Genomic DNA, 60,948 nt, shown 5'->3' on the forward strand with positions numbered 1-60,948 from the left:
CCATAGTTGCATTCCACCTTATATTTGTTCATTCCTAAATCTTGATGATTTGGGGATGGTGATGCCCACTCTGTTTCAGATTGAGAGGGGGCTTAGATTTCATGGGGCAGATGGATGGAACCATCTTGCTTGCGGTTGTAGATACACTCTGTTTTTGGGGATGGGCGTTCATCATCATCTTTTTGTTAGTTATCCTCGGCAAGTCCAATGAAATGGAGAGTAGGTGTTCATTGCCACTCTGCTGAGATTTAGGGCTCATCTGGCACATGAACAGCCCAATGATTTAAGTCTCTGCAACACAACTATTTAATGAGTATAGTGCTAATTATAGGTTCAGATAAAAGGGACAGAAGAGTCATGTGTAGGGAAATTATAAATGAGTCTAACTCTGTTACACTGACGAGCATGTATTCCGATATAAGGCCCACTGACAGGGCGCCAAATTCTTGAGATTGTCTGTCCTGTATATAGTGTCTAGATATCTCTAGAGCCCTCAGAAATTCCTTGCTTGAGACACTGTTTACTATGGCAGCTAGTGAGATCCTGCTGTGCCGTGCATAAGCATAACCTCTGGGGTGACCTCCCGACTCACTTTGAAATCTCTTAGCCATAAAAACTCGTTTGTGTTTAATATTTCGCCCTTTTGGTCAAGGTCTTTTTCCAAACGCATTGCTAGTTGGTGCTTTCCACTGGATTTTACACTTTTTAGTTTTGACCCATTCCATGATTTTGGAAAATGATCACCTGCTTTTTCATCCGTGTACATCTTAAATGTGGTCAAGCACCCATATACCATACAACCAGCCCCCCACCCCCAGGGAAAACAATAGGCACCCAGGCCAGTTCAGTTACTAACTGTGTGGACTTTGGCAAATTGATAAGCCTCTCTATGTCTTGGTTAAATCATCTATAAATGAGGATAAAAACCAACTTCACTCCATAAAACTGTTGTGAAGATTAAATGATTGATAGACATAGATGATCAATGATGATAATGATGATAGATAGATAGATAGATATAGATGGAATGATAGAGCAAATGTGGCAAAGTGTTAAAAGTTGGTGCATATGGATACTTGGTGGACGATACTTTGGAGTTGTCAGTATGGTGTTTGTATTATTTTTGCAACTTTCCTGTAAGTTTGAAATTATTTCAAAATAATAAGTTAAAAGAAAAGATTAAATTAGTTAATGTGAAGTACCTAGAACAGTGCCTAGCATATACTCAATACATATTAACTACTATGTTTCTCTTTACAACCAAGTCCAGGACCCTCTCCCATCAGTGCCCCTCTGCATCTTCATTGCTCTCCTGCTGGGGTAGACACTCCCTTCCACTCTAGGTTTCACCTCCCACCGCTTAACCTTCAGATCTGAAACTGATGAGGTCTCTCTACCTCCAACTCTTCTCTTTCTTCCAATAACTTTTTTCTTTTTTTTTTTTTTTGCCAGCACTTGCCATTAGGCACAAAGTGCTTTCTCAACCTCCAGGTAACTTCTTGCCTAAACTGTTCCCTAACTAAAGCAATGTGATTCTAAGAAAAATTTCTCACAAGTTGCTTTATTTGGCTTTTCTCCAGAACTATTTTAATACTGTCATTTATCACCAATAAATTACTCCATTTAATTTTTTTTTAAGTGTAGCTTCTTCATGCTTTGTTCTTCTACTATTTTAAAGAGAAAATTATTTCAGAACTTTTTGTCTTTTTGGTCTGGAAACAATTCAGGAATTCCCTGGTATATGTATGCTCCCTCTGAGCTGCCTTCTGAGACTTGAGAGAAAAATATCCTATTCTTTGTAGGGTTGTGCTATCTACCTTAAATTGGGTTGTAAAGTTTGCCGTACCTCATGCTCTGGTCTCAGGGAAAGTTGGCTGCCAGAGAACTTGGCTAAAGGTGGGGGGGTAAAAGGTTCAAAGGATTAAATTAAACTTCAGGCTTCCCAAAATAACCCCTGAGTACTCCTGTCACCTCCAAATCAGGTCCTGCACACTGTTTCACACTGGCAGAGTGCCATCCTCTGGCCTGATCCCAGGAGGCCCAGATCCAGATGAGTAATGGATGCTCCTCCATCTCCACAGGACAGCCCCCTAGAGCAGGCTGGGAGTCCAATGAATAAAGGAGGGACATGCAAGGGGCATTTTCTCCCTCCCTATGCTGTTTCATTCTTCTCTTTCCTTTATCTCCTATCCTCCTTCTCTCTTTTATCCCTCTACCCATTCCCAAGCCCCAGGAAGGCCCCAGGACAGTGTTTAACAAAGCTCAGTTATTTGTGTGCCAATATCATGATGCCCCACCCGCACGTCCAAACCCCATCCTAACGTCCAAACCCCACCTGTACTATTTCTTTAAGTAGCTCACTCTTCCACTTAAATTTAAAGGCTATTCATGTTTAGCAACTGCTTTAAATTTAAAACCAGTTTCACTTGCCATAAATAGGCTACCATATAAATACAATGAAAACAGCAATACATAACGATGTCATTCTAGTTGGATGTGGCTGCATGCCACAGGCCCTGTGCCTGTGTCTTGCCCCTTTTATTCTTCTGTACGTAATCAGAGATGTGTAAAAGGTAAGATTCTCACTTATTTTTTAATGTCTATCACTAAAAGTTTCCTACTTTAGGAAACACTATCTTGAGTTTTAGACTCACAAAAAGCCAAGTTTGCTGAAATCTGATAGGCCTCATCCCATTTCCTTCCAGCACAGAATGCAGTATTTGTTAACTATGCTCTATTATTTGTGCACTGCTTTTGAGCAACTACCAAAGTGTTTCGGATATAGGACTCCTTCCTGTGGAGCTGAGAAAGTGGCTATGGAAAAAACTTTGGATATAATCTAGCTCAAATCGTGGCCCATCTCCATTTTGCCGAAAAGAGACTTGGGGTTGGGGTCCAAGGGCGATTTTCCCAAGGTCACAGAGAGGCTAGTCATATGTTTTGGTTCGTGCGGCCCAGAGAACAAGCTGCACGGCGCCTCAAGAGGCTTCGAGAAACGGTACTGCACTGGCGCGAGGCCAAACTTGTCGCTTGCGTTTTGTTGATCTCCGCTGCCATGGCAGCGGCGCATTTCCCCCCGCCCGGTGTTGTGACGTCACGTGACGCGTACCCAATGGGAAAGCAGCTTTGCGTGACTTGCCGCCCTTTCCCGGCGGGCGCTGCCTTCGCGATAGGAAGAGAAACGTTGACGCCGACGCGGAGGCAAGCTCCGGATCGCGGCCGCGGCGAGTGACATCGTTGACCAGTCCGCCCGCGTACGCCGCCTCCTGGGACGAAGCCAGAATGTTCGGGATGCTGAGCAGCAGCTTTGAGGATGACCCCTTCTTTTCGTGAGTGTCAGGAGTCGGGAGCCGATGTCGTGAGGACATTACGCGCATTTTAAAGGCTGGGGAGAATTCGGGGTGACCAGAGGAGGCGGTTTGAGGGAGAGGAGAGGTGGGCTTGGAGCCGCTTTGAGGAGGAGAGGAGGATTGCGGGGAGTGAGGTGGAAGAGAAAGCGTTGGGGCGTGGAGTGGGAAAGGAGGGGGAAGGCAGGAGGATTTGGGGGCGTCTGGTGGACAAAGGAGGGGCGCATGGGGGTGCGAGGAGGATTTGGAGGCCTAAGGTGGAGTGAGGAAAGTTAGGGGTGGGCGGGAGGGAGGAGAGAAGGACTTGGGGATGGCAGAGGGCGAGGGGAGGAGGATTTGGGAGCCTGAGGTGAGGAGTTCCTCACAGCTGCGGGGCTTGGCAGGTGACTTTAACCGCGACCTCGGTGGGACTTGAGGTGAGATTTATGCTCACAGGACCTTTTTCACACCCGTTTTAATTCCAAAAGGTGGGCGGGGGATATCGTACAGGATGGCAAGTCTTTGAAAAGGGAATTTTAAAAAAAGAAAAGTATTTTTCGTAATATGAATGTGGGATGTGTTCCTGAGAGCACAACCAAGTTGAAGAGTTGTCTTTTCTCTCACCTCGAAGTGCTTAGAAGTTTCCATGATCACTGTTTTCTTTGCTTTCTTTGTTACAAAGCTAACCTTCCTCGGAAAGGGAATCTCTTTTTGTAAAAAGTACAAATAGGGCAAGGAAGCAGAGAGCTGGCATTTACACCTCAGGTAAACAAGTGCCGTTACCCTGTGCAACTATTCCAACTAGACTAATGTGATTGGAAACCAGCTCTAGGAAGAAGGCATCCAGAAATTAGTTATTACATTATGATCTAGTTTTCTAGAGTTTTGAAATATTCTTCCTTTGGTGAGTTTATAAGCATAATATAGTCTAGTAGATCCCTAAGAAGGGAAGCTTTGTGATCATTTTTTTGCCAAAGTGCTTTGCCAGTTTGAATTTTGGCTTGGTTTTCTGTTTTATTTCGATCCCTTGAATCTTCTTTTATATAACTTGGAATCGTTTTAAAATAAAATATTGACAGCTTAGTGGACAGATTTTGTTTCATTTATTTTCAAAATAAAATATATTGACTTAAATGTGTTAGTACTTTTTAAAAACCAAATAAGAAAAGTAATAATTGGAAAGATAATGAACAGTAGAAAATGAAATATACAGAAAAAAATGTTTAAAATTTTGTTCTAAAAGTTAAAATTTAGTATGTGACTCGGACAAATTATGCCATTTTAGTTAACTTGTTTAGAAGCTTGAGGGACTTTTATGGTCATGTCATTTTTCAAGTATAAAATGTTTAAAATTTTGTATTATGATTTGCTCCTTTAAAAGCCTCTGGGAGTGGGGACTAAATAGTTCATAGATGAGTTGAGCTATTGACCTGGTTCTTATTTAAATGTGACATCAATACAGTTGGTAACAGTTAAGAAGATTGTAGTAGACCATTTTTAAGTTTATTGTGTACTTGACTAAACCATGAGTGTGTAATTAGCACCTTCTTTAAAACGTCTAGCAGAAATGTATTTTAAACTATTGGGTGAATCTTTCTGAGCAAAGGCAAGGAACCCAAGAGTCAGGTTCAGAAATAGTAACAGACCACAAATAGTAGACATACATCAAAGAACACTTTTTCCCTGTCCTTAGAATGGAAAAGATCACTAGTTACATGTCAGTTGGTCTGTCACCTATCTGTAGCCTTCTTCAGATGCAGGTAGCTATATGATAAAAATGGTTGTAATTAACTTCATAAAATGGATTCATGTCTGTACTTTTGGGAGGTGTAAGAGGGGAAGAGAATGTCAGTTTATTTTTATTTCAGGTAATCTGTAATTTGGCCCACCCCTTTTACCACAACTCCAAACAAAATGAGTATCTCAATATAATCTGAACATAATTCATGAAGGTGACCAAATCCTTTCCATTAAAATCATCTACTGAACTTAACACAATGGAAGTGGTACAATATGTCTATGCCCACTGTCTTATATGTATTGTCCCTCTTGCCAACATTGTGTCTGATGAATGAGTTCCTAACAGCTAACTTAATGTCTGCTATATAGAAAAAATTCAATAAATACTGTTTGAGTGATGATCTGGTGTCTTTTACTCTCTTATAGTTAAATTGACTCTTGATTGCTGAACGTAATTGGGATTTGCACTCAAGAAATGCCATTGTTGCATGCTGACTATTCCTAATTAAGACACTAACCATTTTCTGAATTATCCTTTTAGAATTTAAAAGTCTTCATAAGCACATTTAACTAATTTACTAATTTTTCTAAAATGAAAGACAAAATAAATACTTCTTAGATATAAAATTATAATTATTAGAGACTTTAAAAAGTCTTGGTCAAATTGCTAATACTAAAAGAATAGAGTAAAAAAATAAAGAAAATATTTTAAATTCAGTATATTTTGTTCATTACTTACCTTCCTATAACAACACATGTTAAATGTTTCATCAGAAAATTAAAAGTGATATTTTAAAGTGTTTTATTACATATTGGGGATTTTTAAAAATTGGTATCTTATTCTCAGTTGAAATTATTTCAGTAAAATTTGCCTTATAGTTGGCACTTGCTGGCATGCAATTTTCTCTCAAGAAGGACTTTTCCCCTCACATTTATATTTAACAGAAATATGTATATATTTAAGTAGGTATTATATAGACAGGACAATTGAGGCTGAAATGGTTTTGACATCTGTCTTATACCCTAAGGAACATTTATTATTTAGTTGTAAAATTTAGATATATCTAGTATGATCCAGAAATTTCTATGTTGTCACAGAAACATAAGCCTGGAATCTTCTGAGCTGCAAAATGAAATTATGATCAGGCAAGTCTATACAAAAAATAGATATCACTTATCAGGATATTAGAGATTAAAGTCTCAGAAGCAGGTTGGGAAATCTGTCAGCTTTATTTTCAATCGTAACACTGTTAACTTGCTTAAAACACCCAAACAGCCTTAGGTCAAAGTTTCCCTGCATATAGTCACAGGATATTACTTCTTCCATCTCCCTGATCTCTGAAGATGCTAAGACTTATATGTGTATAATGTCCATAATTTATTTGCATTTTGGAGGTAGTTGGATTTATTAAAAGACACTGCTTTGATTTATTTATTGACTGAGTTGAGAGATTGTATTCTACATACAAGACAGGCATTGACTGGTATATTCTTGAATGAGAGCATTCTAATAGAAGGAAATAAAATCACCTCATTAGATAAACTTTTGTGAACAATGTTCAAGGCTGCTTACCTATCTGTTTTCAGACTCAGTATGTGGTAGGGACTTCACCCAGATGACATAGTTTGTTTCTTAGTTGTAGTCTGCCACATACACCTCTTTTTCTGATTACTTAGTAAATGTAGCTTGAAAATTAGTAAATTAGTAAAGATATGAACAACAATCTGTTGACTCAGCTTTTGCCACTACTATGTATAGTGGAAGGGAAGAATTCCCTTGATGAAGGGGACTGCCATATCAAGTATCTAAGAAACTTATGTAACAAAGAATAAAGTAATGCTTTTTACTTAGAAGAACAAATATCTATTTTTATTATGCCAAAAAAATTTGTGACACTGACATAGTTTTGAGAGTCTTAAAAAAGAGAAACTTCCTGAAAGGAAACATTCCCATCCCCCCTTTTTAAAAAAAAAATTATGTTGAATTCATTCCCAAGAGATCCAGATTCAAACTAAGAGTTAAGATATAAACATCTTTATGGAAGGAAGGAGTAACAATTTTCCCATCTTGTGATATACTCTACAGGTAAATAAAATATATAGAGTATAAAAAGTACAGTTGGAGCCAAATTGCATTTAGCTTGGTTGTGTTTCTGTTCACAATCTGCAAAGAGGTATTATAGCCACCATAATCATAAGTACAAATATCTAGGATATAAACAGTAAATTTTCCTAATTTAAATAGAAAATATAAAAACTAAAGAAAGTTTAGTAAAGAAAGACATGCAACCTAAGATGCTAGCTACTATATCTTTTTTGGTGTGTTTCATTTCCATTTTCCATACGTGAAATTTTTTTTACAAAATTGGCACCAAACTTTAGGATTAGTCTGTTTTCCCTCAACATTTATCCCATGACCATTTTACCAATCATTACGTATTTTTTGAAGCATGGCTTTAGTGTTTGCAAAGTATTGCATCCTGTGGATATGTCTTTATCCACATTTCCAATTATATTACCTTGGATTAGTTAATGGGTACATGAAATTACTCCTTTATAAAGTATGAACTTTGTAAAGCCCCATGATATTTCCCACTAGTTTTCCTAGATGAAGCAGATTTCAAGAGACCAATATGAATAGGTTATGTGTGTGTGTGTATGATAAACTTCTCACCTGAGACAACAAACTCTGGATTAAATTAATTAGAAAATATTAAGGGAAGCGGATGTGGCTCAACTGATAGAGTGTCCGTCTACCATATGGAGGGTCCAGGTTTCGATACCTGGGCCTACTGACCTGTGTGGTGAACTGGCCGATGCACAGTGCTGCCGCACTCAAGGAATGCCGTGCCATGCAGGGGTGCCCCCACTTAGGGGTGCCCCATGCACAAAGAGTGCGCCCTGCAAAAGAGCCACCCTGCGTGAAAAAAGTGCAGCCCTCCCAGGAGTGGTGCCCCACACACGGAGAGCTGACGCAGCAAGATGATGCAACAAAAACGAGAGGCAGTTTCCCAGTGCCGCTGGATAATGCAAGTGAACACAGGAGGACATACAGCGAATGGACACAGAGCCGAGAGCAGACAACATGGGGGAAGGGGAGAGAAATAAAGAAATCTTTATTTTAAAAAAATATTAAAACAACTTCCTATCAAAAAGAGGCTTTTTATTTTTTGGCATTAAAGAAGGAAAACTAAAGCGTGTAACAAGAGAAATCATTAAATTTTATATCCAGGCAGCTGTTTTGGGTAAACACGAGTTAAATTCACTTCAGGGTCCAGACAGATTTCTTTCTGAATGGTTCAGACAGGTGCAAAAGCCAGACTGTGGGCTCACTTTTGTCTTAAAGCTTTTTCATACAGGCAGCCTTTGTTCATGTCACTCAAAAAATAAGAAGTTTTTTTTAGAATTTGTGATACATCTAAATATACCTGTCAAGGTTCTTTATAGTGCATTGTCCCCAAAATTAGAGATGTTACATGCTGCTTAGAAATCAAGGGGGAAACAAACCAAAAAACGACCTTTTTGTAATTGTAAACTCAAAGGAGTCCCTGCAACTTTAGTGTAAAGGTGAGGAGAAGGGAAAATGCATTTGTAAGGAAATAAAGGGCACAAGTTTAGATTAAATATTTTTAATAAACTATTTTTTGTAAATATACTTGGATTACATAAATGTACATAAAAAATATAGGGGATTCCCATATGCCCCACTCCCTACCCCTGCCACATTTTCCTACATTAACAATATTCTTCATTAGTGTAAGTACATTTGTTATAATTGATGAACACATTTTGGAGTGTTGCCATTAAGTGTGAATTATAGTTTACATTCTCTCCCGCACAAGATATATAATGGAGATATAGGCAAGATATATAGCAGCCTGTATCTGTCATTACAGTGTTGTTCAGGACAATTCCCAAGTCCCAAAAATGCCCCCATATTACACCTGTTGTTCCCTCTCCTTCCCTCAGAACTTCTAGTGGCCACTGCCTCCACCTAAACAATATAAGTTTTTCCATTGCTAGAATCACAGTAAGTCTATTGTAGAATACCAGTAAGTCTCTTCTAGTCCTTCCTTGATTACCCAGTCCTGAGGATTCTGAGATGGTGATGCCCATTCCACCTCTAATTGAGAGGGGGCTTAGATCCCATGGGGCAGATGGATGGGACTCTCTTGCTTGCAGTTGCAGAGTCTCTCTGTTCCTTGGGATGGTTGTTGTCTATCAACATCTCATTAGTTTTCTGGGTGAGTCCAATGAACTGGAGTGTGGGAGTGTAGGTGTTGCCACTCTGTTGAGATTCAGTGCCCAGCTGACACATGGACAGCCCAAAGATTTAAGTCTCTTGGACATGCACCTATCAACTCTAGCACTAACTATAGGTCAAATAAAAGGGACAGAAGAGCCTTCTGTAGGGAAATGGCAACTGAGTCAAACTCTTTCACACTGGGGAGCATAAATTCCAAACTAGGGCCTACTGGCAGGGTACCAAACTCCTGAGCTGTCTGCCCTGCCTATAGTGTCTGGATGTCTCCAGAGCCCTGAGGAGTCCTGTTGTTTGAGGCAATATTTACTTTGGCAATAAATGAGATTCTGCTGAGACGTACATAAGCGTAACCTCTGGAATGATGTTCTGACTTATTTTGCAGTCTCTTGGCCATATAAACTCATTTGTCTTTAACTTTTCCCCCTTTTGGTCAAGGTCTTTTTCCAGTTGCATTGCTAGTTGGTGCTTGGTAGTAATCCCTTGCTGCCAGGGAGTCTTATCCCAAGGAGTCATGTCCCATGCTGGGGGGAAGATATTGGATTTATATGCTTAGTTCAGTGTAGAGAGAGGCCACATTTGAGCAACAAGGAGGCTCTCAGGAGGTAATTCTTAGGCAGTCTATAATACTAGACTAAGTTTCAATTTTAAAAGTAAAGATTCATAAATAGAGTCATCAATATTAAGGGCCCATCAATGGACCATTCTCCTTCACTAGTCACTGCCTCTGTAGTTGGGGGATTTTTTCTGTTCCGTTAAGAGAATGTGGTAGCACTCACCAGGATAGGAATTCATTATTCTTTCAGTTATTGTATTAATCTCCACCAGCATGACAATGCCCCATGAACATTTGAACACACATGCCTTATAGGTGTGCCCCAGGTGAACCTCCTCCCATGCATCCCCCATCTCTGACACCCCACACCAATGATCCTCCCGTCACAGTTGTAACCCTTCTATGATCCAAAACTTCAAAAATGAAGCCAACAAAATACCCAAATACAATTAATAAGAAAATGAAATGATAGTTTTAAAAATATATAATTTTTAAAATTTTGGAATAATAAAAATGAGAAAAAATTAAAATTTTTTTAACATTGTCTTTCATCACTGGAAGATCTGTTGTCTTGTATGTACCATGACATTTTCTTCCATGTATTCCTCTGCTGTCTTACTTTTTTTCATTTTGTCTTCAAAGAAGCTTTAGGTTACAGAAAAGTGACCTCCAAAATATAGGAGATTCTCATTTACCCAACATCCTCCTCCTTTTCCTTTTTCCCTATTAATAATATTTTACATGTGGATGGTACATTTGTTAAAATTGATGTACAAATATTGAAACATTACTATTAGCCATGGTCAATGATTTACATTATGGTTTACATTTTGGACCATATACTTCTATAAATTTTGGTGAAATTTAACTTGGCCTGTATCCATCATTGCAGTATCATGTAGTACAATTCTGTCACCTCCCCAGTGCCCCATGTTCCATCTATTCTATTCCTCCCTCAGTACCCATGGCAGTCACCAAGCTTCACTCCTTAAAGAACAAGATTCATAGTTATTTACAACACTGAAGACTTGACATATGGCCTGTCCTCCCCTATTAGGCACCATCCATGCTCTTGAGAGACTCCTGCCCCTCTATTTGAGAACATAGCAGGACTCCCCAGGATGGGAATCCAACACCTCCCTGCTCATTATGTGGGTCTCCACCCACTGATATAATGCACTGTTACAAGATAAACACACACTCCCTAGAGGTCTGCCCCAGGTATGCCGTGTCCCACTTGTCCCCCACATCCAGCACCCTAAACCAGTAACCCTCCCTTGCCATATTTGCCAAAAGAACATTTCCTACATTGTAGTTTCAACTATGTACCTGCCAGTCCTCAGAGTTAACCTTCTCCTTCCCCCAACTCTCGCTCCAGTTCCATGGACAGTCCAACCTACCCTCCCTTTCCTACCCCTCTCACAGACCTGTACCAGTCAGCCCAATAGCATCACTGCACCACTATCCTGCCCATCCACTGCACAACTACACCCTTCCACCTTATCCTAGATTTTGCCCATATGGGCACTGGCTCACAATCTTCTCCCTGTCTGTCTCCTGTAAACCTATCTTCCAGACTCTAGCTCTGTGAGTGTGCTCAGTTTGCTTAATTTATATCAGTGAGTTCATGTAATATTTGTCCTTCAGTTCCTGGCTTGCTTCACTCAACATAAGGTCATCATAATTCATCCATGTTATCCCGTGTGTTAATACAGCATTCCTTCTTCCAGCTGAGTAATATTCTATTGTATATACCACAGTTTGTTTATCCATTTATCTGTTGATGGACATTTGGGTTGTTTTCAGCTTTCGGCAATAGTGAATAATGCTGCTCTGAACATTGGTGTGCATATATCTGTTTGTGTCCCAGCTTTCAATTCTTCTGGGTATATACCCAACAGTGGGATTGCTGGATCATATGGCAGTCTATAGTTAGCTTGATGAGGAACCGTCTGTCTTCTACGGTAGCAGCACCATTCCAAATTCCCATCAGCAGTGGATAAGGGTTCCTATTTCTCTACATCCTCTCCAACACTTGTAGTCCTCTGTTTTTTTAATAGCCGCCAGTCTAATGGGTGTAAGATGGTATCTTGTAGTTTTGATTTGCATTTCCCTAATAGCAGTAATGTTGAGCATCTTTTCATGTGCTATTTAGCCTTTTGTATTTCTTCTTTGGAAAAGTGTCTATGCAAATCACTTGCCCATTTTTAAATGGGTGTTTATTTTTGTAGTGTCAGATATCTTTATATATGCTAGATATTAGGCCGCTATCTGAAATTTTCTCCCCTTTAGTAGGCTGCCATTTCACTTTCTTGACAACTCTTTGAGATGCAAAAGTTTTTTAATTTTGAGGAGGACCCATTTATGTATTTTTCCTTTCATTGCTCATGATTTGGGTGTAAAGTTCATGAATCCATTTCCTAATACAAGATCCTCTAAATGCTTCTCTACATTATCTTCCAAGATCTTTATGGTCTTGGCTCTTATATTTAGATCTTTGATCCATCTTGAGTTAATTTTTGTATAAGTTGTGAGTTGTTGTTCCTCTCTCATTCTTTTGGATATGGATATCCAGTTCTCCAAGCACCATTTGTTGAAGAGGCCATTTTCTCTCAGTTGAATGGGCTTGGTGGACTTGTTGAATATCAGTTGCCTGTATATGAGGATCTATGTCAGAACTCAGTTTGGTTACATTGGTCAGTATGTCTTTCCTTGTGCCAGTACTATGCAGTTTTGACCACTGTAGCCTTGTAGTATGTTTTTTGTTTGTTTTTCTATTTTTTACTATTTATTTTTAAATTTTTTTGTTTTTGTCTTTTTTTTGTGTTTGTTTTTTATAGTTTTTGTTTTTCTTGTCTTTTTTTTTTTCTTTTCTTTTTTTTTTTTTTTAAAGATTTATTTATTTATTTAATTTCCCCCCCTCCCCTGGTTGTCTGTTCTTGGTGTCTATTTGTTGCGTCTTGTTTCTTTGTCTGCTTTTGTTTCTTTGTCCGCTTCTGTTGTTGTCAGCGGCACAGGAAGTGTGGGCGGCGCCATTCCTGGGCAGGCTGCACTTTCTTTTCACGCTGGGCGGCTCTCCTCACGGGCGCACTCCTTGCGCGTGGGGGCTCCCCCACGCGGCACTGCACTCCTTGCGCGCATCAGCACTGCGCATGGCCAGCTCCACACGGGTCGAGGAGGCCCGGGGTTTGAACCGCGGACCTCCCATATGGTAGACGGACGCCCTAACCACTGGGCCAAAGTCCATTTCCCTGTTTTCTTTTTTTTGTGTGTTTTTGTTGCTTTTTATTTTTTATTTTTTCTTATTTTTTTTTTGTTCTTATGCCTTTTTTTTGTAGTATGTTTTAAAGTTAGTGTGATTCCTCTAATTTCATTTTCCTTTTTCAAAAATATCTTTGGGTATTTGGGGCCTCTTGCCCTTCCAAATAAATTTCATAGTTAATTTTTCCAGTTCAGTAAAAAATGCTGTGGTAAATTTTATTGAAATTGTGTTAAGTCTATAGATCAGTTTGGGTAGGACAGACATCTTAATGATGTTTTAGACTAAAAATTTTAAGTGCTAAAGAAAAGGAGAGAAATTTGAGAGTAGCAGGAAGGAGTCTTGGGAGAGGGGGAAGCATATTAGCCTATTTTTGCTAAATTAGCAATAGCAAGTAATTTTATTGGCATGGAGTTCATAAATTCTGTCTACTTACTTTTTAAAAAACTTTGTAGTCATTTCTAAATGGAAAGACCTCAAAAGGTCCCTTGAATTGTAACAGAAAAATAATAGTTACACATCAGGCCTTTAGTGAACTTATTGAATGCTTCTTCAACAAGGGCAGATGTCTTCAAGATTTCTTTTTGCTTGCTTCTAATTAATGCTTATATTCTTTAATCTTTTTACTTCTTAATCATCATTTATATACATCCCATGTAGCATACAAGTTATCAGTTTAATCACAGGATTTATTTTAAGCCAATTTAATCTTACAAGACTGTATTATGCATACTGGGCAGGAGCTGTTGGTTTTTCTGAAAATTGCTTTAAATAGTGTTATTTAAGAAATATATCTGTGTTAGGTAGGTATTCATGTCCTTATTCCCAGAATCTGTGGATATGTTCTTTTACATGGGAAGGGGGAATTAAAGTAACAGATGGAATTAAGGTTTGTTAATAATCTGACCTAATAATAGAGAACTTGTCCTGGATTGTCAGGGTGAGCCCAATTTAATCAAAAAGGTCCTTTAAATGTGAAAGCGGGAGGCAGAAGGGTCAGAGTCAGAGCGATTTGGAGATGCTGTACTGCTGTTTTTGAAGATGGAGGCTGCCTACCACACATATAACCTAGTAAATTCAGTTTACCAGAGACTAGATAATCAAGTTCATAATATACATATACCTAACTGAAATTAAGTTCAACAGTATTAAAAATTTGAAACCACAAATCTTCCATATTAGATGAAATAAAAAATGAAAGACTTTTAATTTTCAAATAAATTCAGAAGGTATATTAGAATAATCAACCCATTTTAATGTTTTACCATAGTCCCCCTGGATTGTCTGTTAATAACTTCTTGCTCCATTTCTTCCCTTCACTTTTTTATCAATTCGTTTTATTTTTTAATTTTTAAAAAATTCCTACCCCTCCCCCCCATGTGGCTCCCTCGTTTCTCTGCTTGTTGTCTGCTTGTCTTCTTTAGGTGGCACTGGGACCTTCTGTGTGGGAGGTGGGTGCCCAGCCACTTGAGCCACTTCTGCTCCATGCTGGTTGCGGTGTCTACTTGTTGCAGCAGTTGCAGCGTCTGCTCATTGTGACATCTGCTGGTTGCAGCATCTTGCTTATTGCAGCGCCTGCTTATTGTGGCACTTCCTTGTCTTTAGGAGGCACCAGAAACTAAACCTGGGATTGCTTGAGCCACATCTGGTCCCCTCTTCCTTTCACGTAAAAAAAAAAAAATTTTTTTTTAAATCACATGATCCTTTTTTTTTTTAAGATTTATTTTTTATTTATTTCTCCCCTTCCCCCATTTGTCTGCTTTTTGTGTCCATTCGCTGTGTGTTCTTCTTTGTCCACTTGTATTCTTGTCGGCGGCACCCAGAATCTTTGTCTCTCTTTGTTGTGTCATCTTGCTGCGTCAGCTCTCTGTGTGTGCAGCCCCATTCCTGGGCAGGAGGTTGCACTTTTTTCGTGCTGGGCGGCTCTCCTTACAGGGCACACTCCTTGCGTGTGGGGCTCCCCTACGTACGGGACACCCCTGCGTGGCACGGCATTCCTTGCACACATCAGCACTGTGCATGGGCCAGCTCATCATACAGGTCAGGAGGTCCTGGGTTTGAACCTTGGACCTCCCATGTGGTAGGTGGATGCCCTATCTGTTAGGCCAAATCTGCTTCCCCTCTTTCCTTCACTTTTTAAGTTCAGTTTTCGGTTACATAAAATGTTATAAGAATTAGAAGTACTTCAAAAAAAGATGAAAGGAAAAACAAAATGGAGTCAGAAATAAAACTACTAAACAGAGGTCACATTCTATGGTGAAAATTGAAGATGTAACAAAGATTTATGGCTGTATGCTGAATAAGTGACTGTTATGAAAATGAAAAGCCAAGTCCAGACTGAGAGAAAAATATTTGCAAGACATGTATCAGGTAAAAGTAAAGTATTGAGAATCAACAACATGAAAACAAACAACCTGATTTTTCAAAATGGTCATAAGATTTGAATAGCTCTTTTATCATAGAAAATAGAGAGGATTTTGGTAAGATGATGAAGCAGGCACCTCCAGGAATCAGTTCCTTTACCAAAACAACTATTAAACAGGCAGGAACCATCTGAATCAACTATTTCCCAACTCAGGAGTCCATAGAAAAATGTAGAGCATGCAGGGAAGATCAGGAAGAAGAGGCTAGTAAATTCCTCTCAGCACAGCTGTTACTCTCATGAAGCCCATGCTATAGTGGCAGGATGAAGTGGGTCTGGCCCCTAATGTAGCTCTCTAGTGCCAGAAAGGGGCATAAAAATCTACTTCCCCAAGATCCAGGGTGGGCATGGGCCAATTGCTGATTGTAGCTTTTTATTAGCTACTTGAGATCACTGGGATTCCAGCTCTAAGGGTGGCCATTTTTCCAGCCTGCCTTAGACAACTGAGGGAAGGTGACTTAAAAGACAATATACCTTCTCAGAGCTGCAGAATACAGCTGAAGGGCTGCATTTACTGGACAGGACAAGAAAGTATAGCTATGGGGAGCCCTTGATGATGCTCCTGGTGGTCTTCCTGGTCCCTCCTTCCTCCCCTCTCCAGGGCAGTCTGGAGCTGGCCAGTGCTCCCTTTATGGGTCCCTGGCCTTATTCCCCCTGGAAAAAAGTGGCTTGAGAAACTCCTCTCTGGCATGCTTCCCCTCCCAGAATTCATCCTCCAGGCAAAAGCAGCTTGAAACAAAGAAAGCAGTATAAGAAAACAACTGAGGCAGATGGCATGGAAGCAGAAGTCCAACAATGAAACACCCAGGAGAGGGAGAAGGTCTTTCTCCTAGGAAGTAGAGAGGTAATTCATCAAACTCCTGTATATGGGAACTCCTAAGCCAATAGCAAGCATGAGCCCAGGACAAGACACAGGCCCAGAAAAGACAGGAAGAACCCTGAATACTTCATTTGCCTGGGCAGACCTTCATGGTAGGACCATCATCACTCAAGAAAATCTGTCATATCACCAGCTATTTACAAATTCAAGAAACAGATACCTCAGGGAATAAATCCCAAAATTAACACTCAAAAATATTGAAATATACAGAGTACAACAAAAGATTACAAGGCAAACAGGAGATGATGGCCCATCTAAAAGAAGAGGATAAAAATCCAGAAAATACTATCAAAGAACATCAAACTATGAACATATAAAAAAACTTCAAAATTTTATCTTCAATATTAAGGTTCTCTAGGGAAACAGAAACAACAGGAGGTATCTGTAAATAGTATGAGATTTTATAAAATTGTCTCATACCATCATAGGGATGCACAAGTCCGTTTCATAGATCAGGCTGTAATCGAGGGACTCCAATGAATGTCCTTGATGAGTTCCCCAGGAGATGCTGTCTATCTGAAGTAGATATGGAAATTCTCTCTCTGAATGCTGAATTTACTTTTAAGGCATTCAGTTGATTGGATGAGTCATCACTCATTGCTGACAGCAGTCTTCTTAGTTGATTGTAGATGTAATTAGCTATCTATGTAATCAATTCGCTGATGATTAAAGTCCATGAAATGCCCTTGTATTACAGTTAGCCCAGTGCTTGCTTGACCAAACAACTAGGAATCATTTCCTGGCCAATTGACACATTAGCCTAACTATCACAAATATATGTTCAAGGAGATGAAGGAGAACACAGAGGAAGAGCTACAGGATATAGAAAAACATTGAATGAATAATAGGAACCTTAATAAAGAGATGGAAATTTTAAAAAAGAACCAATCAGAACTATTGGAGTCGAAGACAAACTGCAGTGAAAAATTCCCAGGAGGGTTTCTACAGCAGATCGGAGCTGGCAAAAGAATCAGTGAACTTGACAACAAGGCAATTGAAATGAGTTAGGCTAGGAGCAGAAAGAAAAAAGAATGATAAAAAATAAAATAGTGTAAGAAACTACTCTATCACATCAAGCATACCAATATACACATTATTGGAATCCCAGAAGAAGAGAGAGAGAAAGGGGCAGAAGGTATATTTTTAAAAATGATAGAAAACTTCCCAAACTTAGTAAAAGACATGAATATGCACATCCAAGAAGCCCAGAGAACCCCAGACAGTATAAACATGAAGAAAAATATACCCCATCATATATTGATAAAACTGTCAAATGCAAAAGACAAAGAGTTCTGAAAGCTGCAAGAGAAGAACAATATGTTTGTACATGGGAATCCCAATTAGATTGCTTATTTCTCATCAGAAACCATGAAAGCAAGAAGGCAATGGGTTGAAATATTTTAAGTGTGGAAAGAAAACAATAACCAATGAAGAATTTTATATCTGGTGAGATTTCCTTTAAATAGAGGAAGAGATCAAGACATTCCCAAATAAACAAAAGCTGATGGGATACATGACCACTATAACTGCCCTATAAGCAGTGCTAAAGGGAGTTCTTTAGACGTAAAGGAAAAGGAGACAACATAAATAAAGACTTCCAGTAAAGGTAATGATTTTGGGTAATTATAAATGCTAGTAATATTGTATTCTATTTTTTTGGTATGTACTGCCACTTTTTCCTACAGGTGCTGAACTGCAAGTGCATAAAAAGTAATGATAATTTTATGGTTTTAGACATACAATGTTCAAAGATGTAATTTGTAACGAGTACAAGAATAGGTGAGTTTATGGGGTTATAGGATCAGTGTATATGTGTGCTAATGAGCTCAAGTTCATATCAAATAAAATATGACTTAAATATTTATGTTAAATTTTAACCACATGGTAACAAGGAAAATAGATGAAATATATATCCAGATAGAAATGAGAAGGTACTCAATATGGTACAATACAAAAATCAAATCTGAAAATAGGAATTAATGGAAGAATTGAGGAGCAAAAAGGTATAAGACTTAAAAAGACTAAATAGCAAAATGTCAGAAGAAAGTCTTACATTATCAATAGTAACTTTAAATGTAAAGGATTAAATACTGCAGTCAAAAGGCAGAGATTGGAAGAATGGACCAAAAGCATGACCCAACTCTATGTTGTCTGCAAAAGATTCACCTAGAATTCAAAGACTTAAGTAGGTTGAAAGTGAAAGGATAGAAAAAGAAAAGAAAACAAGACAAAACAAAAAACATGTCATGAAATTGTAGCCAGAAGACAGCTGCAGTTGTATAGTAATAGACAAAACAGACTTTGATTTAAAAAAAAGAAAGAAAAGGGAAAACAAAGTTACAAGGGACAAAGACAGTCATTATGTACTGATAAAGGGATTCATTCAACAAGAAGACATAACAATTTTAATATATATGCACCTAACAGCAGAGCCCAAAATTATGCAAAGCAAATACTGACAGATTTGAAAGGAAAAATTGTTATCATATTAATAGCAGGAGATTTTCATATGCCACTTGGAATAGGACATCTAGACAGAAGATCAATAAAGAAATACAAGAGACTTTGAATCATACCCTAAACCACCTAGACCTAACAGACATATATAGAATACTTCACTAAAAAATAACAATATATATTCTTATGGAGTGCACATGCAAAATTCTCCAGGATAGACCATATGTTAGGTCATAAATCTCAATAAATTAAAAAATATGAAATCATAAAATGTATCTTTTACCATAATGGATTAAGGCTAGAAAACAATAACAGAGGGAGAAATGGAAAATTCATGAGTGTATGGAAATTAAAAAATATACTCTTAAACAACCAATGGATTAAAGAGGAAATCACAGGGAGATTAGGAAATATCTTGATGTGAATGAGACTAAAATACAGCATACCAAAACTTACGCAAAGCAACAAATGTAGTGCTGAGAGGGAAATTTATAGCTCTAAATGCTAACATTTAAAAAGAAAAAGATTTCAAATCAGAGACATAACCTCAAACCTGGAAGAACTAGAAAAAGAAGAGCAAACTCAAACAAGAAGGAAGGAAGGATATAAAGATTAGAGTGGAGATAAATGAAATAGAGAATAAAAAATCAGTGGAGAGAATCAGCAAACCAAAAGTTCATCTTTTGAAATTATCAATAAAATTGGCAAACCTTTAGCTAGACTGACAAAGAATAAAGGGGACACAAACGATTAAAGTCAGAAATGAATAGAGGGACATTACTACTGGCTTTGCTAAAATAAAAAGGACTATATAAGAGGATACTGTGAACTGTTGTACACCACTCATTTCTGTCTCACCTATCACAGAACTGACTTGGGACAGAGATGCAGCAGACTTTGCAGTGAAAACACTGGAAGGGAGCCATCAAAACTGCAGTAGCTTGGGACAAAAGAGTACAGTTGAGAGAGTGCCAGAGTCTGAAAAAACTTTTAAGAGTTTCCTAGGGAAATTGGGGCTTTTAAGAATGCTTGTTTATATAGGGGAATTTAGAGAGCCACACATCATAAGAACAGGATGCAAGCTCAGCAAAGGCATGAGAAGACTGTAGTTTCATCTCAGGCTGAAGTCTAGTCTTAGTGCAGTTCTGACTAAGAGCTGAAGAAGAGCCCCAACACAGAGCCAAATTGCAAAGACTAAGAGAGGTATTTGTTCAGTCCCTGGAATTCAGTGAAATCTCTGTCATCACACTAGCTGTAAACTGGCTAATGGAATTGTGACTTCAGTGACCACACACAACAAAGAATACAGTCTTAGCAAAAATAATTTGAAAAATCACTGAACAGATTATAACAATTAAAAAAAAAAAAAAGCACCCTGGGGAAGGGGAAGGATCTGATTTCCAGAGTTAATGAATTAAAATGTTCAAATGTTCCGATTTGAACAAAAATCATAAGGTATGCAAAGAAACAGGAAAAAAATGACCCTTTCTAAGGAATAAAGTGACAAAAACCATCCCTGAGGAAGCCCAATCATTAGATTTACTAGTCAAAAATGTTAAACCAATTAAACATTTTCATTATGTTAAAGAAAAACATGGAAAAAGCATGAAAGGGAAACGATATATGAAAAAAGGTGAGAATTTCAAAAATGAGTTAGAAATTATAAAAAGGAACCAAACATATTCTGGAGCTGAAAGTACAGTAGCTGAAATAAAAACTTCACAAAAGGGTGAATAGCAGATTTGAGCAGGCAAAAGACAAATCAGTGAACCTGAAAGATAAGACATTTGAAATTATCCAGAGGAGCAGAAAGACAAAAAAAAAAAAAAAAATGAACATATTCTAAGACCTGTGGGACACCATCCCAATTATCATCCTATGTATTATGGGAGTTCCAGAAGGAGAAGAGAAAGAGAAAGGGACAAGCAGAATAACCGAAGGAAAAAATGGCTTAAAACTTCGAAAGGTTGACAAAAAACATGAAAATATACATCCAAGAAGCACAAAAAAACTCTAGGATAAACTAAAAAATATTCACAAAGACATCAGTGAAACTGTCAGATGCCAAAAACAAAGATAATCCTGAATAATACAGAAGCAACTTGTCATTTGCAAGGGATTTTCAGTAAGAGTAACTGCTGATTTTTTTAATCAGAAATGATGGGGGACAGCAGGCAGTGGGTGACAAAGTGCTGAAAGAAAAACCACAATCAACCAAGAATTCTAGATGTGGCATTCAAAAATGATGGAAAATTTAAGACATTCCTAAATAAACACTAAGGGAGTTTGTTACCATTAGACCTGTTCTGGAAGAAATGAGAAAGGGAGTTCATAAGGTCAAAAGGAAAGGACACCAGACTTGAAGCCACGTGAAGAAATAAAGATCTCCAGTAAAGGATTAAGTTATCACCAGACCTATAACAATTAAAGAGATTGAATCCCTAATCTAAAGCCTCCCAACAAAGAAAAGTCCAAGCACAGTTGACTTCACTGGTAAATCTACCAAAATGCAAAGAATTAACACCAGTCCTTAAATTGTTCCAAAATATTGAAGAGGGGGGAACACTTTTTAATTCATTCTATGAGGCCAGCATCACCCTAATATCAAAGCCTGGTAAAAACAGCATAAAAAAATATATCCAAAATATTGAAGAGGGGGAACACTTTTTAATTCATTCTATGAGGCCAGCATCACCCTAATACCAAAGCCTGGTAAAAACAGCATAAAAAAATATATCCCAGGTGTGTAAGAGTAGTCACCATAAGGAAAATCAATGTGAAACATCCCATTAAAACAATTCAAAAAACACGTTTATCTCTGTTGATGCAATAAAGGCATTTGACAAAATCTAGCATGCTTTCATGATTAAAAAAAAAAAAAAAGAAAACTAAGACAAATAGCCATAGAAAGGAACTTACTTGTCATGATAAAGAGCATTTATGAAAAACCCATACCTAACAATTTACTTGCTGATGAAAGCAAAGCTCCCCCTGCCAAGATCAGGAATAAAACAGATATACCCACTCTTACCACTAGTATTCAACATTGTACTGGAAGGTCCAGGCAGAACAACTAGAAAAGAAAAAGAAATAAAAAGTATCCAAGTTGAAAAGGAAGAACTAAAAAATTATATTTGCAAATGACATGGTCCTATATATACATGAAAAATCTTGAATTCATAAGAAAGTTCTCTAGCTAATGAATGAATTTAACGAAGTAGCAGGATACAAGATTAATGCAAAATCATTATATTTCTGAACAATCTGAAAAGTAAATCAAGAAACGTAATTACATTTACAAAAGCATCTAAAGGAATAAAATATTTCGGAATAAATGAAAGCAAGGAGAAAAAGACATACACTGAAAACAATGCATTGTTGAAAAAATCAAAGGAGATCTGAGTAAGTAGAAAGACATTCCAACTTCATTTAAGATGTCAGTATTTAATAGTGCAATCTATAATTCATTTCAGTACCGTGAAAATTCTAGTCATTTTTTTTTTTTAAAGGAAAACCCAATCGTGGAATCACAAGGGACCCTGAATAGCCAAAACAGTCCTGAAAAAGAAGAACAAAGTTGAAGGACTCTTACTTCCTGATTTCAAAGTTTACAAATCTACAGTAATCAAAACAGTATGGTGGGGAGTAGGTGTAGCTCAGTCATTTGAGCACCTGCTTCCCATATACCAGGTCCAGGATTCAGTCCCCACTGTCTCCCAAAAAACAAAAACAAACACGAAAAAACAGTATGGTGCTGGCAAAAGCAAACCTATAGACAAGGGATTCTTAACAAGGGGTCCATGAGCTTGAATTTAAATTTTTAAAAAATTCTTGTGGGCACGTTTTGGTGCAGGTGTGACATGTTTATTAAATAATACACAGTATAATACACAGTATAGTGTGGACTTAGGGGTCTGTGGTTTTCACCTGACGGCAAAGGGATCTGTGGGGAAAAAAAGCTTAAGAACCCCTGCAGACCAATGGAATAGAATTGAGAGTCTAGATATAAAACCACACACCAATGGCCAGTTGATTTTTGACAGGTGTGCCAAGTTGAGGCAATGGGCAAAGAATTGTCTTTTCAACAAATGGTGTTGGGGAAGTAGATATTCATCCACATGCAAAACAATGAAAATGGGACCCTACCTCATGCAATATATAAAAGGTCACTCAGATTGATCAGTGAGCCCAAATATAAGAACTGAAGCTCAAAAACTCTTAGAAGAAAACATAGAAGAAAATATTCATGACCTGGATTTGGAACCCACTTCTTAGATATGAAACCAAAAGCATAAGAAACAAAAGAAAAAATAGATAAGCTGGACTTCATCAAAATTTAAAAGTTTACACATCAAAGGACATTATCAAGAAAGTGAAAAGACAGCCTACAGAATGGGAGAGAATATTTCAAATCATATATTTGATAAAGGTTTGATAACCAGAATCTATGAAGAACTCTTGCAATTCAGCAACAAAAAGACAGTCAAATTAAAAAATGAGCAAAGGAATTGAATAGCCATTTATCCAAAGAACATATACAGATGGCCAATAAGCACCTGAAAAGATCCTCAGCATCATAATTGTTAGGGAAATAAATATAAAAACCACAATGAGATACCACTTCATAACCACTCGGGTGGCTTTTTAAAAAGAAATAATAAGAAAGAGAAAATAACAATGGTTGTTGAGGATGTAGAGAAACTGTAACCCTTGTGTATTGTTGGTAGGAATATAAAATGGTGTGGCCACTGTAGCAAACAGTTTGTTGGCACTTAAAACTGTTCTGTAGACATGCCATATGGTCCTGCAATTCCACAACCAAGGTATATGCTAAAAAGAATTGAAAACAATCAGAACACCAATGTTCATAGCAATATTTAAAGTAGCGAAAAGGTGGAAACAACCTCCATGTCCATAAACAGATGAATGGATTTTTGAAAAACGTATATATAGACAATGGAGTATTACTAAGTATGAAAAGCAAAGAAGCTGTTGCATGCTACAACATAGAAGAAACTTTGAAAATGTTCAGTGAAATAAGCTAGACTGAAGAAGACAAAAATTGCATGATTCTATTATATGAAATGCCTACAACAAGCAAATTCATAAAGAGAGTAGATTAGAGGTTATTTAAGGGTGGGGGGAGTTATTGTTTAATGGGTATAGAATTTCTCTTTGGGGTGATGAAAAAGTTTTAGTAATTTTAAAGTGGTGATAGATAGCACATCCTTGTAAAGGTAAATAATGCCACTGAATTGTCCACTTAAAAATGGTTAAAATGGCAAACTTTGTGTTATATAGATGCTACTAAGTTCTTTGTAAACAAAATGACTTACTGATAAGTGGAACATCATGGATGAATTATAGAAGTATTATGGTAAATGAAAGAAGCTAGAGACAAAAGATGACATACTGTATGATTCTATCATACAAAATTCTAGAAAAGGCAAAACTGCAGTGGCAAAAGCCTAACAGTGGTAAAAACAGTGTTAAGGGAGTTATCTGCAGAGGGGCAAGAGGAAATTTTGGAGGTTGATAGTGATATTCAATATCTTTAATTTGGTAGTGGTTATGACTATACATTTTTAAAATTTATTAAACTATATGATTAAAATGGATACATTTCATTGTAGTTAAGTTATATTTCAACAAAGTTACATTTTAAAACAAAAAACTTCACACAAACACAAATCCAGTTAAGCTATTTGCTGATCTTAATACAGTAAATGACTTGCCTGGATTTAAGGGATATTTGTACATGAAACACTTCTGCTTTTATGTAACCTCCTAGGTAATAACAGAATAAATCTGAGCTCCCTTTAGATAGGTTTGTGTATACAAATACTGCAGAACTCAAAGGAAAAGCTATTGAATTTTTGCCTGCTGGAGGTAGACAATTTTTTAGCTTCTTCATGATGACATTGTAGGATTGGAATTGGATTCAAAGTAGAAGGGTTACCTAAGAAAGACAAAGCTAAGGTGGAGAAGACTGAAAGAGGAGATTGGGCAAAAATATTGACTTGGTGAAGTGGGCTCCAGTCATGATGTTCCTTAAGTTCTAGATTAAGCAATAAGAATTGATTGGTTAGATCAGTGACTTTCCATTTGGAACAGAGTTGGACAACTGCTGTGATAGGGAATAGAAATTTTAGGTTCTTGAATGGGACTTGAGATGAAAAGGTAACAGCAGATTGAGCATTGATAAGGCACATAAAATAGGGCCTGAAACATAATTGTTCTTTGTATTTTTAAATAAAATTTATCTCTCTCTTTTTTTCCCCTATGAGAGGTTCTAAATAATAGGGAGTAGTATCCATGCAGGAGTTAGGGGAGAGGAAGGTAAGGGAAATTGAGAAATTAGCATTTATCCAACATATTATATGGACCAGAGACTGTGCTTTGTGCTTTCAGATACATAATTTAATCTCAAGAACAGGAAAATGTGATATTTATCTTCATTTTACACCTATGGAGACTTAGGCTTATAAACACAACCTTAGATTCTAATTCAGATACCAAATTCAGAAAGGGAGAGTGTTCCTGAAAGGTGGTGGAAGACTGCTTGAGTCAAGATCATTAGGGATACATATCCATAGACCACACCCATAGTTAGTGAATTTGACCTCTGCATTTCTAACCAACTCATTTGATTGAGAATCTCATAGATGTTTAAGAACCACTATCTGAGGACTTAGCAGATATTTTCACAGTGTGGTAGAGTTCTTAGAAGCAAAAGTTAACCAGATAGAGGTGATTTTGTAGCTTTGCCTTTGTTTATTAAAATATATGTTGCATCTTTATAGTGCTCATAACATAACTATAATTCCCAATGCTTGTATTTTATAAATAAGAATTGGAAAAAACAAGGTGACATTCTTTATTAGTCCTCATAGAATTTGCATAATGTAATGCCCAAAATGGCTTTTGTCCCATAGTAATATTTTTCAGATTCATTTTTTTGGCATTTCCTTGAGTGTTGGCTTAAGGTACCTGACATATGTTACTTTGTATTTATCATTTTTATGTAGTGAGGGATAAATAAAGGTGAATTGTTACTATGCATCAGTAAATTACAGTAGAAAACAGAAAATTTTTCAAAATTTGTTTTTATGGGTAGTAATGTTGGCATATTAACCCAAAATTATTTTTCATAGTATTTAGCTGCATTTACTTAAATTCAGACACTTCATTTTACATGATTCTGTGTATTTTCAACAGTGATTCTTTTACGGCACACCGAGAAAGTATGCGACAGATGATGAGAAGTTTTTCTGAACCTTTTGGAAATGATTTGCTCAGTATCTCTGATAGTAGAGGAAGAGCTCGTAATCATAGAGGACATGATGATGGTGAAAATTCCTTGACTGTAAGTTCTTTATATTAAAGACTTGTAAAAAGGTCCTGTGGGAATTGGACGAAAAGCATTACAGAAGAATATATCTATGATGATGTGATAGAAATAATACTTTGTGTTACAGAAGTAACTATTATAATAAAAAGGGGACCTGTTGGATAGGTCAGTCTTTTAACAATGAATCATTAGCTGTATAAAATAACACTATCCTACCACAACTTTTAGGATCATATGGTTTTGTATATTTTAAGCCAAACTCAAAGCATCTTTGTTCATTTTTGTATACATATGTAAATTGGTCTCACCTTACAGTTTCTGCCCATGTCCTAAATTAGAACAAGCAAGGGAATAGCCTTCCTATCCCATGTACCACTTTTTTTTTCTTCTTTAAAAAAGCAGTCAAGACTGTGGTGTCATGCTTTATCTTTTTTTAAGCAGGCAACTTGGATTTCTGTGTGGCTACCTTGGACCTCTGAAACTTAGATTTAAGTTTTAACTGTTTCTCAAAAGCTTGGGGAAGCTGCAATATTTTCGTTAGTCTTGCCTGAGAGCAAAGCTAGGAGATTACAATACTCAAAAAAACACCAAAAACAAAACCCAGGATATTTTTTATCTTAACCATTTTCTTACTTGTCTGTAATTTATTCTATTGCTTTATAAGCCACTGGAATAGTAGTTCAAGGATAACTAATCCTCAAAGATTTCTATAAAGTTGAACCTTTGCAGTAGAAATGTAGATATTTGGAACTCAAAAAATTGACTTGGCCAACTGGGAAACTTCAAGATTCTCTCCTTTTGTCATGGACAAAAAGTTGGAGTTTCAAAAATTGCTGTGTTGAATTGCCTTCTTAAAATACATTTTCATATTTTCAGTTTGCAATAATAAGCTTAGAGCAATACATTTCAAATACTCAGACATTTGATGAATAAAATTACATTTGCCAATTAAGTGGAAGTTATCTTCACATTCTTTTTCAAATCTCTTATACAAAGCAGCATATTCACATTCCAGTTAGTTTTCTTTTAATTAGTAAATAGTAGCATCGTTATCTTTTTCTTTAGTGTTTTCAGTTTCCATAAAGATGAAAATTAATATCAAAGGACAAGTTATCAAAGAGGGTAGAAAAATCAAATACATTATTCTGAAATTTTTTCATATGAGCCTTAAAATATTCTGTGCTGCTATCACCATGTCAAGGAAAGAGTAGGGCCATATATACTGTTTCCTCTTTGTGCACAGAAACGGGCTACTCCTAGCTTTTGTGAAAGAAGCAAGAAATGACGGTTTTATTCCCTTAACTTTTAAGCACAGAAAGAAGGCCTGTTTATAATTCAGCTGAAAAGTTCCTATTGATGAAGAGACCTTTACACATAAGATGTTAAGTCTGCTGGCCGTCCATTAGAAGCAGAAGTAAATATTTTATTCCTAGGCACTTGTGCTTGAAACATTTTAATGTTTAACAAGAGCACAAGTGCCCAGGAAAGAAAACTTAACTTCTGCTTTCAGTGGATGGCCAGCAGACTTAGAGCTTATGTGTATAGGCTTCTTTAGTAAGAACTTTTCAGCTGAATTATAACTAAAAAGTTCTGAGCATTATTCTAAGGCACTTGAAGGGCATTAGTAGTTTTTTGAATAAAAGAATTTCCTCCTGTCATAGCAGGTTTTCAAAAAAATATTGTCTCTTTTTTAGCCAACTGGTGAGATGCCTCTTCATTTTTCCCTCAGGGTTTGATGCATTTTACAAGTATATGTTTAAGTAAAAAGGATTTATGTAATAGAAAAAATAAATCATTAAAAGAAAACAAAAACAACAACCCTCTGTCCCAACTTAACTTTTCTCAGTGTTTTATAACTGGATGTGAATATGGAAACAAAGACTAGAAACACTGCAGAAAATGGAAAAACTCGTTGGTAATAATTTTGAAAAAGAGGAGAGCCAAGAAAATAAGAGGCTTTTTGAGTGTGTTAGCTCTGGCCTAGTCTATTTGAACAACTATGAATAAAAATTTATGCAAAGGCTTTCTCCTTTTATAAAGTAAATTTTAAAATAAGTATTTTGATTACACAGTCATTGTGATGGTGCTTTTGTATAAAGAGATTATCTGCCTCAAAGATGAAAAAAAATAAGAAAGCATTCCATAGACAGGCAAAAGAAGAATAGTTATGCTTAGAGCAAAAGCTTTAAAGATATTTACATAGTATTAAAAAAATTCAGTTACTTTAATGTGCCTAATTAATTCAAAATATTTAATACTTTGTATGGTGTCAATGTTTTTTTTTAAAAAAAAAAAAACAATTTTTATCCATTTTGCTTGGAGATACCTTAACTTGAATTAAGCTGATTTTTTTAATGAGGTGTTTACCTCATAACTCAATGTCTTAATTAGCTCAGTGAATTGTTTACTATTTTGATGACTTTTTCTTTGTATTTGGTATTATAAATGTTGTAGGAGACCAAATCACCAATAATGACAGCTATTAAACAATCTCATTTAATCACTTCTCATAGTTCAAAATTATTTCTAACAAGATACACTTTTCCCCCTCCCCCCAGCCCTACTGTTTTTGCTGTCTCTGTCCATTTGCTGTGTGATCTTCTGTGTCTGTTTCTCTTTTTTTTTTCTGTCTTCTCTTCATTTTCTCCTCTAGGATTCACAAGGATTCGATCCTGGGGACCTCTGATGTGGAGAGAGGTTCTGTGTCACTTGTGCCACCTCAGTTCCTGGTTTCTGTTACGTCTTGTCTTGACTCTCCCCTTCATCTCACTTTTTGTTGCATCATCATCTTGTTGTGTGGCTTGCTGTGCAGGCACTTGGCTTGCTGCGCCTGTTGCCGTATGAGCACTGGCTCATTGCACAGGCACACCTTTTTTTTTTTACCAGGAGGCCCCAGCAGACCAGGGAGCTGAGGTGGTGCTAGAGATTGAGCATCTCTTTCCCATTCCAGAAGGACCTGGGATCAGTTCCCAGTGCCACCCAAAGAGAAGACAAGCAGACACAGAAGAATGCACAGTTAATAGATACAGAGAGCAGAGCACAGAGCAGGGGTGGTGTGGGGAGAGAAATCAATCAATCTGAAAAAAAGGGAAATGACTTAATTGTAAATTTATTTAACTAGGTACCTTGTAACAGCATGTGATGATAGTGCCAGAGTCTATCTAAAATCTCTTCTTCCTTTACAGTAAAAAGAAATAAAAATAGGAATTCCATTGATTGGTTCTTGTATATCTTCTTACGTGTATCCAACACACTTTGGAGATTATTGTTCTATATATAATTTATAACTATGTATTGTCTGATGTCATACATATATATATTTTTAAAGATTTACTTATTTATTTCTCTCTCCTTTCCCCTCCCCCAGTTGTCTGCTCTCTGTGTCCATTCACTGTGTGTTCTTCTGTGACTGCTTCCATCCTTATCAGTGGCACCAGGAATTGGTGTTTCTTTTTGTTGTGTCATCTTGTTGTCATTTGCCATGCCATTTTTTGCCTGAAAGGCAAAAAAGCACCAAACCGTAGATAGATGTGTACAGCATTTGGAAAGGCCCTGATTGGTTACTGGGGAAGCCAGCTTGCTCATGTTTCATTTCCTTGCCCACACACAAATATGGCTACTCTGCAATCAGCTTTTCTCCCACTCTTTCTTTGAGCTTTGATTTTGTGTTCTGTGATGCTAGTTTCTAACACACCTAAAGGCATTCTGTAGAATAACAGAGAATAGCTATGTGGAAGGAATTTTGTATCTACAAAATTTTTTTTATTCCTTTGTGCTAGAATTGAACCATTTATCTCCAGAGTTTGACATATAATTTGGCCTTCATGACCATGGTTTAGTAGGACAAATGATGAAGGGAAAAACATAAGACAGAAATATCAGTTAAATGATCAGGAAGTCCAGCGTGCCGTGGAGGGAGAGAAGATGGGGGAGATCAGTTAAGGAAGGTTTCCAAGTAGGAGTTAGATAGGAAAATCAGGAAGGGGAAAGGAGGAGTGTTCAATAAGAAGAAGCAGTATGTGCAAAGGCCTAGAGGCTTGAGAGTCCAGGGATGTTTAGGATCATTTGATCTTACTGTGTGAGTTGGGGAGTAGATATAGGTAAGGATGGTGGGATAACCAGGAATGTCTCTAAGTTCCTGGAATTAAAGAGTAAACTGTGGATATTATCTTAAGACCAGGGGAAACTGTGGATATTATCTTAAGACCAGGGGAAACAGTTGATGTATTTTCATCAGAGTGGTAGCAAAGTCAGATTTTCATTTTTGAAAGATCACTGTACCTGCAAAGGGCTAAAAGATTAAAAGGGAACACCACGCAAGCAGGAATATCAGGAGGCTATTGAAGCATTCTGGATATGTTATTGATAGATTCTGCTTGGGTAGTGGCAGTAGTGGTAAGGAAATAGTAACTCATTTGAGAGAGATTAAAGGGATGAATGGATATGACTTGTTGATTAATTGGATGGAGAGAGCAAATAAAGAGAAGGGAAGTATAACCCCTATTCTTCTGGCATGACTAATTCGATGGGAATGTCACTGAAAGAAAAAAGCATTGATGCCCTTTAGGTGTGAGGGTAGGGGTGGGCAAATGATCATTTCAGTTTTGGGTGTTTTGCATTTGAGTTGTCTATAGTTTATTCAGGTGGAATTATCTGGCAAACAGTTGGACCTATAGGTTTGAGCTAGAGATAATTTATAGAGTGGGAAGACAGAGACAATAAACAAATAATTTCAGATAGTTGAAGTTGCTCAGACAGAGACAAAGCAGCGTAATGATACAGAGGTGGGGGAAAGGGGACAACAGTGTGTGAAGTCAGGGTTTGTTTAGACAGAGTGGCTAGGAAAAGCCTTTCCAAGGAAGCACTACTTGAATGATGAGAAGGACCCAGCTATACTAGTAATAAGAGTCAGGAAAAAGTATTGTAGGCAGAAAGAGCATGTGTACAAAGTTCCTGAGGCCAGAGATCCCACTGAATCTGTAGTCCAATTTGTACCCCTACTTATTTGGTATTCCAAGCACCCTAGAACAAGTGCAGATACAGCTTTTGATGGCCTATTTGTGTTTTCCTCCTCTTCTTCTTCTTGCTTGGGCTAGCCCTTCCATCTCTCAGGAGTTGTGTGCCTTTACATAGGCCCTGATCCTCAACCTAGTGTTGAAACAAAATATTCAGATTATTTCCTGAGTTGTGTAGACTCGCTGAAGTGCAGATTAATTCTACTTCAGTCCTTTTTTATCAGTTCTATCAGTGAATTGTAAAGTTGTATCAGTAGCTCCTAAATGTGTCTTTATTTTTCTCCGCTATATTAAGTACAGGTTCTAGAGAAGGACTTGGTTTTCCCATCTATTGCCCATTGCTCCTAGCAACCCAGTAAATGACAGAGAGACAAACAGGCCTTTGAGAACTCTTTGAGGCCCAGCTTGGCACACAGCAAAAGAAACTCCAAAGGAGCTGAAATACTAGCATTAAACCAGTGTCTTACAAGATTGAGAAGATTCCTGCTTAGGTGGAAGAGTTCTTTAAACCACACTACCTTCTGTTTTGTAATAGACTAATTGGGTGAGACTCTAGACTGTGTGCTTTTCTTTTACTTTCTGGTGAGTGTTCCAGTGATAGAACCTAGTGGATTAGGGTTTCTCAGCCTCGGCAGTACGGACATTTTGAACTGGATAATTCATTGTTGTGGGAGGCTTTCCTGTGCATTTTAGAGTATTCAGCAGCATCTCTGGCTTCTATCCACTAGATGCTAGTCATATACTCCCTCAATTGTGACAACCCAAAATGTGTAGTTATTGCCAGATGTCCCTTGGGGGTCAAAATCATTCCTGATTTAGAACCTCTGTTCTAGAGGATTCCTTAACTATTCTCTAAAAGAGCATACCTCATGTTTCAAGGGTGTGCCTTACTGAGCCATTGGTGGTAGACAGCAAATTGAAGTCCTATCAATAAAGTAGATTGGCCTCTAACATCTGGCCCTGCTGTGATGAGAGGAGGGCTGGCTATTGGATGGAAAGCTTCTGTCAGCCATGTGGTACTGGTGTAGGTGGCAATGGTATCTTATACCCAAGTTTTATTTATTTGTGTGGTGATGGGGTATTGAGAAAGGAAGGGGGGAAGAATGAAAAATTTGAAGGCTGTTCTGTGCTAGAGCTGTCCCAGCCTAGAAAACACCACTTAGTATTTAAATACAACCAAATTTGTTCTGAGAAAGCTAATGCATGACCTATACATGTATGTATATTTATAAGTAGTTGTATGTATTTACATATGTATATATGTGGGTGAATATAAATGTGTATATGCATATATACATTCATTTTTCATTCATCTAGTTATAGTGTTGCAACCCTCTGATCATGTTTATGTTGGCTGTTTGGGCTTTTGTGTGTGTTTCAGTTTTTTCTTTAACAAATCACTTTCCTTGTACAGTCCTTAGATTGTTTACCTAGTTGGTTACTTCATGAGGTCCCACTGCAGGAATCTGGCCAAAAAAAATGTTTCAGCTGTTTTGGGAAAATTGATTTGTTTCTTTTGTGTTGTACTTATAGTTAATAACACACTTCCTAATATCCTGTAGCGTACAGATGTCAGCCCTTTTCAGGCAATGGACCGAATGATGTTAAATATGCGAAACAGTATGCAGGAATTACAAAGAAACTTTGTAAGTACTAAAAGCAAATTGATGACAACATTGCTTTCAGCTATTAGTCTACCCTCTATTATAGTGGCTTTTCAAACTTTTCACAGTGGTTAAAAAATATATATTGGAGCAGATATAGTTCAAGTGGTTGAGCACCTGCTTCCCATGTACAAGGTCCTGGCTTCAATCCCTGGTATGTCCTTTTCGAAAAAAGAAGAAGAAAAAAAACATATTTCACATCCTGACCACTTTATAAATGTACCTGAAACAAATTCATGAAAAAATAATCATACTGTAATAGTATGTGCTATTTTCTGTTTTATTTCATGCTTTTTAAAAACATATTTGTCCACAATCCACTTAATTTATTTCATAATCTACAGTTTGAAAAATAGCATTGGCTAATTTTCAAAAAATTTTTAAATTCAACGTCAGAAGCAATTTTTCACAAAAAGCCAGTGTTTTAAATTTTCTCAAAAGTCAGTTTTAAATGAACATTTTCTAGAAATTTTCGGTACTTGTATTTATTTAAAATTTGCCTACCTAAAAAAAAAGTATTTGAAGCATTTAGGAAATTAAGTTTTGGTGTTTTTTTAAAAAATCTGAAAACTTAGAAATCTTAAGAGGGATATTTAGGCACTGGAGTAGATCCCTACAGTCCAAATACTATGAACTACTTCTACTAATACTTCTTCCTTTCTACTCATAGTATTAACGTCAAAAATCAACAATAACTTGATTCTGTCTAAAGGGGGGGACCCATATCATTTAATTATCCAGTTTGGATTTTATGGACAATTTCAGAATGCCCAAATCTAGGGCATTATTAATAATTCAGTAATATAATAATCTACATGAGGTAGGAAACTTTTTGGTGTATGGCTTAATTGACTCAACACTGAAAAAATTGCCCACAGTGGTCTACCACTGACTTATTACATAAGAATTATGTATGTCACAGCACACCATTTGTATTTATATTTAAGTAAAGGCACAAAGGCCCAAAGACTTGCAGGTGTCTGAGTGAATATTTTATTGCTGTTCTTCATAAGGAAAATGGAGATTGGTAACTAAAATGGGAAGGAGGTTAGAACCTTCCTGGGGTGCCATTTTAATATGCCATGCTAATAGTATGGTATCCTTAGTAGAACTTCTAGCTAATTTTGTTATTTAATTCTTCTGGTACTAATTCTTCATATTTGACTATACTCTCTGAATTTACAATGAATATATTTATCTCTAGGGTCAGCTTTCAATGGATCCAAATGGGCATTCGTTTTGTTCTTCCTCAGTTATGACCTATTCCAAAGTAGGAGATGAACCACCAAAGGTTTTCCAGGCCTCATCTCAAACCCGTACAGCTCCTGGAGGAGTAAGTATTTTTTTTAAGCATTCTTAGACCTTTATAAAGTTGAAGAATGACTTAATCATTATGATTTAATAATTAAAACGTGATCTGATCCCATAGGGGAAGGCCACATGTCACTGAAATGCATTAAGGCTCAATTGTATTTACTTAGTTTATGGCATTTTTTGGTCCCTCCCCCATGTGTGTCATTTTTCATGAACATATCTTTTGGCATTTTTTTAACTTTACATGCTGACAAAATAGACACTAAAAAAAGTCTGTTTCATGAAATAAATATCTACTTTTAGTTTAAGTAAACGATTTTTTAAAATAATGAAATATTTCAAGCATAAATATTCCTGCCACTCAGTTTAGTCAGATTATAACATTTTGTAGTTTGCTTCAAGTTGTCTTTGTTCTAAGAAAAAACATTGCAGATGCCATTAAAGCTTTCATCGTACTTGTCCCAATACCTTTTCCCTATCCCTCCTGTTTAAGTCTGCTAGGCTACCAAAATGGAATATACCAGATATGAGTTAGCTTTTAACAATGGGAATTTATTAGTTTACAAGCTTTCAGGCATCTACTGGGCTCCTCTGAGTTTTGTTGCTTTCAGCTTCTGGCTTCTGTGGCTCGCTCATTCTCTCCGTCTGAATTTCATTATTTTAAAGGAATCCAGTATGAGGATTAAGACCCACCCTGGGCCATGCCTTATTTAAGTAACCTAATCAAAAGGCCCTGTTTATAATAGGTTTGTACCCACACAAATGGATTAGCTTTAAGAACATGATTCTGGGGTCCATATAGCATCAAACCATCATACTTCTCTTCCCAGAGGTAACCACTCCTAAATACGGAGTTCAGCAATTCCGTATTTCTTTTTCTAATTTTGTTACATATGTATGCAGCATTAACAATACAATAAATTATTTTTCAGGTTTCTAAACTTTATGTATGTGGTGTCATGTTTTATGTGTCTCTACAACTTGCCCTTGCTCAGTATTATTTTTCTGAGATTTGTTCAAGTTGATATGTGAAGGCTTGGTTTCTTTATTTTAACTTCTATATGGTATTCCAATATATGAATATACCACAATTTTTAATCCATTTTCCTATTAACAGATATTTAATGATTTTCAGTATTTTACTTATACATGTCTTCTACATCTTTATACATATCTTCTTGTGCAAAAGTGAGAATTCCTCTAGGGTCTAGGAATGGTATTGCTGCATTGTAGGACATGTATACTTTAATCTTTACCTAAAAGTTGCCAAATTAATATTCATGGTGATTGAAACATTTCTCCACATCCTTTTCAGTTATAGGTCCAAGATTTATATTTGCCAATAATAATGGATGTGAAGCAATTCATTTTTTAGTTCTTAAATATAACATATACCTTTCCATGATGCCCTTGCCTTAGTTCAGCTAATTCATCTCAGACATTTAAATTTTAACTTGCTATAAGTGACATAAAGTCTTAAATGTAAACAGAATATGATCATAGATGTCCCACGATAAATCATGTTAATAATCTTTGGTGATCATAAATATTTTAATAAGACTACCATAGAGTTAATAGGTTAGAGCTAAGAGTCAAGCCTATCAACATGACTGCTGAATAATGAATTGCCCTTACTTATAGGAGTGTCAGCATGAACTTCCTTCTGTTACACTGACAAGGATAGTGATTCAGGCACTAAGTTTTAAATTAAAAAAGTTATTCTTTGTTTTAATATTTGATTACAATGTGGAAAAAGGTTAAATTGTATTTGGTCTGGGAAGCGGATTTGGCCCAACGGATGGGGCGTCCGCCTACCACATGGAAGGTCCAAGGTTCAAACCCAGGGCCTCTTGACCCGTGTGATGAGCTGGCCCATGCGCAGTGCTGATGCGCTCAAGGAGTGCCCTGCCACGCATGGGTGTCCCCCATGTAGGGGAGCCCCATGCAACAAGGAGTGCACCCCGGCAAAAGGAGAGCCACCCAGCACGAGAAAGTGCAGCCTGCCCAGAAATGGCGCCACACAGAGAGAGCTGACGCAGCAAGGTAACGCAACAAAGAGAAACACAGGTTCCGGGGGCCGCTGACAAAAATACAAGTGGACACAGAGGAACACACAGCGAAACACACAGCAAATAGACACAGAGAGCAGACAACTGGGGGGGAGGGGAGGAGAAAAATTAAAAATTTTTTTTTTATCTATTAAAAAAAAATTGTATTTGGTTCTATTTGTCCAAGAGATTTTAATTTTAATCGAATACACATTATTGCAGTTTTACTGCAAGTCAGTTGTGAAACTTAATACCCATTATTTTTAGAATAGTAGATCCTGGGCCTCACCTCCACAAGTAAACAGGCCCTCATGACTTTGAAATTATATCCATACTGTTTATATTTATACTAAATTAGATAAAGTATTTAAATTATAGCTAAATTTTTATTTTCTTTATTTTTACAGATAAAGGAAACTAGGAGAGCATTGAGAGATTCTGACCGTGGACTAGAAAAAATGGCTGTTGGTCATCATATCCATGATCGAGCTCATGTTATTAAAAAATCAAAGAACAGCAGAACTGGAGATGAAGAGGTCAATCAAGAGTTCATCAATATGAATGAAAGTAAGGTTATCACAAAAATAGTATTCTTTTTCTTAAAATAGGAGTTAATATTTTTTGTAGAAACATTTCAAAAGATATACTTCTGAGTTCATTTATGAATAATAATAGGTGTAGAGAATACCTTGTCAAGATAATAAAATGTTGATTTTATCAGTTCAAAATAGATCTTTTTTATTTGTAGTGTTTTTTTTCTTGGTGAATTTTAGCATTTATTTTCCATATTTTATACTTGGAAAATGGAATCTTCCATCGTTATTTATTAAAACTTGATAAGCAAAACAAGTTGTTAAATATTTTTTCTGGTTATCAAAGCAGTACATTTATAAAGTATAAAATTTATAAAGAAAAGAAAAACCATCCATTATCCCAACCTAAAATAACTATAAATGTTATAGTGAATTTCTTCCTGATAATTTTTTTCTTCCTGATACTTTAAAAAAATTAGTATTTTACTATCTTATATAGTTTTATATTGTTTAGGTCACCATTGTAATGATAGTCATGTTATTTTTCAAAAACATGATTCTTAATGGCTTATGAATAGGCCAATCATTAAGCGATTCCATATTGTTGCATACTTTATAGAGACTTTAATTTCTGATATATGTTAGGTAATGCATTATATATGTATCAAGTAGATCTTGCCATTTTCTAGATTTTTTATTCATTCTTCAGTGCATTTAAATCTTTCCAGTGTTGTAATTTTTCTCATATATATAAGTTTTTAAATTGTATTTATATCCTGATTCACAAAGTATTTTGAATAACAGTGTTTTATCAGGGTTAAGGGTTTGAAAATTATTGTTAAAAATTCTCTTATGTTTGGAGTTTGATAAAATTTATCCTGTGCAATAAGATAGAAGCCACAACACCCTAACCTTTTTAAAATTTAAACCTTTATAATTTTATCATATTTAAATATATATAGAGTACTTTACAATAATTAAGATTTTGAAGGTAAATTTAGTCAAGGTAAGAACAAGTACAGTTATCTGTTGTTTCCTATTATGGAAGTCAGATTACCCACTTCATAACAAAAGTTAACCATCTATTTGAGAAACCTCTTCTAGGAAACAGAGGACAGAAATTATAGGCAAATTGAGATAAGAAGATAGTAAACAGCAAGTGTAATCCACAGAGGGAGTGTCAAAGTCCAGGTACACAGAAACAGCATGGTCACTGTGAGATGACTCAGGAATAAAGGTTATAAGTCAGCGTAATTGGGTCAAGGGGTCCATTGTGTAGAATAATAAGATAGCCAAGCAGGTAAGTGAGAAAACTGTAAATAACCAAATCATCATAAGAGTAGGAGAGGAACAAACAGGAAAGGAAATGGTGCCCTGAGTCAAAATATCTTTATATTTATAGAAATTTCCTGCCTCCTCTATCTTGAGATTAGACTGATGAGAACACCAGTCTAGGATGAATTGAATGGGAAGCAAGGCAGTTACTGAGAGTTACTTATTTCCTTTATTTTGATATTTAATATAGGTGATGCTCATGCTTTTGATGATGAGTGGCAACATGAGATTTTGAAGTACAGACCAGGGGGACGAGGGCACAATCTAGAAAACACTAGAATGCGAAGTGTTGGTCATGAAAATTCAGGATTCCGTGAAATTAAAAGAAGGTAAAAATTACTTCTAAAATAATTTTTTTTTTTAATTAGAAGAAAAGTTTTGTAATTTGACCTCTTACCAGGAAAGCTTTTATGAACATCCAAGTTGTTTGTTTGCACAATATGTTTTGTGGAAGATATAATTTTACATTAAATCTGAGTATTCTACACAAATATAAAGTTTCTAAAAACCAATACTATTTTAGCATTGTATTATTAATACCTCATTAGCAAACTAGTGCGCCCATGGCTAATCAGGCTAAAATCCTCTAAGGAAAAATGATATATAACAATGTAATTATTTTTGTGAAACATTTTAATTTGGATATAGATGGAACCATACATTTCATACCAGGTAGATATTTGAGTATAGGAGAATGATAAAGGATAAGGGGAGTATTTGGAAGACTTATCTTCCCTAACAAGTAGAAATGCACATTTAATGGTAAGTGATTTTTAGACACTTGTATAAAATATAACAATATGTGAAAGATCATGTGTTTAATTTTGTAAAAATTTTGTGAAAACTTAAGCATCCTTTGAAATTACCTTTTGAAATAACTGAAAAATAAGTGTGCTGAAAAACCACAGATAAAAGTTACAGATATTTTTTTATGCATTTAGTACATATCTGGAGATTAGGTTCTGTAGGGAAAAAATTGAAAACAATACCTAATTTCTATTGCAATTACACTAGAGAGAGAGAGAGAGCCTCACCAGGCCTTAAAACAGAAATCTGTTCTAGGCCATAAGAGAGTGGAGAATTGCTGCAGAAGGTGGAAAGCTTCACAGAACCAGCGGTGGACAAAATGGGTATCAAGTAAAGAAGCCTTATTGCAGAATTTCAAGTGCTAGCATTTTTCCGTTTAAAATATTTTAGAAATATAGAACCCTTTTCCTAATATCTCCTATAGAATGGCTTGAAAACTTACTCCCATATTAATTTTAGATATTTTTCTCACTTTGAAAAGTTTATTGACTAAAAGCTAACAGTGTTGCATTCAAACATGAAATCTGGGTCCCAGTTAGAGAAAGCAAGCTCTTTATGGATGATTTGTAAATCTGTGGCCATAAGAGTGGCATTTTCTCTAAACCAGCACTGTCCGATAGAATTTTCTGAAATAACTTTCTGCAATGATGAAAATGTTCTATAACTGCAGTGTACAGTGTGGCAGCCACTAGCTACATGGCTGTTGTAGCTCACTGAAATGAGATTCAGCTGGTACAACTGAGGAACTGAAGTTTTTATTTTATTTTAATTAAATTTAAATAATGCGGCTAGTGCCTACCATATTTGAAGGCATGGCTTAAACCATAAATGGTAAACAGCTGTTGTTCTCTTAATTATTTGTGAAACAGTCTGCCTTATATTTTTCAAAGCTATTGAGGAATTTTTAAGAAAATTGTACTTAAGCTACAGTGATTTTAAACATGTTTATATTGACTTGCAAACCATTGACCATTTTAAAAATGGTATTTAATGTTCATGTGTATATTCTTCAGGGAGAAAGCTCATCAAAGTCCAGCCATTGAAAATGGAAGAAGATCAAATGTTTTTGTGGACAAACTCAACATCAAAGGATCTCCTGTCAAAATGAGCAAAAAATAAATCAGCATGCATTTGATTTGTTTAGTTTGGGTTGTTTGAAAAGAGAAAGTAATGGTGCTGGGTTAATACACATAAGACCAATATCTTGTTTTTAAATCAATACTGTACTTTGCAACTTTCTTCTGGTATCTGAATGTTCTTGGAAGTGCTAGCTTTATATCGTCTCTGCTGTAGGAATAAATTTTTTATTTCAACAGTGTGAATAAATTATTTTGTAAAATTCTTTAAACACTATTTTTAAAGCTCAGATGCGGATTTTGCTTTCCCAATTGTTTTCCTTTTATACTTCATCTCAGATTTTATAATGTATTAGGTATCCAGCTTGCTTAAAACTTATAAAAAAGGAAAATAAAACTATGCCAGTGTTATTTTATGAGAACTTAGGTATTATTTTATTGAAGGACATAAAGAATAGTAGTTCATTTTCAAAGAAAAATGTTTTAAATTGCTAACGTACCTGACTTTTCTTGGTACAATGTCTTTATAAAGTGGATGTACTCCTTTTGTTCTATATTACATTCTTAACATTCATCAAACTTTACATTGACCTTTCTCTTCAACATCTTAAGGTGGCATATTGCTGTTCTCCTTTCCCACAAACAGGTTAATCTGTCTCCAGGGTTAACATTCTACAGCTGGAGTGTCCTTAGAGAAACTCTGCTTGACCTTTTTGTGACATTTAGAAAAATGCATTTGGTATCTACAAATGTGAGTGATGGATTATCTCAAAATTTGTTAGACGGTGATTTATATTTTTGAGTAAGGTGCTTAGTAATTCAATTGTAACCTTTTAATTACACCACTTAAAAATTCACCTGTACCTTCTTTATTCTGGAATTCAAGTCTTCTGTTTTTTATTAAAGTTAGGTATGAAGTTTATAAGACTAAGCATGTTTAAGAAAATATTTTTATCGAGGAAAAAGAAAAAATGCACACTACCAATCTGTAATAATAATTGTTTCCCTTTTTTAAATTTAGAAGTAAAATCATGTGACTATGTTTATACTCTCTCATTTTTTATATTGCTGATCATTTCACTAGTCCATAAGTTTAAGTATTATTTCCATAGATTTTAGTTGTATTTACTGGGAGGAATAGGGAGAAATATGTCTACTCCATCTTGTGCAATACCAGAAATTTCTTCTGTCAAAGTCTATTTTAATGTTATTAGATATATAAATTTAAAAGTGACTTATCTTTTTGGTGAATTGAATCTTTTATCATTATGTAGTTTCCCTTTATCTTTATTAATACTTTTGGCATAAATGTTTTATTATAACATACTCCAGCTTACTTTATGGCTAGTATTTATTTATTTTCCTTATCCTCTAAGTTTGAAACTTTTAATGTCTTTTGGGGTATGTCTTTTTGAGTATGTCTTTTAGAAATGGCATACAGTTAATATTTTTTTTTAATGTTAACTGAAATCTTTAGTCTTAACTGGAGAATTTAATCTACTTAACTTTTTTGATTACTTATATCAAAAAAATAAATTTTTAAATTTATTTCTCACATTTTCTATTTATTTTACCTTTTCTTTTTGTACCCTTCCTGCCTTATTTTGGATTGTATTTTTCATTTGCCCATTTCAGAGTAATTGTTTTGACTCATTACTGAGCACAGTCATCAGTCATTTATCTTGTACCCTAAGAACACAAGGACCTTAGAAGATTTTAATTCTGGTCACCCTCTTGTAGTTTATATCTGTTGTTCATTATTTTAGTTCTAGCAGGCTTTTCCAACAGATTTTTAAAAGTAGAATTTTTTTTTACAGTTAGCAAATTATCTAGAAAGCAATTTCATAGACCTGAACACATGGTCTTTACAGACACTTTAAATAGATTAAAAAGTACATAACTTTAAAATACCCTGTAATAGGGGAAACGGACTTGGCCCAGTGGTTAGGGCGTCCGTCTACCACATGGGAGGTCCGCGGTTCAAACCCCGGGCCTCCTTGACCCGTGTGGAGCTGGCGCATGCGCAGTGCTGATGCGGGCAAGGAGTGCCCTGCCACGCAGGGGTGTCCCCCGCGTAGGGGAGCCCCACGCGCAAGGAGTGCGCCCGTAAGGAGAGCCGCCCAGTGCAAAAAAAGAAAGTGCAGCCTGCCCAGGAATGGCGCCGCCCACACTTCCCATGCCGCTGACGACAACAGAAGCGGATAAAGAAACAAAACGCAGCAAATAGACACAGAGAACAGACAACGGGGGGAATTAAATAAATTAAAAAATAAAAAAATAAAATACCCTATAATAGATCACACTGAAAAGAAAAAAGTATTTCTGGGGGGAAAAATTGTCGAAGACTGTTATCGAAAACTTCCAGGAGTGAAAACAAAAGGCAGTTCAATGAAAGTAACATTAATGTACAGATGGATAAAGCTTTAAAAAAAAAGCCCAGCACGTAAAATAATTCATTAGCTCATAAAAGGAGGGAAATAGAATATTTATTTTAAAAATACCCAACATGCTATATATGCATGTCTGTTGTCTTAAATAGTTTCATTTGTAGACTAACTCAGTATTAAACACCTAGCTTAGAGCTGTTGCAAACCCAAATATTCCTCAAGGGCTATGGACATTAAATCCTTTTTTTTAATTTTACAAAGATAGAACTTTTTTTTTTTTTTAGAGCTTACTTTTAAGAAACAGACCTTTTCTTAGTAATTCAGTCTCATCTTGCTTCAACAGAATCAGTGTATTTCCAAAAACTGAAACTTTCTGCTTTTATTTATTTATTTAAAGATTTATTTATTTATTTCTCTCCCCTTCCCCTCCACCCCGGTTGTCTGTTCTCTGTGTCTGTTTGCTGCGTCGTCTTTGTCCGCTTCTGTTGTTGTCAGCGGCATGGGAATCTGTGTTTCTTTTTGTTGCATCATCTTGTGTCAGCTCTCCGTGTGTGCGGCACCATTCCTGGGCAGGCTGCACTTTCTTTCACGCTGGGCAGCTCTCCTTACGGGGTGCACTCCTAGCGTGTGAGGCTCCCCTATGTGGGGGACACCCCTGTGTGGCAGGGCACTACTTGCGTGCATCAGGCCATGGGCCAGCTCCACATGGGTCAAGGAGGCCCGGGGTTTGAACTTCGGACCTCCCATGTGGTAGAAGGATGCCCTAACCACTGGGCCAAGTCCACTGCCTGCTTTTATTTTTAAAATGATCAACCTTACTATGTGATTACATTCATTGTAGAAAAATTGAAAGATACAGAAAAATATGAAGATAAAAATTACCCATTATCTCTCCCCTAAAACAACAAAAGATTTGTGTGTTTCCTTCTACTCTTGTTGAATGGAAACAGAATTAATACTATAAGACGTATATCCTGATTTTCACTTCACGTTATTGAGTGAGCATTTTTTGAAAACAGTAAATACCTTTTGAAATAATGAGCTTCAGTTTCATTGGTTGCATCAAAGTAATCATAGCTGTCCCATAATTTGCCTCCAAATGTTAGGTACTCAGATTGTTTTAAATTTTTGCAATTCTAAGTAACGTGATGAATAGTTTTCTTTATATATATCTACTTTTATGCATCTCTGATCATTTCTTTGAGACACCTTTTTGGGAGTGGAGTTAAACTTAAAGTGTATGGGCATTTTTAAGCCTCTTGATAGGTTTTACTTGTACCATTTTGTAGTCACACCATAAATAGTCTCAAGTGTCTGTTTATTCATCTATCTTGTCCAAAGTAAATTGGATTTTATGCCCACTCTTTATTATTATAGATTTAATAGGAGTTAAATAGTATTTCCTCATTTTAATTTTGAATTTTATTTCTTCTAATAATTAATTAGAAGTATGACACTTTTTTCACATTTATTGCTTATTTGCTTTTCCACGCCCATGTATTATAGGAGCTCTAAATATGCATTTCTTGCATTATCCCAGGTTCTTCCTAAATGAGAAAGGAGCATGAAACTGCATGTATTATTTATGTTCTTTGAAGTTAAGCAGGAGTTCCCAAAGTGACTGGCATGGAAGTCTTTTCTGCTTGGGCAGACATATTATATTAATGTCTTGGTAGCGAAACAAAATGGGGCCATATTCTCAGGTTATGGAGAGTTTCTGACCATTCCATGGACCCCATCTTTGATATGATTGTGAAGAGGAAACTTTTCTATCAGAGTCTTCAGGACTCCGCCTATCAAAACCATATCCTCATCCTTCTAGCAGTCATAACCTGTGGCCATGGGTTTGCTGGTGTAACAAATTCTAGTATCCTTAGCAAGAACCATCTCTGGAATGTCATATAGACATCTGCCACTTCAATATGGAACAATTGTGACCATTGTCCCCGTTGACTGAGAATAGAATCCTAGCTTCTGTAAGAACCTCTTTAATTTGGTGGCAGTATGGCTTCAAATATGACACACCCCTCTGGCACAGGAATGACTTCCATCATAGATTGAAAGCCTTCTGGTGGTCCTGTCAACGAATTAAACAATAAGCGCATCACTAGGCTGAATTACAAGCCTTAGTCATAATACGTATAGAACCCTTTTTCAAAGTTCAACTGTTTGCCTGGGTGGAAGCCACAAGACTTTGTTGACTACAGGAAGTTTAATGATGCAGGGCCCCAGCTATTCCCTTCTGAAGTCCATCTCCACTTTTGCTTCAAGACCAGGCTTCCCACAAGCTATTTCCAGCCAGTGCTTGAGAACTGCAGGCCTGTGCCTGGGAGTGACTCCTCTAACAGCTGACTTTGGCTCAAGAACTCCCAGATGGCTTTCCCCAAACTGTAGACTGCGCAACTATCTTAGGTCACTTCCACCAAACCGCCTTTTGAGATCAAACTACCATGGTGGTCTGACAGGTTTTTCAGTGTTAATGTAACTCCCACTTCACTTTTTTTGAGAGATGTTTTTTCAATAAAATCCCTAACTGGGAAGCGGCTGTGGCTCTATCAGTTGGGCTCCCACCTACCATATGGGAGGCCCTGGGTTCACGTCCTGGGGCCTCCTTGTGAAGGCAGGCTCACCCACGTGCTGTGGAGAGCCACCTGCCTGGGTGCCAAGGAGAGCTGACTCAGCAAGGTGAAGCAAGAAAAAGGGAGACGAGTAAAAACACAGAAGAGAGCGTGCCGTGAATGGACACAGCAGACAACAAGCAAGCCATAAGGAGGGGGTGGGAAATAAAAATAAATACACCGAAGAATGCACAGCAAATGGACACAGAGAGCAGACAGCAAGCAAGCCGCAAGGGGGGGGTGGAATAGAAAAAAAAAAATCCCTAACCAAAATTTAAACCTCTTGGCATCCGCTTCTCAGAGGACCAGCCTAATGCGCCTCAGTAGTTGACTGATGAGGCATGAGATATACTTCCCATGCATGACAAGGACATTTTAAAAATTTCCCCACAAATTAAGTCTACTGTATAGCGTATCCATGTTTTTTTTTTTCAGTTCTTTAGTTGAGATCATCCAGGCCTGTTCAACCAGTTACTTCAATGTAGGGTCATGGTGGTAGTATCTAAGGCTGTCTGTGTAGAAGGAAGTGGCAGGGTCTTCTCCATGCACATGGAGGTTGGCACTTGGCAGGAGGCTGTAGTAGGCAGGTGCCCAGCTGCTTGAGTCACATCTGCTTCCCCTATAATGATCTTAAAGGGTTTATTAATTTATCCCTTTCATAAATTGTATAAGATGACAAAATATGGTAATTTTTTAAAAAGATTTATATCTCTCCCCTTCCCTCCCTTTGTCTGCTCTGTGTCCATTCACTGTGTGTTCTTCTGCGTCCACTTGTATTATCAGGCGGCACTGGGAAACTTTTGTTGCATCATCTTGTTGCATCAGCTCTCCATGTGTGCAGTGCCATTCCTGGGCAGACTGTGCTTTTTTCATGCTGGGCGGTTCTCCTTGCAGGGTGCGCTCCTTACACATGGGGCTCCCCTGTGAGGGGGTGCCCCTGCATGGCACGGCACTCCTTGCGCGTGACAGCACTGTGCTTGGGCCAGCTCACCACATGGGTCAGGAGTCCCTAGGTATAGAATCCTGGACCCTCCATATGGTATGTGGATGCTCATCAGTTGAGCCACATCTGCTTCCCTACAAAATGGTATTTAATTAAATAGTAATGTCATTTGAAAGGATTTGGATTATAAAATTATAATAATACAAATTATAGAGAATGTGTTAACTAATTTTTCATAACCTTGGTTAAGTTTCAAGACCTCAGAAAATGTTGACTTATCTTTGGATAATTGGACCATTTCTAATTAAAAAACAATATATATACATGAAAAGATGTTCAATATCGTTAGCCATCAGGGAAGTACAAATGAAAACTACAAGATACCACCTTATACCTATTAGAATGGCTACTAATAAAAAAAAAGCAAAAGCAGAAAATAGCAAGTGCTGATGAGTAGGTGGAAAAACTAGAACCTTCATATATTGTTGGTGGAAATGTAAAAGGGTACATCCACTGCGGAAACAGTTTGGCAATTCTTCAGTAAGTTAAAATTAACATCTAACCCAGAATCTCACTTCTGGATATACACCCAAAAAAATTAAAAGCAGGAACATGAACAGATACTTGTACATCAATATTCATAGCGGCATTATTCACAATTGCCAAAAGATGGAAGCAATCCAAGTGTCCATCAACACAAATGGATAAAACGTGGTATGGGGAAACGGACTTTGGCCCAGTGGTTAGGGCGTCCGTCTACCATATGCGAGGTCCGCGGTTCAAACCCCGGACCTCCTTGACCCGTGTGGAGCTGGCCCATGCGCAGTGCTGATGCGCGCAAGGAGTGCCGTGCCACGCAAGGGTGTCCCCCGCGTGGGGGAGCCCCACGCGCATGGAGTGCGCCCGTGAGGAAAGCCGCCCAGCGTGAAAAGAAAGAGCAGCCTGCCCAGGAATGGCGCTGCCCACACTTCCCGTGCCGCTGACAACAACAGAAGCGGACAAAGAAACAAGACGCAGCAAACAGACACCAAGAACAGACAACCAGGGGAGGGGGGGAAATTAAATAAATAAATAAATCTTTAAAAAAAAAACAAAAAAAAACGTGGTATGCACATACATGGACTATTATACAGTCACAAAAACAAATGAAGTTCTGATAAATGTGACCACGGATGAAACCTGACGATACCATGTTGAGTAAAATAAGCCAGACAGAAAAAGACAAATATTGTATGACTTCACTGAAAAGAAATAGAATATGCAAATTCACTCAAATTAGAATATTAGGGGCTGAATAGAGGTAGGATATGGACAGTTAATGCTCAGTTGTTACAGAGTTTCTATTTGGAGTGATGGAAGAGTTTTGGTAATAGATGATGGTGATGGTAGCAGAAGATTGTGAATGAATTTTATAACACTGAAAGTGGCTGAAATGATTGATTTTAGGTGGTATATATTTGACCTGAATAGCACTGTGCAACACAAAGAGTGAAGCCTAATGTAAACTATGGGCTAGTGTTAGTAAAATAATAGTACATCTGTTGTAACAAAGGTACCATATTAATACAAAATGTTAACGGAAAACGGGGGGGTGCAGTATGGGGACTATACTTTCTGCATGATTTTTCTATAAACCAATTAGTCTAATTTAAAAAGTGATTCACAACCTTGGACACTAAAGATAGTTTAATTTACTTCTATCTTGTACATTCTAAAATGACTGAATTAACTGAATATGCAAAAGCTTCGGATAAGATGTTCTATATGTATTATTTTGTTATCTTAAAATTTATGAAGGGAATCTAAACTACTCATAAAAATTAGACAATTTTTTTTTTGTTTCTAGTTTTTATTTGGGGAAAACAAAAATTTGGTTAAAGTGATTAGTAAAAATAATTAAGAATATACTGGTATAATTACAGAAATATATGAATATTTATGTATATGTATGTAAGTATACAAATACAAGATAATGAATATGGCTTTTTACTTAAGGAAATTATTTAGCTCAAAATGGCAAGGTTAGTGTAATAGATATGCTTATATTTAATATGCTAAATAAGATGAATTGTATCTTAAAGTAAAAAATCTTAACTTTTATCCATTTACATTATGTATTTACTTTGAATTTTTAAAAAAGATATTTAGATTACATATATGTTACATAGAGAGTATAAGGGATTCCCATATGCCCTGCTCCCCACATTGCACACATTTACCCATATTAACAACATCCTTCATTAGTGTGGTGCATTCATCGCAACTGATGAACAATTTTGGAGCATTGCCACTAAACATGGATTATAGTTTACATTGTAGTTCACACTCTCCCCCACACAATTCTGTAGATTAGGTAAGATATATAATGGCCTGTATCTGTCGTTGCAATGTCATTCAGGACAATTCCCAAGTCTTGGAAACACCCCCATATTACACCTTTTTTCCCTCTCCCTGACTTCAGAACCTCCAGTGGCCACTGCCTCCATATCAGTGATATCATTTCTTCCATTGCTGGAATCACAATAAGTCTATAGTAGAATATCAGTAAGTCCACCCGGTCTGTAGTTCATTCCCCGATCCTTAGGATTCTGGGATGGTGATGCCCACTCCAATTGAGAGGGGGCTTCAGTCCTATCCGGCTGATGGATGGGACTCTCTTGCCTGCAGCTCTAGACTCTCGCTTCCTTGGTATCATGGTTGTCCATCATCACCTCTGTATTAGCCAGCCAAAGGAGTGCTGATGCAAAATACCAGAAATTGGTTGTTTTTTATAAAGGGTATTTATTTGGGGTAGGAGCTTACAGATACCAGGCCATAAAGTATAAGTTTCTTCCCTCACCAAAGTCTATTTGAAGCAAGATGGCTGCTGATGTCTGTTGAGGATTCAGGTTTCCTGGGTTCCTATGTTCCTGGGGCTTGCTTTTCTCTAGGTTCAAGGTTTCTTTCTTCCTGGGGATGGCTTCTCTTTCCTCTGTGAGCTTATTTCCCAGGCCTCCAGCTTAAGTCTTCGGCATCAAACTCCAACATCAAATCTCCAACATTAAAAGCCCTCAACTCTGTTCTTCGCCATGCCTTTTATCTGTGAGTCTCCAACCACCAAGGGGTGGGACAAAATGCCCTAATCATAACTCAATCATGCTCAGGTACAGATCAGATTACAAGCATAATCCAATATTTCTTTTTGGAATTAATCAATTATATCAAACTGCTACACTCCATCCTCTGAATTCCAAAGTCATTACAATATCCAAAAAAACCTTAAATCAGTTACAATGCAAATACTAAATTATATCATAATCAATTTAAAGAAATCCAGTTTGTCTTGGGGCAAAGCCCTGTTTGCTATAGACATCTGCAACTTACAAAACAATTTATCTGTTTCTAAAACACAAATCGACAGACATAGGATAAACATTTTCATTACAATAAGGAGAAATTGGGAGGGAAACATGAGTCACAGGTGCTCTACAGTTCAGTAAAGCTGCAGGGCATCCTCCATTTGCTTTCAGTCTGAGAGTCATTCTTAAGATGATAGTTTCTTCTCCTTGGGGCCATATGGGGACCCAGCCTTTCCATATGCTTGTCCAATGATCATTTCCTTGATTCCATCCTCATCAAGAATCTGGTTTTCGACCAAGCTCCAGACCTCTCCCCCGAAGAGTGTTGGGGTGATTGCCACACCTTACCCAATATTTGGGTTAGATTCTTTACTCCCCTAGTACAGTGATGTGAAGACAATATTCCCCCTAACCTTTGGCATACAGGCTCAACCCCCTCAGAGCAACGAGTTGACCACCTGGCCTTCCCTAACCTTTGGAGGACAGGTCCATCCACTCAGGCCTGTGGGGTGCCGGCCTTAACCGCCCTAATCCTTGGGGAATGTGTTCCACCCACTCTGTACCCTGTGGTGGCAAAACTCTCCCAGAATATCAGACGGGAACATCCACCCTTTTCAGCTGGTGGGGGAAACTCACCCTCTCTGTACACATAGGTGGGGTTCCTCTCTTGGCCCAAGGTGAAGTCTTAATTCCAGATCTCAGCTTCCATGGTTTTCCTCTTAAAGCTGTTTCTCCTTCAATCTCTCCTTTCCGTGTCCTTTTTATTCCAGGCTGACAGTGCATTTGTTCATATAGCTCTCCCAAAAAGTCTTTTGGATTAGCATGCAGGACACAGATGTCCGAGCCATCAGACAGCAAGGCTTTCCACAAGTCTTTCCTAGATAACTGCATCTTCAATCTTGATTTACCAGTTCCAAGTTAAGTCCTCCCCTGGAGCACTTTCATCTGGGGGCCTGATTTCCAGAGACTTGGAATTTTCAGAATCAGTTTGTTTTCTTTGTGCACAACAATTCAGTTCTCAGCGTATCTTGCTCATCTAGCATTTTACTATAAGCTGCAAGCAGAAGCCAAGATGCATTCTCCTGGTTTATTCTGGAAATTTCTTTAGCTACATGCTCAGGCTCGCTATTTTCAAATTCTGCCTTCCATAAAATACCAGGAGTTAATCTTGCTAAGTTCTCTGCAACTTTAAAACACGGATTGCATTTCCTCCAGTTTCCAGTAATAGTTTTTCTTTTCTTTTTTTTTTTTTACTTTTTTAAAAATAAAACTTTTTAAAGTTAATAGACCACATAGAACATTACATTAAAAGAACATAAGAGGTTACCATATAACCTACACCCCACTCCCCCACCCCATCATTTTTGTAAATTGTATTTTTTTAAAGTTACATACATCACAAAAAAAGGTTACATTATATAAAACATAAGAGATTCCAGTATACCCCCTCATTTCCCCACCCCACTCCTCCCACACCAACAACTTCCCCCATCATTGTGGCACACTCATTGCACTCAGCAAACACATTTTGGAGCACTGCTGCACCACACGGGTAATAGTTTACTCTGTACTTCACACTCTTCCCCTGTACATTCAGTGAGTTACGGCAGGATATATAATGTCCAGCATCTGACCCTGCAATATCATTTAGGACAACTCCAAAGGCCCAAAAATGTCCCCTCATCACGTCTCTTTTTCCTCACTCCCCACCCTCAGCAACTACTGTGGTCACTTTCTCCCTATCAATGATACAATTTCTTCTATTAGTATCCACAAAAGTTTTGTAGTAGAATAACAGTAAGCCAACTCTAATCCATATTTTATTCCTCCATTCTGTGGGCCCTGGGATGGTGATATCCACTCCACCTCTATATTGAGAGGGAGCTTAGATTCCACGGGGATGATGGATGCAATTCTCCTGCTTGCAGTTGTAGGCACTCTCAGTACCCTGGTGTAGTGATTGATCATCTTCATCTCCCTGTTAGCTGACCTGCATAAGTCCAATGAACCAGAGAGTAGGAGCTGCAACTCTGCTGAGGCTCACATCTGAGTCCAACTCCATCACCCTCAGGGACACAAATTCCAAAGTAGGGCCCACTGGCATGGTGCTGAGCTCCAGAGCTATCTGCCATGACCATATCCCTATGGGTCTCCATAGCCCTCTGGAGAACCAATACCCGGGTTTTTTTTTTTTTTTTCCACTTTAGCTGTTTCTGGGGTCCTCTTGAGGAGTGCATAAGTGTGACCCCTCTGATGACCTCCTGACTCTTTTTTGAAGACTCTTAGCCATATAAACTCTTTTGACTTTGCCATTTCCCCTTTTTATTCAAGGTCAAAAAGCAGTTTTTATCACATGATCCTACATGTGGGCTGATATATTCTGCTGGTCTAAGTTGACCCTTTTATTCAAGGTCTTTTTCTATTTACATCACCAGCTGGTGCTTGCTAGTAATCCTTTGGCACAAGGGAGGCTCATCCCCGGGAGTCATGCCCCATGCTGGGGGGAATGTAATGCATTTACTGAGTTTGGCTTAGAGAATGGCCACATTTGAGCAACATGGAGGTTCTCAGGAGGTAACTCTTAGGCACCCTGCACCTCTAGGCCTAGTGCCTATTTCAGGCACACAGACTCATAAGTATAGTCATCAGTATCAAGGGATCATTGTTGGAAAATCCTTCTTTGTTGGTCTTTGCCATTGCACTTGGGGGTTGGTTGCTGTTCCTTTGGGGAACGTGGTAGAGCTCCCCTGGCTAGGAACTCAGCACTCCTTCAGTTGCCATTTGTAACTGCTATCTAAATTTTTTTTGTCCCCTGTATACATGCTCTGGAGAACTCCCTCTTAACCATGTGCCCCCCATCAATAACACCCCACACCAATGTTCCTCCCCTGCCATAACTGAACCTCTCTGTGGTCCAAAACTTCTTCAACAATGAAGCCTAATATACTGCCAAATTCAATTAATTGGAAAATGAAATATAGTGATGAGTTTAAAGATTAAAAGTATACATACTAATTTGGAAATACTAAGATAAAGTAAAAATAAATTGGTGTATTAATAAAAATGAACAATATTACAAAGATTTGTTTTTAATGTTTTGCCTTTCATCACTGTAATAGGTGTTGCCCTGTACGTACAGTAGCAAGGCACTTTCTTTCATTTCTTCCTCAGGGTCTACATCCATCCCTTTAAAAAAATTTTTTTTCTAATTTTTAATTTTCTCTTCAAAAAAGTTTTAGATCATAGTAACTCACATATACAAAATAGGGGACTGTGGGAAGCTGCCTCTGGCACAGGTGCTGTATTGGCCATCTTGTTGCTAAGCGCTATTTTTAGATACTAACCCAATTAAGTTTCTATTCTTACGCCACTCCCCGGGGCTCCAATTAGGCATTCCCTAAAGAGCACAAAAGTCTTTCCTCGGACATTGCCAAATAACCATCTGCAGGTGCGTGTGGCACGAGAATCAAAATCTAGTTAACCAATCATTTACTGACACATGCGTTGTCAGTATGTACCACCTCATTCATCCCTGGCTATAAGAACCCCTGACTGACCCTCAATAAATGAGGCTTGATCAGAATCTTGTCTTGCCTCCATTCTTTGTGTCTCTTGTCCCTTTTTCATTCCCACTCCCTCCCTCAGGTCTCGGTTCGACTGATCCACGGGTTGGGTCAAGTGGTGCCCGAACAGGGACCTGAGTACAAGGGATCCATTGAGGAACACCGATCGAGGAACTGGCCAGTTCACAAGAAAAGAGAATGCAAGAAGAGAGAATCAGGAGGACGTCATGAGGGAACCTGCCTCACGGTCGAGGCCTCGGTAAGTGATCGGCGATCATGGGGCAAGAAATGAGCCAGCATGAGACATTTGTAGAAGGTCTCCAAGAGGCATTAAAGACACGAGGAGTAAAGGTGGAAACTGATGATGAATCTTCTAATATAGAATTGGGTGAATCTGAGGAGGAGACAGTAAAGTCTCAACCTCCGCCATACATTCCCTATCCCGCAGCCCCACCTATAGTTATGCCGGTAGTTGACCCAAGGAAGGAGTTATTAGAAAAAATAGAGAAACTAAAAGAACAAATCCAGTTAGAGGAAGAGCACCAAGAACTTATATCCCAATTAGAAAAGCTGAAAACAGGAAAAGCAGAAAGTGAAACTAAAAATATAGAGCCCAGGGCCAAGCCACCCGTGGGAGGAGCAGCGTTAAGGAACCCCCAGACTTCTAATCCTTTAACTACCTTAAGTGAACCTAAGGTTTTCCTGTAACGGAAACCACAGATGACCAGAATCAGGCCTGGAGACACCATAGCAGCTTTGACTTTAAACTCATTAAGGAAATTAAAACCGTGGTTGCCCAATATGGAGCTACCACTCCCTACACCCTAGCTATTGTAGAATCCATTGCTGAAAATTGGCTCACCCCCATCGATTTGCACACTATTGCCCATGCTACTTTGTCTGGAGGGGATTATTTGTTATGGAAATCAGAGTATGTTGAGCTTTGCAAAGATACTGCCAGGCGCAATAGCAAGCGGGCAACGGGTGGATCCTAGATATGCTAATAGGAGAAGGAAATTATGCTTCCAACGAAACCCAAATACAATATGATGCAGGCTTATTTGCGCAAATTCAAGCTGCAGGCACTAGAGCCTGGAGAAAATTACCTACCAAAGGAGATCTTAGTTCCTCCCTCACTAGCATAAAACAAGGACCGAATGAGCCTTTTGCAGACTTCGTACATCGACTCATAACCCCCACCGGGAGGATATTTGGAAATGCAGAGGCAGGCACTGAATTTGTAAAACAATTAGCTTATGAAAATGCAAATGGCGCTTGCCAAGCTGCAATCCATCCGTATAGAAAAAAGACAGATTTGTCTGGCTACATTAGATTATGTTCAGACATAGGAGCCGCATATCAACAAGGTTTAGCTATGGCGGCAGCCCTACAAGGGTTTACAGTTAAACAGTATTTGGCCCAGCAAAATAAAGGGAAATGCTTCACCTGTGGTGAAGAGGGCCACTTTGCTAAAAACTGCAAGGGTCAGAAGCTTACAGGAGGGAAAAGCATTACTCCTAGGTTATGTCCTCAATGTCAATGAGGAAGGCACAGGGCTAACAAATGTAAATCAAAAACTGACGCCCAGGGTCAACTCTTACCTCCCATCCAGGGAAACGGGAACCGGGGCCAGCCCCAGGCCCCCAAACCCAAACAAGTTTATGGGGCAATCAACTTCGTTCCTGCCAGCAGCAATCCATTTCAGACCTCTGTAGAGCCACCCCAGGGAGTGCAGGATTGGACCTCTGTGCCACCACCCACACAGTACTAACACCACAAATGGGAGTGCAAGCTTTAGCAACGGGCATATTTGGTCCTTTGCCAAAAAACACCTTCGGGTTGATAATTGGACGTGGTAGCTCCATAATTGATGGACTCCTAGTTTCCCCAGCTATCATTGATAACGACTATACAGGGGAAATAAAAATCATGGCATCATCTCCACAGAATATTACCACTATTCCTTCAGGAAAAAGGATTGCCCAGCTATTGCTGCTTCCATTGCTAGATACAAACAATCAAATTAAATGCAATAAGCGTGGCTCAGGAGGATTCGGTTCCTCTGATGCATAATGGGCACAAGCTATCTCTGCCAATAAACCCATGATGACCCTGTGGCTCGAAGGGAGACAGTTTAGTGGATTAGTGGACACCGGAGCAGACGTTACTATCCTGAAAAGAGAAGATTGGCCACTTAATTGGCCTCTCTCTCCCATGTTGACTAATTTAAGGGGCATAGGTCAGAGTCAAAATCCCCGAAAAAAGCTCAAAAGTACTAACCTGGAAGGATAAAGAAGGGAATCAAGGAACTATACAACCGTACGTAATACCAGGGCTCCCCATTAACCTTTGGGGAAGGGATTTGCTTTCTCAAATAGGGCTTCTCATGTGTAGTCCCAACGATATAGTCACAGCTCAAATGCTCTCACAAGGGTTTAAACCGGGAAAAGGTTTAGGAAAATCCAAATCAGGCATTGCTCGACCCCTATCTATAAAAGGACAAAATAGCAAAAGGGGCCTGGGAAATTTAGCCTAGAGGTCATTGATCTTCCTGTACCCCATGAAGACCAAATCACCTGGCTTTCAGGCGAACCTGTATGGGTCGATCAATGGCCTTTATCCTCAGACAAGCTACAGGCCACCCAGTGGTTAGTACAGGAACAGCTAGCGGCAGGACATATCACAGAGAGTGACTCTTCCTGGAACACTCCTATTTTTGTCATTAAAAAGAAATCTGGGAAATGGCAATTATTGCAGGACTTAAGAGCAGTGAACAAAACAATGATACCTATGGGAGCTTTGCAGCCTGGTCTTCCAACCCCTGTAGCCATCCCCCTTGGACATTATAAAATTATCATAGATCTAAAAGATTGTTTCTTTACTATCCCACTACACCTGGCTGATCAAGAGGGCTTTGCGTTTAGCCTCCTCTCTGTGAATTTCAAAGAACCCATGAGGAGATATCTCTGGAAGGTCTTACCCCAAGGCATGACAAACAGCCCTACCTTATGTAAAAAATTTGTGGCTACTGTCATAAGGGAAGTAAGAGCAATATGGAGGGACCTTTATGTTATCCACTACATGGATGACATTTTGATGGCTGGTAAAAATGGACAAGATGTACTAAAATGTTACCATGATATGGAAAAACCCTTAAAGGCACATGGGCTTCAAATTGCCCCTGATAAGGTACAGTTACAAGATCCTTACACCTACCTGGGTTTCCATATGGCAGGAAATAAAATAACTACTCAGAAGGCCAACCTCAAACTAGATAGACTAAAAACCCTAAATGACTTCCAAAAGCTCTTAGGCAACATAAATTGGCTCCGTCCCTACATAAAACTAACCACAGGAGACTTAAAACCCCTATTTAACATATTACAGGGAGACTCTGACCCCAACTCTCCTAGGAATATTACTCAGGAAGGACGTCAAGCCCTTAGGATGGTTGAACAAGCTATACAATCACAATTTGTCACTACCATGGACTATAGCCAACCCTTGTTTTTTGTCATATGTAAAACTTCTCTTACTCCCACAGCGGTATTCTGGCAAACGGCCCCCATAATGTGGGTGCATTTACGCGCATCACCCACTAAGGTAATTTATCCTTACTACCAAGCTGTCGCAGATATTGTCTGCCTGGGGAGAGAACAAGGCAAACGTTATTTTGGTAAGGAGCCCGATACCATTATTCAGCCATATACTAAGGAACAAATCAGCTGGCTGTTGCAGACAACTGACAGCTGGCCTATTACTTGTGCAGCTTATGCCGGACAAATAGACAACCATTACCCCAATGATAAGCTACTACAATTTTTGAGTACACATGACTTCATTTTTCCCTTGACCACCTCTCTTCAACCCATCACTGGAGCCCTATCAGTATTCACCGACAGGTCCTCCTCGGGAATTGCTGCTTATGTCTTTAATGACAAAACTGTCTGATTTCAAACTCATTCAAAATCTGCACAGCTTACAGAGCTACAAGCTGTCATAGTTGTGTTCTCTGCATTCCAAAGTGCCTCTTTTAACCTCTTCATGGATAGCGCTTATATAGCTCAGTCAGTCCCTTTACTTGAAACGGCTGCTCAAATAAAAAACGTCTCGGAGGCGGCTATTTTGTTCGCTCAACTACAATCTCTTAATCATAAAAGGAATCACCCCTTTTTAATTGGTCACCTCAGAGCTCATTCCAATCTTCCGGGTCCCCTCACCCAAGGAAACCATTTGGCTGATCAGGCCACTTGGCTACTGTGCTGTGTTAACCAGGGCATGCATGACAACTCAAATAACCTTAACAAAGCTGTGAAAGCTCACCAGTTACATCATATTAATGCACATACTTTAAGGCTTATGTTCAGAATTACCAGAGAACAGGCTCGTCAGATTGTTAAAGGATGCCCTTCCTGTGTAACCCTTTTACCTACACCTCATTTAGGAATAAACCCCCCTGGTCTGATACCTAATGCCCGCTGGCAAATGGATGTAACTCATATTCCTGAATTTGGTAATCTAAAATATGTGCACGTTACAGTTGATACCTTTAGCAGCTTTATCTTCGCCACCCCACAAACAGGGGAAGCAGGAAAAAACGTTATCACACATGTGTTAACTGCCATGTCAGTATTAGGAACCCCACAATAGATAAAGACAGATAATGGCCCTGGATATACTGGCCATGTATTCACCACATTTTGTCAGCATTTAGGCATAAAACTCATCACAGGCATTCCATATAACCCCCAAGGGCAAGGTATAGTCGAAAGAGCACATCTGTCTCTAAAAAATACCATCGAAAAAATAAAAAAGGGGGAGTGGTATCCTGTCAGAGGATCCCCAAAAAATCTATTATCCCACTCTCTTTTCATTTTAAATTTTTTAAGCTTAGACCAAAAGGGACACTCTGCAGCCGAGCGCTTCTGGCACTCTAACCCCGGCACTAATCATGCCACAGCTCTGTGGAAAGACCCAATGGATAATACTTGGCATGGACCCGATCCCATCCTAATATGGGGCAGAGGATCAGTTTGCATCTATTCAAAAGAACTAGATGCAGCCAGGTGGCTGCCGGAACGATTGGTTAAACAAATGGATAATAACAATCTATCCAGGGTAGAGGACTCTCCCTGAGATGAATACTGTTTTCTTGCAGGAGAGTAACCAATGCTAAAACCAATGCAGCTGTGCTGCCCCCCTGGAATCCTTCTATGAAGCTTTGTCACCATCGTTGGAGCCCTTCTGTTATATGCCGGCCAGACCTGCGTGGCCCCCAACTACGTGTTGTGCAGCTGCAAAATGCAGGAGCGGCTGCTGCCTGCCCTGCAGGGTGCCATCACGCGCTTCTACGGTGACAACCCCTTGTGGAATGTGTTGAATGGACTGTTACCCTATATACTCCCCCTCTTGGGACCCCTGCTTGGCTTACTAATACTTCTATCGCTAGGACCTATTCTCTTTAACAAGATTATGGCCTTTTTAAAGCAATAACTGAATGCCATAAAAATGCAGCCCATCCAGGTCCATTATCATAGACTGGACATGGCCAACTACGATGAGGGGTCTAACCAATATTTGCAAATGGATCCAGCCAGTAGGCCTGATCCCAGACCATGAATATCTCGTCAGTATCTTCTGAGGCGCTGGGCTGGTTAGTCAATGACGGGCAACCAGACAAGGCATTCTCATGATAGCAACTGCCTAAGACAGGGACGTGGCCTTTCGCTGCCACGATTCTCAGTGACAGGTAAGGTTTAATGCGGTTGTCTGTTTGCCAGCCCTGACCTAAGACAGGCACAGTCCCCCCAGAACAGGCCGTCTTGTCAGTCTTCCTTTTCTGCTAAAAATATTAAAGAAAAGGAGGACCTGTGGGAAGCTGCCTCTGGCACAGGTGCTGTATTGGCCATCTTGTTGCTAAGCACTATTTTTAGATACTAACCCGGTTAAGTTTCAATTAAGTTTCTATTCTTACGCCATTCCCCGGGGCTCCAATTAGGCATTCCCTAAAGAGCACAAAAGTCTTTCCACGGACATTGCCAAATAACCATCTGCACGTGGGTGTGCCATGAGAATCAATCTAGTTAACCAATCATTTACTGACACATGTGTTGTCAGTATGTACCACCTCATTCATCCCTGGCTATAAGAACCCCTGACTGACCCTCAGTAAATGAGGCTTGATCAGAATCTTGTCTTGCCTCCATTCTTTGTGTCTCTTGTCCCTTTTTCATTCCCACTCCCTCAGGTCTCGGTTCGACTGATCCGCGGGTCGGGTCAGGGGACTCCTATATATCCAATATGGAACCCTTTCCCCCTTCCCCAGCAATGATCTTTTTACATGTCCATGTAACATTTGCTGCAGCTGATGTACAGATTTTGAAACAGCTTTCAAACATAGTTCCATTTTGGTTTACAATATGGTTTATATTTTAGACTGTATAAATTTCTAAATTTTTAGTTTCCTGATATTTTACATTATGGTCTACATTTTAGCTTATAGACTTGTATACATTTTTGGTGTATGTTAACATGTCCTATACCCATCATTACATGATCTTGTGGAGCACTTCCATTGCCTTCCCAGTTGCCCTGCCTCCATCTATTCTTTACCTCTCTCCCCATTCCCTCGAGGCCCACAGTGACAATCTTCAGTACTCGAGGGACCAGATTTAAAGATATTTGCAACAATGCTGAGGACTTGACATACTAGACTGCCCTAACCCACTGGGAGCCACCGATTCTCTCGAGGGACACAATTCTCTCCGTTTGAGAACATTACATCTCCCTAGGACATGGGTACACCTTCACACTTATTGTATGGCCTCCACCCAATGATATAACACACTATGACAAACTGAGCACTCACACACTCCCTAGCAGCATGCCCCTGTGCCAGATACCCCCACTTAAGCACCTTAAACATATAATCGTTCCTTATATTTTCTAAAGAGTTTGTTCAGCCTTATAGTTTCAACCATATACCTGAGATTCTCCCATATTCAACTGTTCCCCCAGGCCCTCCCCCCAACCTTGAACATCTGACCCATCCTCCCAACCCTAGTCCCCCTCAAGCCCTCAAAGCTCTACCCAATGGTATCCCTATGCCCCCATTTTATCTCTTCCCTGTACAAATACTTAACTCCAGCTTATCATAGACTTCACCCATATAAGTGTCAACCTTCCTCTCCCCCCCTCCAAAAAAAATTCCTTTAAACCTATCTGCCAGTCTCTAGGTTTCTGAGACAGCTTGGTTTGCTTGTTTCATATCAGAGAGGTCAAGTAGTATTTGTCTTTTTCAATGCCTGGCTTGCTTCACTCAACATAAGGTCCTTAAGATTCATCCATGTGATCACATGTATTTGTACTGTATTCCTTCTCATAGCTGAGTAGTATTCCATTGCATGTATATACCACATTTTATTTATCCATTCATCTGTTGATGGGCATTTCGGTTGATTCCAACCTTTGGCAATAGTGAATACTGCTGCTATGAACATGGTTGTGCATATATTTTTTGTGACCTTATTTTCAGTTCCTCTGGGTATATACCCAGCAGCAGAAATAGTTTCATCATTTACTTCTAAGGCATCATAAAAAAGTCTCTTTAGCATCCATATTGCTATCAACAGTCTCTTCAAAGTGCTCTAGACCTTTCCCATCAAGCATCCCACAATTCTTCCAAAATATACCCCTTAAGAACTTATAAAACCTTTCCAGCATTTTGGTAATTGCAAAAGCACTTCCCTACTCCATGGTACCAAATTCTGTATTAGCCTGCCAAAGGGGTGCTGATGCAAAATACCAGAAATTGGTTGGTTTTTATAAAGGGTATTTATTTGGGGTAGGAGCTTATAGATACCAGGCCATAAAGTATAAGTTTCTTCCCTCACCAAAGGCATGCCCAGGTACAGATAAGATTACAAGCATAATCCAATATTTCTTTTTGGAATTCATCAATTATATCAAACTGCTACAACCTCCTTGTTAGTTGTTCTGGGTGAGTCCGATGAAGTGGAGAGTAGGTGTTGCATTTCCATGGAATCTCAGGGCCAG

The 60,948-nt window shown here is 38.1% G+C and overlaps 2 protein-coding genes across 4 annotated transcripts; both read left to right on the top strand.

Moving 5' to 3' along the window:
* The first annotated feature begins 3,090 nt into the window (after positions 1–3,090).
* Positions 3,091–40,281, top strand: MLF1 (myeloid leukemia factor 1). 3 transcript variants are annotated; one of them, XM_004454411.5, is made up of 7 exons: positions 3,091–3,329; positions 26,120–26,267; positions 32,830–32,913; positions 34,136–34,264; positions 36,701–36,860; positions 38,352–38,490; positions 39,982–40,281. In XM_004454411.5, the coding sequence occupies exons 1-7, from the start codon at positions 3,283–3,285 to the stop codon at positions 40,085–40,087; spliced, it is 813 nt and encodes a 270-aa protein (XP_004454468.1). In that variant the 5' UTR covers positions 3,091–3,282; the 3' UTR covers positions 40,088–40,281. The 3 variants fall into 3 exon arrangements, with proteins under 3 accessions (XP_004454468.1, XP_071070687.1, XP_012379102.1); XM_071214586.1 differs by lacking the exon at positions 39,982–40,281 and adding an exon at positions 39,224–39,304 and having other exon boundaries at positions 3,147–3,329; XM_012523648.4 differs by lacking the exon at positions 32,830–32,913 and having other exon boundaries at positions 3,147–3,329.
* Positions 40,282–54,672: 14,391 nt separating this feature from the next.
* On the top strand, positions 54,673–54,966 carry LOC139438835 (uncharacterized). The gene has a single exon (XM_071214464.1). The coding sequence runs from the start codon at positions 54,673–54,675 to the stop codon at positions 54,964–54,966; it is 294 nt and encodes a 97-aa protein (XP_071070565.1).
* The last annotated feature ends 5,982 nt before the right edge of the window (positions 54,967–60,948 follow it).

The sequence above is a fragment of the Dasypus novemcinctus genome, chromosome 4 (genome assembly GCF_030445035.2).
Source record: "Dasypus novemcinctus isolate mDasNov1 chromosome 4, mDasNov1.1.hap2, whole genome shotgun sequence".
NCBI lineage: Eukaryota > Metazoa > Chordata > Mammalia > Cingulata > Dasypodidae > Dasypus > Dasypus novemcinctus.

Bases quoted from the DNA above. Each gene is read 5' to 3' on its own strand.
- MLF1 (XM_004454411.5), top strand. From the start codon at position 3,283: ATGTTCGGGATGCTGAGCAGCAGCTTTGAGGATGACCCCTTCTTTTC. The intron at 3,330-26,119 runs GTGAGTGTCAGG...TATTTTCAACAG, and splicing joins GAGGATGACCCCTTCTTTTC to TGATTCTTTTACGGCACACC. The intron at 26,268-32,829 runs GTAAGTTCTTTA...AATATCCTGTAG, and splicing joins ATGGTGAAAATTCCTTGACT to CGTACAGATGTCAGCCCTTT.
- LOC139438835 (XM_071214464.1), top strand. From the start codon at position 54,673: ATGGGAGTGCAAGCTTTAGCAACGGGCATATTTGGTCCTTTGCCAAAA.